At 42.4% G+C, this 72,089-nt stretch overlaps 4 protein-coding genes across 5 annotated transcripts; 2 read left to right on the forward strand and 2 right to left on the reverse strand.

The window, feature by feature from the left end:
• Positions 1 to 10,638: 10,638 nt before the first annotated feature.
• On the reverse strand, positions 10,639 to 13,899 carry LOC311022698 (transcriptional regulator protein Pur-beta). 2 transcript variants are annotated; one of them, XM_084024196.1, is made up of 2 exons: positions 13,773 to 13,899; positions 10,639 to 13,736 (listed from the first exon to the last, which is right to left on the reverse strand). In XM_084024196.1, the coding sequence occupies exons 1-2, from the start codon at positions 13,831 to 13,833 to the stop codon at positions 12,874 to 12,876; spliced, it is 924 nt and encodes a 307-aa protein (XP_083880322.1). In that variant the 5' UTR covers positions 13,834 to 13,899; the 3' UTR covers positions 10,639 to 12,873. The 2 variants fall into 2 exon arrangements, with proteins under 2 accessions (XP_083880322.1, XP_083880321.1); XM_084024195.1 differs by having other exon boundaries at positions 10,639 to 13,848.
• A 544-nt stretch (positions 13,900 to 14,443) lies between these two features.
• On the forward strand, positions 14,444 to 16,839 carry LOC311022699 (histone H2A.V). The gene is made up of 5 exons (XM_084024197.1): positions 14,444 to 14,570; positions 15,624 to 15,701; positions 15,827 to 15,940; positions 16,104 to 16,233; positions 16,447 to 16,839. The coding sequence occupies exons 1-5, from the start codon at positions 14,469 to 14,471 to the stop codon at positions 16,506 to 16,508; spliced, it is 486 nt and encodes a 161-aa protein (XP_083880323.1). The 5' UTR covers positions 14,444 to 14,468; the 3' UTR covers positions 16,509 to 16,839.
• Positions 16,840 to 23,217: 6,378 nt separating this feature from the next.
• hs3st1l2 (heparan sulfate (glucosamine) 3-O-sulfotransferase 1-like 2) lies at positions 23,218 to 46,554 on the reverse strand. The gene is made up of 3 exons (XM_084025479.1): positions 46,410 to 46,554; positions 25,712 to 26,106; positions 23,218 to 24,667 (listed from the first exon to the last, which is right to left on the reverse strand). The coding sequence occupies exons 2-3, from the start codon at positions 25,967 to 25,969 to the stop codon at positions 24,002 to 24,004; spliced, it is 924 nt and encodes a 307-aa protein (XP_083881605.1). The 5' UTR covers positions 25,970 to 26,106; positions 46,410 to 46,554; the 3' UTR covers positions 23,218 to 24,001.
• Positions 46,555 to 68,734: 22,180 nt separating this feature from the next.
• Positions 68,735 to 71,288, forward strand: LOC311023609 (zinc-binding protein A33-like). The gene has a single exon (XM_084025573.1). It carries the CDS (start codon positions 68,848 to 68,850, stop codon positions 70,306 to 70,308), a length of 1,461 nt encoding a protein of 486 aa, XP_083881699.1. The 5' UTR covers positions 68,735 to 68,847; the 3' UTR covers positions 70,309 to 71,288.
• The last annotated feature ends 801 nt before the right edge of the window (positions 71,289 to 72,089 follow it).

Raw genomic sequence — 72,089 nt, forward strand, 5'->3', positions numbered from 1 at the left:
TGAAGGTAGATGGGTGCCGTTCCATTGATGGCGTTGAAGGCCAGTGCCATCGTCTTGAATTGGATGCGTGCTGCAACAGAGAGCCAGTGGAGGTCACGGAGGAGGGGGGTCACATGGGAGAATTTGGGTAGATTGAAGACAAGGCGTGCTGCAGCGTTCCGGATACGCTGCAGCACCATGCATCATCATTATCATACCTATCATAAATCACGAGTTGTTGTTGAGATAGCTGTGGATATGGTCGTTGTTTCTCGTGTTGCATCATACTCCTCTGATTTATGGGTTGTGGCTTATGTGGCGTATGTCTGAGTCAGCTTTTGGACACCACCTTGGCAGTTCCAGTCCTACATGTCCCAGATATTCAGTATAGTCTTCAATCCATCACCATCCCCAGAAATGTCATAATTTGCCAAAGGGTCCGAGGCCGTAGAGCCTTACTTACAACGCCTAACTGACAAAGTCACATGCAATGGCTCTTTGAGATATCATTCTTCCCAAATACTGCACCTGTGATTGGCAATACAATTGGATCATAATACATTGTATAATTGGAAATTGGTTTGGATGCTTTTGGAACTTGAGCTTGTAAGAATTTTTCCCACCGTTGGAACACATTTGTTATGACCCAGCAGTTTCTCCGAGTCAATAGACCGTTGCACATTCTGATTGTCTGTACATTTGAAGATCCAATCCATAATTGTCAACATACACCCCTAGTGGCCAACACCAAATTTGGATTTTTAATTTACACAGTGCATCTGTTGAATGAATTCAGCACCCGTTTCATTAAAAAATACTTTGACTATGGCTTGGATCAAAATAAACTTTTTCCTTGTTATTCGCTCCACAACGTTGATAGAAACCCACACATGATGAACCATGTTTTCATCTTTTTGTCATTTGGTGCCACTGGTCAGCAGATGCCACTAATTGTTACCATAGAAACACGGGTCTGGGTTAGCCTGGGAGTAGGGCGGCTAACTTTAAAGGCCTAAAATACATCAGAGCATAATGAAAAGTGGTCTATTGCTATGCAGATCAGTCTGAAATGTCTTACCGGCCACACAGAGGTGCCGTCTTGCACTCTTGTGACATTTTATATTGCATCACTGCAGCAAGATTAAAACTTGGAATGATTCTTATTACATTTTTTCTTTTTTACAATACACTGGAGATCGATTGGGATCATGGTTCCATGCTGATGGACAGAATCGTACATAATGTTTGTTTTCAGAGTCAGGGCGTTCCCTGGAAGTGCTGATGGGAAGTCATGGCCTTTGCGAGCTCTTTGTGTTATGTCCTGTTTGAATGCCATCTTTTGTGCTAAAAGTCAGGAAAAAACAGTGATGGAAGTCCAAATTCAATCTGGTGCACATGCATTCTCCTTTCACATATTTCACACAATTCATTTTCATTCTTACAGCCACACATTTTTATTGCTACATTGGAATTCATTCATATATTTTAACACACATTCATACATTTTGCTCTCACACGCATCCTGTCATTTAATATTATAAATATTATGTTAGAAGTAAATATTTACATACCGAAAAAACTATAAAAGATCAACACACATGGCGACTTAACTAGAAGTTGTCAATCTACGAATATTAACTCAATCCTAAATGTAAATGAGTTCATTTAGCAACACACATTGGAAACGGTCAAGTTTTATAACCAAGAGCAGCACTCCAGCAAGTTGTTGTTCTGCATTAACCTCAACGGATCATCTATCAGTAAACCATACCAATCACCTTTCAGTAACCTTCCGATGCTGAGGTGTTGAAGCCTGCAGAGTGAAAGCTGAGTACAAGAAGCTGCAAAGATGCAGTTTTGCTCCTTTTTCTAATTAGGTTTTAGAGTTGGAGCCTTTCTCATTTTTATTGGTCTGGCCTGTATTGAAGGAGCGTTATACCTGTGTATGTATTTCTGTCCATATATTTGTGTATAATGCAAAAAGGCTTATTTATATGTATTTTTATTGTCAATAAATGTTGTGCAGAGCCATATATCCTGTTCCCCCTGTGCTGCATAAAGCTCAGTTGTCCAAAATCTATTACAAACACTTTTGTAATAGATTTTGTAATAGAAGTCACTGCTGCACCAAGCATCATATTTGTGTACTCCGTTTCCTCCTGTTTCAGAAGGATTTCGCAAGGTTTTGCAGCTTAAATAAACCACCCAAAGAAATGCCAGTTGAAGATTAACCGGTACCCAGTCCTGTATGGGTTTATGCATGTCACACTGTCTGTCAGGTTTTTCCTGATGATGATGAGGAGGAGTATCTGAAGAAGCTGCGGACAAAGAATATCATTTTTTAACACTTCTAATGGAAGCTTTGGCCCAATATCCAATGTTCAAGGGAAAAGAAGGCCAAAGGAACGTGGCCCTTGACAGTACCGGTATGTATTCATTGTAATTTCATATCATTGAGGTGCATTGTATGTATTGTAAATGTTGCTAGAAGTATTTTTCCAAGTGTTTGTACACAAGCACTGTCAAATATATAATCATTTTATTTTCTCGTGCCATTTAAGGAGGCACTTCATTGCAGACAGGGCCTGCTTGGGTTTGACTCCTACCATACATTACTGTTGTAACTAAGCTAAAGTACAATACATATTCATATTTTTATAGGCTTTAAACACATTTATTTACTATTGTATTTTTATTGTTGGATTGAGTCACCTGCTGTGGAAAAACAAACTTCCTTTTCTTAAAACTTAAGTCAAAACTATTTGTTTAAAAAGGAATGTGTGATGACAACATGAAATTCAAAGACACCCTTGAGAAACTGGGATGGGCCTATGTAATAAATAACCCTCTAGAGTGATCCCTGTGAGGGGAGGAGAAAAGGCAATGCAGTGCCATATTAAATCATTAGTTGGCCTCTCTTGTGTACAAGTAAGACATTGTTCATCTTCAGGGGTCAGTTGTTCAAAAAATGTAATCCGGATGAAAATGATCCAGATTTGGAAATCCCTTTTTTTGCTATCCAGGATCAGGTAATCCGTTTTACCTTTAAGACGGTTTTTCAAAGCAACATTGGATTGGATCACCCTGATCCAGATACACTTTTCAGGATTACCAAATCTGGATTACCAGCTATGTAAAGAACAGGTAGAAGAGCCAACATGGGGTCACTTTAATCCTATGAGCCCTAGGCTGTTTTCAGGGCATTTTCACTTCCTTTAGTGAGAAGCATTTATCCTGGTCATTGTAAGTGCCATTCACACATGCTACATATTGTTTTTTTCAGCACAGTCTAGGCTACCCAGATCTGCAACAACATCATGTATTCATACTTGCATTGATTTGATTTTGATTTGTAAATAATAAAAATACTGGACGCGTAGTAAAGGATGCAATTGTTCTAAATAATTTTTGACTTTTGATTTTCTTTGACATTAATATACAGTGATGAATGACAGTTACCGAGATGAAAAATTAAATATATAATTTTTGTTTGTTATTGAAATCTGTTTGGGGGTTTGTTTCATGGGAACAAACATTTTTATTTTTACTTTACTATACTGAAAGGCTTAATTGGTTGCCTATGTCTACTTTATCACTGTAACAGTTAAACAAGTCAAGTGCAAAATATAAATAAAAGTATATACACTAAATGATACAAATGTATTATTTGACCAATTTTAAAGTTTTACTACATTTTCTTCCTGAAATCCACCTTGAAATCCTACCCCTTGTTGGGATCAGGGTAATCCTGTTTTTTTGGATCAAATGTATCCAAATCCTACTAAAAAGATTTGAACAACACAAACTGAAGGTTTGATCCATTTCCAAACTGGGATTGGATGACATGATCTGATCCAATTTCAGAATCCTTTTTTCCCTTTTGAACAACCCATTTTCCGGATTAGATCCAATCCGATAACCAAAATCCGATCAGATTACCTTTGAACAACTGGCCCCAGGGGAAAAACCTGATGGGTCCTGAGTCCCCAAAATCTAAAGGGATTGTGTGATGCACAGTGTCACTTGATCTCTGCTGCTGACATGTGGCATTCAGGTGGTATTGCCACTGTGGCTAACGTTTGATAACGAGTGTAATCTAAAACAAAAAAGAGGTCACCTGCTGGGGTTTGGCAATGAATTGGTTATTTCAGACTATACTGCACGGCCCATGAATACTACAGTGTGTGTGTGTGTGTGTGTGTGTGTGTGTGTGCGTGTGTGTGTGTGTGTGTGTGTGTGTGAGGATATTTAAAAAATAGATGTTATTTCAAAAGTTTATTTTTATTTAAGGTTATAATTATTTTTTATTTTCACATTACATATGGATGAATGGAATGTGAGTGTGAATGGTTGTTTGTCTCTACATGTCGGTCCTGTGATAGACTGGCGTCCTGTCCAGGGTGAACCCTGCCTTCGCCCAATGACAGCTGGGATCGGCCCCCCCACGACCCTGAATACAGGATAAGCGGTAGAAAATGGATGGATGGATGGATGTGGATGAATGATCGTCTCCTTAAATCCTTAAATAAAATTTTATGTGCAATCATAGTATCAGTATCTTGCCTAGAGGGTAAAGGGGCAGGCCCATGGTCACCTATGCAAAGAAAATAAGAAAAAAAAAGGAAAATAGAATGGAATGACCTCGGTTTGTCAAAATGACTTGTCTTCAGCTGTCACGCTGGAAAAGCTCTGAGGGCTGAATTGACATTGAGAGCGAAGAAAGAGGGAAGACGAAGCGTTGAGCCGCAGGGAGACGAGCTGCAGAAAGGGGCCACAGAGATACGATTGTGTGCATCTCAGTTCTGTGAAATCCAGCTAGTCCTTTTCTGCATTCATGCACGGGATGATGCTGTGTCATGTGCGTAGAAAATGGTGTTTGCCTGAGCGTGCAGAGAGCATTCCTCACACATGGCAACACGGACTAAAAATAGCTCAGAAGCCCCTCGCTCACCACTACGGGATATTTGCCTGCCATGCGCGGGATCCTCGGCTACTCTGGTCTAGGTTCAATGTATAGCCATCATCTACCTCAACCCTCCTCATCAGCCGTTCTGTCCTCTTTGACCCATTTCCTTCTGTCTTTACCCCACCTGTTTCTGCCTCCAGGGGGGTTTGCAAACCAGCTGATGTATTCGATCAGCGTAATGATCTCGTTTCTCCTTATGCTTCCCCGTTCTATATAAACGTGTTTGTGGAAAATGTTTCGGATTGTTTCGCATGATATTTCGGAATCCCTTTCTACCGAGTTTTCCCTGAGTATACAGTGTACCCCTGCACATAATCATTCTGTGGATTTTCCTAAATCTGCTTTTTGTTAACGTATGACATTCTGACGAATAAGATACATTTCAACTTAAACGTGTGAGAGTTTTAAGATATTTTGAATGGAGAGTTGGTCGACGGTTAAAATACAACATTATAGCACCTCTCCTACTGACACAAGCCAACGTGTCTGCTGAGACTAACTGTGTATAAGAAGTGGACGTGGCCACTGTCACTCTTTAGTTTGAGGACTTCCATTCTGAACCAAGTTGGCTGTTGCCATCTTGGTTTGTGCAACCAGAAGTGATGCGAGAGAGCGGAGCTAAGAACGTGGAAGAAGACATTTTTAAGCAACCGAAAAAATTGTATGAACTGAAAACACACTGTGAAAGTTGAAACAACTCCAAGGTCAGAAAATGCTGTGCAGAGCTCTGTCAATCACAAGGTAGCCCCGCCCTCAAGCATAGCCTGCTTTCTAAATAGGAATTGTAATTTACTAAATGGACATCATGCTAGCAATCTCTGAATAGAGGCAGAGCAGGAAGAGTCTGAGAGGTGACTCACCACGAGGATGAGGAAGGCCAAGGCCAAGAACAGTCATTTCAAATGAAATTCCAGCAACTATGATGGACAACGTTCTTGTTCACGGAATAACAATGACGGAAGCAATGAGTCCAAATTCTCTGTAGCCTCGTAATCAGGAGATTCAGAGAATAGAACAGCTCATTGTTTGTTTGTTTTTTGGTCATTACACATTTTCTGTGAACATATTCACATATTCATATTAATTTGGTTTATTCCTGTTTTTACGGGTATATTTTTGGAACTGCATGTTTCCCTTTTCCCCTCCTATATTCCGAGAAAGTTGTAAAGCAATACAATAAATCTTGGAATTGGAATGAACTTTATGTGCAAACTTCCCTGCTCTGCCGTGTTTGTGACGTCACCGTCATATTACCGAGCGCCGCCGAAAGGACACGAACAGTTCCGAGTGTCAACTGAACAGCGCAGCGGCAGCTACGTTAGCCGTCAAGTGTTGCGCACATCCTCGGTATCCTTGTGACGTTGTCGTTCGGAGCCAGGTCGGGACTATCAGTGTCGTCGCTTTGTGCGTGGATGCAGAGGAACCACAACTCGACACTTCTTGTATGTACATGTGTGGAATAAAGAAGGATATCAACACACTGGAGTAGCTGCAGTTCTTCTAACCGAGAACTAAGACCAGACCTGTGTACGCCAGCATACATAAACAATTCACACTTTACTTACCTGCTATTACCTCAAAAAATGTTTCTGGACTGATCCCTGACCACTGTTTGCTATTTTTTGATGTAGTGTGTAATGCTGCAAAAGATTGTTTGATTTTGCTAAAAGAATCAGAGGTTTTGTGAATGTAATTTGTAAACTAGGATCTGTGTTTGGAGAAAAGGCTGGCAGGTTTCATGTGTCTTAGAAATTGTGAAAATATGTAATAGGGTCATCTCTGTTAATCTCCATATTAAAACATGGGAGAAAAATCTAATTCAGTAAAAGATCCAACAGTACAAAAATGTAAATTTACCCATATTTCTTATTTCTTTTTGTTTCACAGATACTTGGCATGTGATCAGCAGCTCGTGGCTTTAGTCATTTTTCTGCAAAATTGGAAACATTGGGGGAAAACAAGACTAACGTGTGAAAAATGTGTTCAGGCTAAAACCAGGGGTCTTTATGCGTTTCTTTCCCCATGTACCGTACCCACTCACATCTTGCATCGTAAGATCGCATTGCTGATGGGCAGCGTGGATGCATTTGACCCGTGTGTGTGGAGCCACACCATGTCATATAGATCCAATCGTAAGCCATCACCATCTCACTCGTCGCCTGCTCGTGCTGATGGATGGGCGGCTTAGCGTGGCCATCGGGACACCAGGGCCATGTGAAATAATCCCCTCTCACTGGGCTCAGCGTGCTGCCCTTGAGCTCTCCTCTCTCCACATACTCTTTATCACTCAGCACTCCGAGGGGTCACAGAAGCTGCGTGTTACGCCGGGTAGGGTGGGGGAGTCCTGCTGGTTTATGTGACTGAAAATGTGTGTGCCTGCATGAGCACATAGGGGGTCCAGCTTGCTTTTGAAGCGGAGTAGACAACCGGCTGCGTTGTGAACCTAAATGTTCACTTGCATGTGCACAACGCAAGTATTACATTAAAAGCAAGTAAGCATCAAGGCTTAAATATCCCTACGATGGAGCACCTTTAGCCTTTTCCTGATTTCTGCTGCGTCCTCAAGAGAAACCAGTAACATGTGTTGCAAGTATGTGACCATTTCCTTTCTACTCATACGCGTGGGTGTACAGCATTTGCACAGATTCATCATCCATGTGTGGGCCACAGGATGAACTGATGGTGAAACATCACCCAGACAATAAGCCTTTTGAAAAGGGACCAACACTTTGCCAGAGAGGCAGTCATGTTATCGGCAAGCCTGGTGCTTTATGGTAATACGCATGCAGATAAGGCTGTTTCCTGTTTATGTTGGAGCATCTGTTCTTGTTGCAGAAAGCCATAACCATCCGATTGTGAAATTCTGCACATGATATTAATGGACTTAATGACGTCTGGAAGTCGCCAGTTTCCCCTCAGCTCTGTCGTCATGTTGCCGATCCTTGAGTCATGAGGCAATGTGGCAAATACAGATGTTTTCAAACCACTTCAGACGAATTCCTCGGAGGTCACAGACAATACAAGTGCGTTGTGAAACAAAGCTCTTAATTGCATTTCATTGTTTGCACATTAACGCAAGATCAGCATTTCTCTGAGAACCATATGCCAAAGCTCTGCTGCACAAAATATCACCCAGAGGTGGAAGGTCACACATTTATTGAAGTATTACAGTTTTTGCTTTGGCCCAATTCTCAAATGAAAACCTCCAAACCACTGTATACTGCTTCACAACAGATTTTAATGTATCATTATTTTAAACAAACTGCAAATGTTTTAGCACATATATGCAAACAATTATCTACAATTTGCACAATTAGGGGGGGAGACAGTTGCTTTACGTAAATAAAAATACCGTAACAATTTCCATGTAAATGTGAGTGCAATGAGCAATACTGTAAAATAAAATGTGTACTGTTGAAATTGGCATCTACTGTTCAGTTTGATACACAATAGTGTTCAGTTCACTTGACAAAAATAATATAACAGCATCAATTAAGAACATAGGGCAAACCTGAAATGGGTCAAATGCCATCCTGAAAAAAACATCTAAACATCTTGACCACCATTGTTTACACAATGCAAAAGGATCTTTTCATTTTGAGCACTTGCCTTTTTCTATGAGACAATAACTTTGAGTTTAGTTATAGTTATGAGAATGTTAATGCTGTTTCAAGATTCTCCACAGATTCTCAGTCATATCAGATTTTCTTTATTTTCAGGCTGTTTTTTGTGGATTTGGAGAAAGTCAACAGTTTTTAATAATGAGACTTGTTACAAAGAGGAAGGAGATTTAAGGTTACCTTTTTACTTTAAACTTGTGGAGCTAACATTAGCAGAGCACGTTGGGACATCATGACCTAACACTGTTTTTGGTGGGCTCCATGGACGGCACACAAAGATGGCACTGGGTTTATTCTGGTCAGAAACACATCTCCAATGGGATGCAGAGGTGTGCTCTGCCCCCTGGTTGCCAAATAATTTAAATCCTCAGAGGATTCTAAAAAATTATGATAATACTACATGTAAATGATAATTTTGCTGGTTAATTAAAATGAGATTAGATCCAACGTTATTGTAAGTGCCGTCATGATCTTCTGTTTGGTGTTGATTTCCTGTTTTATTTTGTAACTTCCTGTCCCCTGTACTAACCTCTCCTGCGTTCCCTCCTTGATTACCAATCTGCCCTCATGTGTCTCACCTGTGTCTTGTGTCCTAATCAGTCCCTTGTGTATTTTAGTCTGTGTTTCTCTTTATCTTTTCCTATCGTTTCCTTTTTTTATTCTTATTTTTGGACCGTTTTTAAAGTAAGTTTATTCTTGTCATTTAAACATTTGTTGCAGTTACCTCTTTGCCTGCGACTGCATTTGTGTCCTAACCTGTATTCCACATTTCTGATAATTGCACTGTACAAGAACTGAGTCAATAAAATGCAGTTTAGCAGTCACCCAGAGCTGCAGGAACCAGTACAATGCAGGGTAACGTAAATCAAGCTATACAATAAATAGTAGAAGAAACGGTAAGGGGGGCTACACAAGATGTAGTTTATAAGCTTTTTTCGCAGATACTGGCATAATATGCAAATAGTAAGCCTTAATATACAAAATAAATAGGTGGTGGTATGATATGATGCACTCTAGGTCAGATATGCACACTATAGAGTATGAATACGCTATAGGTTAGGTTAATTAATTAGATTTTTTAATCCTTGTCTGTGCTTTAGTTAGTCGTCAGCAGATTTTTCTGTGAATCCCTCCTCGTCTGTCGGGGCTTGGGAGGCGGAGGGGATTGACAGAGTGCAGACAGCTGGGTCACTTTCAGTACCCCTTAAAATAAAATGGTGGAACACGCCCCATCGGGCGCTTCACATGTTGCCCTGTTGACCTGCACTATATGTGGGCCTGTGTACGCCGGGGTATTTTTAGGTTTCTCTATTCAGTCGGCCCTGCTTCCTGGCTGCTTGGTTTAACCTAAGAGCTGTACCATTTTATGGTATTTGTACTTCTACCCCACAGATGGCGATAGTGTACTTTTTACCCAACTCTGCGTTGATACTTTGCTGATAAGTCTTATTCACGTTTACTTAAGTTACTTTTAATGGCGTATTTTTACTTTGGTAAAGTACTTCACTGTATCCCTCAGTATCAGAGTACTAATTGCATCGGCTCTACATTCGACCTCATCAGTCAAAGTGATTCCACTGACACACCTTCAAGCACAGAGGAGGATATCACCAGCTGTTATCTGTGGCGTCAGACGGCTGTTAGTTTTACAGTCTCTTATGAAAACTTCTTCGCTCTCAGTGCCACACTCTGATGAAGACACACTTTCATGTCGATCTACACCCTTTTAAACTAGGTGGTGTGAAAAAAGCTGAAAAACTCCTAAAATGATGTCAGAGCCTGTAAAGACTCTTCATTAACAGTGGAGCGTGACGGTTAGCTCTTGCCTGTGGATACAGTTGCACAAAGAAAACTCGTGCGTTTGAAAGTTCTTTATAAAGCTACAATGGAAGTGGACCATTTAAAAAAATAATAATCAAACTACTTTGACACTATTGTCTGAGATTAGAGTCAATTAAAAATGACTTGCTTTTTATTTAATCAATGATAAAAAAAAAAATCTTGAAACTGCCCTGATCCAGTAAACGGGGGCGAACTCCATCGTGATGTGGGAGGATAAAAAGACCACACCTCTCCTGAGCAAAAACCTTTTTTTTATTTCTCGTTGAAGGGAACTCGGTAGAATATTACAGCAGAACACACACGACTGAAACAGCTGCCATTTCACGTAACACAGTACAGGAAGAAGGATGTAGTTCAATCTCATGTGTAATATTATATATATATAGTATATTTATATGAAAAGAAAAAGAAAAAAAACTATTGCTCCCATGTTATTTTTTTCATATGGCATTTCTCTGCTGTGTTGAAGTGGGTAAAGTAAAATTCAACGAGAGGTTTACACACCAAAGGAAGTGGGACAATGAAAGTGACATTTCCCTAAGCACGGGAACTTTGTGGCTTCTTTTTTATTATTATTAGGCTGAGAAGTAAACGTTAAAACTGTTTCCATTGCAAGAAATAAAACTTGAAACCGCTCTCAAAAATGGATAAATATCGTCATACAGCAATCAGAATATGCAAAAAGAAAAGAACACAAGGCAGCTCCGCGTAAGAGCACACATGCAAAAATTATCATATTTTTTAAAAAAGGAACACTAAAGACAAAATGTTGATGATTGCAGGTGTTTATGTTTGCGTCGTATGGCAACTGATGGAAAGCCAATTTGTGACAAAACATGGTAAAACGGGTGGACTACTCGATGCTATGTAAAGTGACTTCAAGTTGTTTCTAAAAATTGCTATAACATACTTTTGTTATCAATTTGCAATCTTCTTAATTTCCTCTAAGGAATAAAAGAAATGTTAGGAAAAAAAAACAGGTATGAAATATCACCCTGGACAGTTGCATCCAAGTTTAGTGTTTCAAATAAGCCACTTTAGGCAGCATTATCTAATAAATGTCTCATATTTCTAAGACATATTTCAATATATCTCTTTTGAAAAATAAGTATCTATACTTGATCTTTTTAGTAAGTAAATCTCTTCCAGTATATATATTTTTTTCTTCTTTTCTTAAAAGGTATAGCACCCCACTGTTTGTTTTTCCAAGAGGACCTAATTTTTCTTACAATCAGACTGAACATTGCTTCAGTCATTAATGGTCAGAGTTCAAGATTAAAGGATCCAAATGATGCACCCTAAATAAGTCAACAAGGTCAATTCTCTTGAGACTCAAGCCCGGCAATATTAAGCCTTGGCTCTAAAAATCGTGACCAGTGCTAGAGGTCTGAGCTCACTGTGTCCCTTAGACAAAAAGGTCACAGGGGTCAAACGTGGGCCTGCACCATATGAGACGTCATCAGTTGCCACAGACGTCTTGACTGCAGCAACTGGCTGGCCAGATCTGCAACCAGAGATTCTTGAGGATTATGCACAGGCACAGGTAATGCTGATATACCCCATAATACAGATTGGACTAGCCAGCCCTGAGACAAAACAAGCCACGCGTGAGGACGCCTCGCCACGGTTCAGCTATCGGAGCAAGAGGTTAGCACCTGAGGTGTGCCCAGAAGAGGGGGGGGGGGGGTCATTTGGACCCGTTTGGGATGTCCAGGAAATCCAAATGAGTCATGTGCTTGTAACAGATCACCTTACGGGACCTCGCTGGGCTGAGTGGATGTCCTGAGATGCCAAGGATGCCCCCCATAGCTGAGAGCGTGACTCTGGGTGTTGTGGGTCTGTCTGGGCGAGCCGTTCGTTACAGGTCATTTTAAGACAAAAACACACACACACAGCCATGGTGAGTGATGGCAGGCGCTCCGTTTCAATCTCACTCTGCACCTGCTGGTATGAGTGTGTCACACTTCCTTATTATCATCACACAGACTACAGGTCAGCACCAGGTGAGCTCTTACCATTAGATATCAAGCAGAAAGTGGGTCTGGTAACCTATTGGTGTATCATAAGCATTGTCAAACTTAATTTGCTGGGCTAACGTTTCATGTGTTATCAAAGAACAAAAAAATCTCCCTCTCTCTCTCTCTCTCTCTCTATATATATATATATATATATCTATTTTCTATATCAATGGGGAAACTCATACAGGGGCTGACCACTGCAGTCCTCATATAGCTATAATATCCACCTAAACTTTAGGACATGATTCTCTTATATAGACAGTAATTTCTCAAATATATATATATATATATATATATATATATATATATATATATATATATATATACTCGTTTGTTTTAGCTTTTAGAAGTTCGATTCGTCATGCACAGAATAGTCGTTCCTATCTCTCAGTTTATCGCCAGGCTTTGCATCGTGTTGTCGGCTCCATCACAAGTAGCCACCTCTCCATCAATCGTCGTCCACGTCGTCTCCCTCCGACTCCTCTCCGGCTCGTCTCTCGTACATCTTATCCCGGTGCCGCTCCTGGATCTCTTTCATTTCCTCGGCGTAGCGGCTGAACGCTCCCCCGAATTTGCTCCATGCCTTGAAGGGGATAGTTATAGAGTTCCTGTAGCTGGGCTTCACTTCGCTCACCCGTAAGAAAACTCCGTACTTGTTGGACCCCACGTCAAAGAAGAAACGCTTGGAGTCCACCATGATCGAGGTGCCCTCCGGGAGCTCGCTGTAGCCCCCGGCCCCTCCGCCGCCGGCCAGCTCATCCTCATCTCCCCCGTAGTCGTCTATCAACTTGGCCAAGGCGTCGCGGAACTCTATTAAGCCCTGGGCCGGGAGTGCGATGGTTTGTCCGGCCTGCAGGCCAGCCCCGGGGATGCCACCTACTCCAACTCCGAAACCGGGGCCTCGGTTGACGGTCTGCCTGATCCGGAGGAACCGACCCCGCTGGTTCTCCTTCAGGTCGAGGTAGTATTTTCGGTTCTCGCGCACCAGGAACTCGCTCTTCAAGGCCCGCCTAGGCCCGGTGTCATCCCCGCCGGAGGATTGAGCGATCTGCTCCGGGGTGCTAGGCCCAAGCTGGGCGTAGTGCTCTATGAAATCCCCCAGGTAGTCGCGGAACTCTGCCGCAACTGACATGGAGAGGGTGAGCCGACTTTTTGAGCCCCCGGCGCCGACCTCGGCGATTTTGATGAACCGGCCTTTAGCATTCTGCTTTACATCAAGGTAGAAGCGTTTGTTCTGAATGTCCAGCCGCTTCGATGCCAGCTCCTGGGTCTCCGCTTCCCGTTGGTAATGCTGAAATCCTCCACCACCGCCTCCCCCTCCGCCACCGCCGCCGCCGCCGCCGCCACCGCCACCACCGCCGCTGCTGCTGCCGCCACCGCGCTCACTGCCACTGTCCCCATCCGCCATCTTCGCCACCAGCAGCCCGTTTCTCTGCGTATCTTTGACCCCCACCCCCCTTGCTTGCGGAGCTCGCTGAGGATACCGGACGGATGGTTGCTGGGCTCTGATTGGTCACTGCTACTGCCAATTACAACATCAGATAGAGGGCTTGCGTATTCATTCGCCAACCATCCTGCCCGTCATCAACGTAAAAGCCTCCTGGATGACATTCAAGTGTATATTGTATTTACAGTCCATAACAGCTCTCCACGTCAGTCGAAAACTCAGGGTTAACGAATATCTAAGACAGAAAATATGTCCGTTGATGAATTTACTGCTGGCATAACCCGTTTTCTAATACAGTCGGGGCAAAACAATTTGTATTTGAGGAGTGGATTTCCTTGCATGTGTCCTTGCACCGAAACCCAAGAGTTAATTCCAACTACAATCTCCTGATTTATGTATTTTGTACATTTTTGGGATGGCTGTCCCTGGAAGGACACTGCACACACACACACTGTCCCGCCTACTTGTTGGTTCCGTGCGCAAAAGCAGCCTCGAAGATGGGGGATGGGTGGAGGCCTACAAGTAATTCGCCTATTGGTCAGAACAGGGATTCGAAGTAACAAAACGCAATGTGATTGGCTCTCTGGAAGGGTCGCATGCAAACGATTTGCGAAAGGGTTTATTGTTTCTTTGCTTTCGGGAGCCGAAATTGTTTGCTGTCTACTCGGTTCTACTATCAAATAACGAGACGGAAAATGGTATGTGCTCTTCGGTTACTGTTACGTTCGTTGCTGGGGATGTTTGTACACTTGGACTGTAATTAATGTGCAACAGTAGAAAGTGCTGTATTGCATTTGAACTGAGGAAATTCGACCAAAATGTGTGTGGTTAAAAAAAGCTCGATAAAGAGCTAACTGTCAGCTAACACGTTAGCATTAACGTTAGCCGAAGAAGTCCCGAGTTTTAGATTTTTTGTCCGTTTAATGTGACATTATATTCGATGTTCGTCGGGTAGTTGGTATTATTGGAGGAGTGGAACGGTTCTGGTTAATTATAAGTGCAAACTTGGATTCGTAACTAATTATTTTTTCCATTGGTGAAGCCTTTCGGAAAGGCGGATTAGCATCCGTTAGCAAGCTAAGTTTAGCTATTTCATTAGCTTAACGGTCGATTAATGATAGCCGTTAGTAGTTGTTCACTAGTCAGTACTTCTGTGAACCATAAGAACAAGGCCTAAGCCACCGTGGGATTTCTATGTGCACAGAGTCACTCCGTAGGGGGGACTTTTATCCGTTTAAATTCGTGAATGAAAAACTTAAATGGAAACCGTCTTAAAGCGGCGCGTCTGTTTTGTGTTTGTCGCGGGGTCCCTGGCATCACCCCGCTGACAGCTTCTCGTGTTTTTGTAGTCAGAATTGATAAGTGTATTAATTTTCTCACATCGAGTCTCTTTATGTATAGGTTGTATACATGTAATATCCGTTAATTGGTATCGTCACCGTCTTTGATATGTTACATTTGTGATTGGCGGGAAAGCGATAAGAGCGATATCGACATATGTAATGTTGCCTATTGATATGTTGAGCTTCTTATTTGTCGAATTTGCGTTTTGTAATTTAAACACTCCACGCGCCCTTATTTGTATTCGGGAACTCCCCAGCTCCTTTATGTGACAGTATGAGGTGCCATGTTGTGTTTGTCTTTTGTTATGCATGATTTTTTTGAACAAAACCCAAACGCCATAATCCTACACATTTCGGACGTCTCTGATTTGCCACTCTGACTTATATTTCCTAAATTCACACATACAGGCTGGTGGCAAGGCAGGAAAAGACAGTGGCAAAGCCAAGGCAAAAGCAGTGTCTCGCTCCCAGAGGGCTGGGCTGCAGGTAAAACTCTTTGAATCGTTGTGTGCCTGTTTGTGGCTTAACTGCACATGTTGTGTGCCACCCAACTGAGAGCTTTCCAATTTTTGTTTTACTCAAACCACTATTTGATATCCGTTTTCTGCCAGTTCCCAGTGGGTCGTATCCACAGGCACTTGAAGACTCGCACAACCAGCCACGGTCGTGTTGGAGCCACAGCAGCTGTGTACAGTGCAGCCATCCTTGAATACCTCACCGCTGAAGTAAGCCTTTCCCATTTTGTGCATGTTTGTGATCAACAGCGTCATGCAGTGTGTGTGTGTGATGGTGGTTCATTGTGAGAGATGCAAAAAAAAAAAACTGAGTAAAATTCCTTGTATGTGGCCAAATAATTCTGAAATATGTGTGGACTTGTTTTGTTCTTAGGTACTAGAGTTGGCAGGCAATGCCTCCAAAGACTTGAAGGTGAAGCGTATCACTCCCCGTCACTTGCAGCTGGCCATCCGTGGTGATGAGGAGTTGGACTCTCTTATCAAGGCAACAATTGCTGGAGGAGGTGAGCTAATGGATTTGCCAAGACAATCATTCTGTATTTTTTCCATGTTCTATCAAGTTTTTGTGTTTTGACTCTGAGCATCATAATAGCTTTGTCGTATCTTGGTATAAATATACTCTGCTAGTTATTTCCTACTCATTCTGTATACATATTTACAGCTACATTTACGTGAAACATTTAATATCACTGTTTTTTCTTGTTTGTTTTTCCTAGGTGTCATTCCCCACATCCACAAATCCCTCATTGGGAAGAAAGGGCAGCAGAAGACTGCATAGATGTCATGTTGACCAGAAATTTCGGGGCTTGGGCTTTGATATGACCAGGAGTTCACATTTGTTCTTTTTTATTATTAATATTATAGCAAACAAAGAGTGATTGTTAGAATTTGTGTTGTAATATTTTCCCATAACTAGAAAAAATACAGAAAACCCCTTAACAACAGAAAACCCTTTGTATGTTATTGTAGAACGTTTGACTGGGGATTTCATTATTTCAAATGACTGTTCAAGTGAATTTGTTTGATTGGCCTGGGACTCTATAATGTTTTATACTGAAAAAAAGAAATTGTTAAAAAACGTTTTTATATAAAAAAAAGAAAGAAACAAAGACTTGTTTTGTGGTTATTGTCTTGAAGTTACAATATTTACTGTTTTTAAGAAGTTATTTTGGATAGCAAATAAGTTAACAGATGGTGCTTTTTACCCCTCTTTAACCTACTGCAATATTTGGAACTGCACACGGAAAGTGATGTATTAAAAGATTTTTTTTCACATCAAGGTGAAATGTCAAAGAAAAGAACTTGTAACAACCTTCTGCTACAGTGTTTTGTGTCTCTTGCACTTTGACAAATGTGTTAACGTGGCAGTGAAGTGTGATCAGGTGACACAATCCTGTGGTTTCTGCCTCACTGAGGAGCCATCTACATTTCACTCCTATACTGTTGGTAACCTGATAATTGGTAGTGGGTTGAGCCATATATGTACTTTAATAATATATTTACAGTACTTAAATGTATGCACAAAATTAAATGTCCTGAATTAAGTTCTTTATCTTTTTCAAGTAAAGTTTAAAAAAAAAAAAAAAAAACTGTTCAGGGGAAAATGCATATATTATCTTTGAATAAATACCGATCGCATGTTATCCTTTGCTTGAAATGACAACTGGACTCGTGTTTGTAGTTTTTAATGGTAAGTTGTATGTGTAAGATGATACCACTGTCCAACAATACATGAACAAAACTGCAATGTTTGGTTTTGACATATTTACATTTCAGATACTTAAGAAAACAATCCAGCAGGAACATTGCATTTTGAAAACTTGGAACAATTGCGGTTCCTGCGTTTTGCAATGTATATTTAAAGTTTTTAATTTGTAAATGTATGAACATTTTAATTCAAGTTTTAGAGCAACCTCTGAGAATTCAATTTTGGTCACCTGACAAAACAGGAATTCGTCATTTTCCAACAGTCTCTTCTCAGGATTCGTCCTGCGGTTTTATAGGCTGCCAGCAGGTGGAGCCACTGACATTCACAACATGCTTGCCTTTTTCCTGAAGTAGATGTACAGTAGTAGTCTGCCTTTATCCATCCATGCATCAAATACTCAGTGAATGTATAGACTGAAGACCTGCTTAATGAGGCAAATCAGCAGTTTTCTGGAGTATCATAGTAACATGTTTCCTTTGGCATTAGCTTATTTTTAACTGCAAAAATGACACATTTCAGAAATAAGATGCACATAAAATCAAATGTACTTATGGAAGAAAAAAGCAACATGGCAGGAGGGCAGCTTTAAGATTTAATTTGATCTATTTTCTTTTAATTGCATGTTAAGAATATTCCTCAGATATTGCTTAAGTGACATTAAAATATCTCATACAGTTTGTAAGCTATTTCGTGTCGTCTACTTGCAGCACTTCAGACAAAAGAACACCAAAATATGCTGCAGCTGACTTAACGTGCATTAAGGATGTCTGCATGATTAAAAAACTCAAGGTAAAAGAATTTGGATTTGAAATTAAATTCTGCAGGTTTGATCTGCACCTGTGTTAGTGATGGGAAGTTGGTGTGTGAAAAATAATGATACATAAATAAATGTACTGATTGAAAACTGGTTGCGACATTTCTTCATTAGTTTGTATACAAAAGCAAACGCCCTGACAGTCATCCATAAAGATGCAGATTCATTTCTCAGTTAAGCCTCCTACAATGCATCACTGTGTATGAGTTTCACACACACTCACTCAGGTTGTCACCGACTGAGCAGTGGAGACTAATGTGGCTGCTGTTCAGTGGTCAGCTGTTGATTTTCAGGTGCAAAAAGTGCCTCATCTTTCCCTCCAGGAGATGATGAAGACTTAACATGGAGTGAAACGGCCATAACCCTGATTGCAGACATCAGTCAATTCTCATCATATATATGTCCCATAGCAGCCAACGTGTGGACAGGACAGAATCATCTGAATCATATACTAAATATATATATATATATATATATATATATATATATATATATATATATATATATATATATATATTGTCTTGAAAACAATGTCTCAGTTCTCCATTGAGTGTAATTAAAAGTGAATTATTGGGGAAATCCATCAACAGTGTTATTATTCTTTTTCTGTAAAGTTGACTTTTTTTGTTGCTCAGAATAACACACTGCTTAGAGGGATTGATGGATTTAATTACATTTATTGTTCAACCTTTTGAGAAAATTGATACCATTATTGATTGGGAAAGTGGTATCCATCCATCGTCTACCGCTTACCCTGTATTCAGGGTCACGGGGGGCTGTAGCCGATCCCAGCTATCATTGGGCGAAGGCAGGGTACACCCTATCACAGGGCCAACATGTAGAGACAGACAGGTAACCAGTCTATCACAGGGCCAACATGTAGAGACAGACAGGTAACCGGTCTATCACAGGGCCGACATGTAGAGACAGACAGGTAACCGGTCTATCACAGGGCCGACATGTAGAGACAGACAGGTAACCAGTCTATCACAGGGCCGACATGTAGAGACAGACAGGTAACCAGTCTATCACAGGGCCAACATGTAGAGACAGACAGGTAACCGGTCTATCACAGGGCCGACATGTAGAGACAGACAGGTAACCGGTCTATCACAGGGCCGACATGTAGAGACAGACAGGTAACCAGTCTATCACAGGGCCGACATGTAGAGACAGACAGGTAACCAGTCTATCACAGGGCCGACATGTAGAGACAGACAGGTAAGCAGTCTATCACAGGGCCGACATGTAGAGACAGACAGGTAACCAGTCTATCACAGGGCCGACATGTAGAGACAGACAGGTAACCAGTCTATCACAGGGCCGACATGTAGAGACAGACAGGTAACCAGTCTATCACAGGGCCGACATGTAGAGACAGACAGGTAACCAGTCTATCACAGGGAGACATGTAGAGACAGACAGGTAACCAGTCTATCACAGGGCCGACATGTAGAGACAGACAGGTAACCAGTCTATCACAGGGCTGACATGTAGAGACAGACAGGTAACCAGTCTATCACAGGGAGACATGTAGAGACAGACAGGTAACCAGTGTATCACAGGGCCGACATGTAGAGACAGACAGGTAACCAGTCTATCACAGGGCCGACATGTAGAGACAGACAGGTAACCAGTCTATCACAGGGAGACATGTAGAGACAGACAGGTAACCAGTGTATCACAGGGCCGACATGTAGAGACAGACAGGTAACCAGTCTATCACAGGGCTGACATGTAGAGACAGACAGGTAACCAGTCTATCACAGGGCCGACATGTAGAGACAGACAGGTAACCAGTCTATCACAGGGCCGACATGTAGAGACAGACAGGTAACCAGTCTATCACAGGGCCGACATGTAGAGACAGACAGGTAACCAGTCTATCACAGGGAGACATGAGACAGACAGGTAACCAGTCTATCACAGGGCCGACATGTAGAGACAGACAGGTAAGCAGTCTATCACAGGGCCGACATGTAGAGACAGACAGGTAACCAGTCTATCACAGGGCCGACATGTAGAGACAGACAGGTAACCAGTCTATCACAGGGCCGACATGTAGAGACAGACAGGTAACCAGTCTATCACAGGGCCGACATGTAGAGACAGACAGGTAACCAGTCTATCACAGGGCCGACATGTAGAGACAGACAGGTAACCAGTCTATCACAGGGTCGACATGTAGAGACAGACAGGTAACCAGTCTATCACAGGGCCGACATGTAGAGACAGACAGGTAACCAGTCTATCACAGGGCCGACATGTAGAGACAGACAGGTAACCAGTCTATCACAGGGAGACATGTAGAGACAGACAGGTAACCAGTCTATCACAGGGCCGACATGTAGAGACAGACAGGTAACCAGTCTATCACAGGGCTGACATGTAGAGACAGACAGGTAACCAGTCTATCACAGGGCCGACATGTAGAGACAGACAGGTAACCAGTCTATCACAGGGCCGACATGTAGAGACAGACAGGTAACCAGTCTATCACAGGGAGACATGAGACAGACAGGTAACCAGTCTATCACAGGGCCGACATGTAGAGACAGACAGGTAAGCAGTCTATCACAGGGCCGACATGTAGAGACAGACAGGTAACCAGTCTATCACAGGGCCGACATGTAGAGACAGACAGGTAACCAGTCTATCACAGGGCCGACATGTAGAGACAGACAGGTAACCAGTCTATCACAGGGCCGACATGTAGAGACAGACAGGTAACCAGTCTATCACAGGGCCGACATGTAGAGACAGACAGGTAACCAGTCTATCACAGGGCCGACATGTAGAGACAGACAGGTAACCAGTCTATCACAGGGCCGACATGTAGAGACAGACAGGTAACCAGTCTATCACAGGGCTGACATGTAAAGACAGACAGGTCCCCATCCTGCATGTCTTTGGACTGAGGGAGGAAGCTGGAGAACCCATGCTCACACAGGGAGAACATGCAAACTCCACACAGAAGGAACCAGAACCCGAACCGGGAATCAAACCCAGGACCCTTTCGCTGTGAGGCGTCAGTGCGACCCACTACACCACCGTGCAGCAAGAAAGTGTTATCGACCTTCCTATTTAACCGTTGGCGAGAAAGCATTGGTAATATTATTATTATATTATATATTTTGGGAAAGCATAGTTCCCAAAATATCCAATAATTAAGCATATTTAAGCGTTTTATGTTTAACAACATAATTTTTGCAGAAATTCTCAATCTTTTTATAATTAGAAACGAAAAACTTTTGTTCCCAGACAGAAACTTACAGGAGTGTAACTTTGGGTTCACACCTTTGTATCCCATCAACACCTCTGTTTCATGCTCATCTCATTACGTCCGTTGCGGTTCCAACTAGCTGAAGTGTGAAAGAAAATGTCTTCGTTAGATGAGCTGCAAACGAGACTGCAAGAGAACAAGCAGCTCCGAGGGCGACGGGAACAGACGGCGGTGCTTTATTAAAACAGAGTTCTGTTTACTCATGTCTGACTCAGAGGTGTGGCGACTCCGAAATGATAAAATGTGCTCTTTCGGCTGCGCCGTGACTCACAGCATCACTGACGGCGAGGATCTTATTACGACACTAACAGGACTGACCTTATCAAAACCTCCGATGTGAGTCACACAGCTCTAATATCAACAGTTTGTCCCTTTAACAACCACACAGGGACATATCTTTAAAGATTTACCCAAACTTCTTCTAAACTCCACCACGTGCTGCTGCTATGCTGAGGCCTTTGAGCCCAACGCCAACATCAGCGTTTCTACTTTAGCTGTATGTTCGCTGCTACCAGGTGTGTCAACATACCACAGTCACATTGGCAGCACTAAACATAAAGGTTCATTCGTTTTGCAGATATTTGTCAGCCCACTCTCATGTCTGACGCGATGCACAAGGCATCCGACACGCTGACCTTCGATGTAACTACAGTGTAAAGCCATCGGTGTTATTATAAGACGCTCAGAGAAAATGCCGTAGCACTGTGACGACATCATGTAAAGACCAAAATAGCGTAGTGGAGCTGGATGGGTCCAAGGACTTGTACCCCGGAGACCGGGGTTCATGTCCTAAAGTGTTGTTGAGCTATTTTGAGTGATGTTTTGACGGGTGTTCTGTACGTTTGACTTAGTTTACTTAATTAATGCCCAGCCATGATGTTTCGTTCATGTTTTTTAAACAGTTTCAAACTGTTTTGGGAGTGCAGTCTAGTTGTAAAGAAACTTTTATAGGAGAGTGTAAAGTCGCACTGTCACAACGCAAGCCACCTCGGCCGATCAGAGGAGGAAAACAACACCAAAACTCCTCTGACTGACAGGGTGACACGTGCAACAGAGACACCAGGATGCATAAAACATGGCCTCCAAATAGACTCCAGCAGAGATGGCGCCGGTGCTGAGAAACACTGGGAGATAAAGTTGGTTGTGAAGCTGCTGTAAACTCAGGGACCCCAAACACATGAAGTAAAGCTTCCTCTGATCAGATGTGACGTGATGTATATTGTCCACATGAGCGCGAGCCTCAGCAGGGAACACATGAAAGAGGCAACTGCCTCACATCTTCAAAGAGCAAGAATCATTTGTTTATTCTTACATCTCTCTCTCTCCCTCTGTCTTTACAGTTTCCCTCTGGAGGGCGTTGGGAGGGTGACAGCCAGAGGTCAGCCTTCAGCTCCCATACGCTTCTGCAGCGAGACGCCTGCAACGCACCACAGCCAAACAGTGACAAGGTTTCAGGTAATCACTCGGAAATGCTTGTTTAACTCATTTGTGTTGCTGGCTGTGAATTCCTGGACACGTGATGTTTTAGTCCTAATTTTCTAAGGGAAGACAAACTTTGCTGCTGATAAAGAACGTGTTCATACGCCGAGAGAGAGAGAGGAGCTTTCTGTCTGTGACTCTTCATGTTTGACGTTTCTAAAACCCAGAAATCTTTGTAACAGGCTGCAAGTCAGGCAAGAGACTGTGGTACTGAACACATTTATTAGAAGGACATCTTTAAAAAAAATACATAAACCATCGATACATCGGCCTTGGTCAAAAAAAAAAAAAAAAGTAAAAAGAATCCAAAAACAGGTTTTCAAGGTGGCTAATTTCAGAAAAGCTAAAAAGGAAGGTAATTTCACTAAAAGCTTCTCTAAAAGTCAGTCTTATAAAGTAACAATGAATGAACAGGATGACTCAACTAACACATTTCCTTTTACTAGCGCACAAAAATGTTACAACCGTTGAACTGAAAACCGAAAATGAAAGAGAGGAGTTGGTTTCTGTTTGAAATTGTCCACATGGAACCTTGATTCACTGTTTTTTTTTTTAAATGCAATTTCAGTCCATAGTGCAACAATTCATTATCATCTTTTCACCACTATTTCTACATCACGTCAAGGTCTGCACAGTTTCTTTTAACACCCGACGAATGGGTGCTACAGCAAGCGTGTCGTGGCTTCGTCACACGAGTGCATCCGATCCGAGGAGGCACCAGGAGGGTCATGGTAAACGTCTGTGTTGGCCGACAGCTTCAACGGGGCAGTTTGATCCTCCACACACCTTCACACACATACTGTATGTGCTGCTTTAGTTGGCCACAGTTATGCCTGAGTAGGTATCAACAGCAAGAGCTGATTAAACTCTTTCCACTCGTCTACCTACAAAAACACACAAACACAGTTTTCTGTCTACCACTGTGTCCATGAAGGTGTTATTTGTGCAGAAGGTGTTGCCTCTCCACAGTTGCTCTTCACTGCCGACTCAGCACCAGGAAAACGACCTCCCCACCATCTCGAAGAACAGCTTGTTGGGCTTCCTGAAGTAGCGGCAAAGCTTCTTAAAGGCCTTGGTGCTCAGCGGCGCATGCGGCCTGCCTTTAGACTCGTCTAGACACTTGTCGTGCCCCGCAGACAGGAGGCAGTAGAAGCCCTTGGTGGTGTTGTAGTAGAAGTTGTTGGGGCTTATCCTGGGCGGCAGGTCCAGAAACCGCTCAGCCTTCCTCAGCTCGGGGAAGGGATCCCGAATGAGCGCGTCGCCATCCACCACGTGGATCTGCTCCCTGGGGAAGACCTCCAGCCAGCGGGCCAGATGCTGGTGGTACAGACTCCTCTGCAGCGCCTTGTACGCGGGGTCAATGTGGCCCTTGTGGATCAGCAGCTCCTCTAGCGGCTGGTAGGGCTTGTGGCGGGTCAGGCGGTTGTGGAGGACCTGTGTGTAGTCAGAGACCAGCCTCTCGGCCGGGTCCCGGACGATCAGCAACAAGCGGACGGCGGGGTTCATGTCCCAGACACGTGCAGGGACCTGAGGGGACGCAAAGTAGCCAGGGGTCTTCTCCACGGTCAGCTGACCCGGGAGGGTGAAGGGCATCTGGGCCCGGTACCAGTCCAGGCCTCGGCGGTAGTGCTCCTCCACGTTGAAGTAGTGCACCTGACAGAGGGAAGGAAGGTGTCACTGGAGACAAGGACAGCAGCACAAAATGTCCCCTTTATATGCAGTGGCGTTGGAAAACCTTTCTATGATGGGAGACTCCTCAGGTTATTGAGGTAAACAGTGTAACTATATGGTCCTTAGTTGATGACTTACACAAAGACAATTTTATATTTGAATATGCAAATTATGCATTTTTGTAATTGTATAGGCACTAATTTGCATACATTTCAAGACCAGAAATCTGTTACTGTTTCATTTTGTTGACATTTTAGATTCAAAGGATTTAAGAGAGGGATTTTTTACGTCTTCATATCATTCAATAAATCTGTCAACAGCCAGGAAGAAAATGTGGCCATGTTTAAAATCAGGCTATGAATGATGTATTAACAAACCCCTCAGTAAAAAAAACCCTTCAGATTATTGATGGGAATGAAACTAGAAAGCTTGGTGGATGTAAGTGTTACTGAGTCTGAGAAAAAAACTAAAAAGCCAGTCAGCATGCTTTTCTGCAATCCTCTGCACTGCAAATATATGAGCAAGAGGGTCAAGGTTTGTTTTAAGGTGCAGAAGTGTTAGATCCCAATCAAATGTATACTGCAGTTGACACTTTGGAAGGGCAGCTGCAGTACTAAAAGTGAAAGTATGTGTGATTTGGAACGCAGCTGCTGGTGGAGGACCTTAAGATAAAATGTTTTAATATTTGGGATTTTCTCTAAATGTTTTTTTGTGTGAAATATTAGCTAATTTGAACAGCAAATACAAAGTTCTTTACATTTAAGGGATGGGAGGCAGAGAGGTGTTCAGTTGGTTGCAATCTGCCACATCACCACTAGATGTCACTAAAACCTACACTGCTGCTTTCATTTGAAAACTACAGCTGAATAATGGAGTGGAATAAAATGTAAAATATTTCCACTGTAAGATGTAATTGTTTAGAGGTAATATAAAAGGAAAAATACTGAAGTATTTCAGAATTGTAGTACAGCAATGGAGCACATCTACCTTCCACCACTGGGGGTAGTACAGTGATTAGCCTTTTACCTCCGCCTTTGCCACTTCCACGTCGGGGTGCAGGTTGAGCATCTCCAGCAGGGCTCTGGTGCCGCCTTTCCTCACGCCAATAATAATCGCTCCAGGCAGCCGCAGCTGGGTGGCATTGTAAGAGGAGGAGGAAGAGGATGATGAAGAAGAGTAGGCAGGGGAGCTGGAACCCCCGCTGCGTAATTCCCTTAAGCACACAGACAGCTGAGTCTGCAGCAGCAGAAGCACCAGCAGCGCTAGTATCACTGTCCACAGCATGGTGCCACACGCTCACACACACACAGAGGTGGGGAGGAGGTTATGTGCACACACACATAAGCTCCCGTACTTGTACAGAGTTGTGCTTGTTATCAGTCAGCAGGGTGCCTCAGGAGGAAGCTCTTCTATTGGACAGCCTAGGAGCCAAGACAAAAAAAACCCAGTTATTGTCCACTTTGGTGTCTCACTCGACCGCTCTCTTTATTGCAGGCCCTGTGGTAGAAATAGAGGGCCAGATACAAAGCTATGCCAAATATGAGGTCCTCTTTAATGTAGAAAACACATATTCAAGATCAAAGAGAATCTAAGGGCTGAACTGAGATTATAACAGTGTACGACATGCAGACCGCAGCTTTTAAAACAACTAAACAGCAGTCAAATCATAGAAAACAGCAACAACAATGAGGGAAAGTAATATCTAATGCTCTGCCTGGAAGCATCATAGTCAGTTATTTGTGAATGTGTTTATTTGATTGGATCGTCATTAGCTTTCCTGCCATGTCACTTACTAATCCTTCTGGGGTCCACACATTAAAACACATGTCCAGTTAAAACACTGATTCAGTAATGACACTTCAGGCTTCATAGGAACAAATCAAAGCATACAACCATCCATAAAATGAAAGAAAACTAAGACGACATCAGATAGAAAAATCATATGTATATCTGCTTTCTGCATCTGGAGAGTGAGCGATTCTTTTGATTTCCATATACTGTTTGGTCACCTTCCCTTCCACAGACACACTGTATGTTTGAAGAGGTTACTCTAGGCTTTCAGGAAACCTTATTTATCCACATATAGTGGAATATAAAGATGTTTTGCCAGAGATCTCCAATAGAGTTGGAAAAGATTCAGATGGAACCCCAAAAATGCAGCTTTCCCCATGAAATCAAGCAAACTGGAGTGTCATCTGACTTCAGCTGAGAGGCGTGAAGAACTATTTTGCATATCAACAAAAGTAGTTTGGCATGAACAATGGATTCTAATAATGACTTATAGATCAACGACTCCTATAGAAGAATTCAAAATGAATAAACGGCGATGCACTGTACAATACACTGTCAGAAACTTCAAATGCACTCTTCAGCACCTCTAGTCAAAGAGACAAACGGATCTCCTGAAGATGCACGGCTTTGAAAAACAGGTGTGTCCCCGACTCAAATGAAATCACAAAACTATCCGCGCAGGAAGAATAAAATGTGAAATGTTTCCTTTGAGCCGTGGGAGGATGGAGCGTCGGCATCACTCCCAGATTTTAAGGGTGTCGTCGCAGAGCAGTTTCTTTTCATCTCGCACAGCTACAGCTCCGCGCGCGCCCGCTCGACTGTTTCATGATCCCATATGTCTCAGACGGCTCTGTGCTCTAATGTGCCGTTTTACAAAGTCCCAGTCGAAGCAGTTTGGAGGTTTCAGCCCCGGAGTGTATGGCTGTGACGTGATTATGGCCGGAAGATATTGAAATATTAATCTACATCTGAAGCACGGAGAGAAGAAGTGGAGATGCATTGAAGATGAATGCTGTTAAGGGGTTTGGGGATGTCCCCAAGGAGCACCAGCACCTCTCTGAGTTCAGTCGAACCATCTTTACAGTAAAGTTGCAGTGAATCCTGAAAGCAGCAATATGTGTGTGTGGAGGTTTGGAAATGACTGTTTCAGCTTATTAGCGTATTAGATGTTATAAAACAAACCTTTGGTCAACCATTTTTTATTGAAATGTTCAGGGACAGTGAAAAGTGAAACCTCTTAACGCCTTGCCCTTGAGAAAAGCATGTAGACCCCCATGTGTTCAAACAGACGTGATCAGCTGCTTCACCACAGAGGGTGGACTTGTTCTCACAGCACCCTGGGGTGAATGTGTTTTAAAGAATATTAGTGTGAAACTAAGAAAGGAGCCGTTGTTTTGGGGTGAAACTAATTTCCGCTTTCATGGCGTGTAATGTCAACAGAACACAATAAACAGCACAGTTCACAACAATCTCCCAGAAGCACATGCAGCTAGTGATCAAAGTAATGGCTAAAGATTTTAAGGGCTTGCTGGGAGTTAAGCCCAAGTTATGCTTCCGCAGCCCCCTTGAGGACCCCTTACGTCCTTGCGGACCCCCCTTACGTCCAACGCAAGGGCCTGACGTGCACCTCCCAAAAATCCTAGACGCGCGTCGAGGCGACGCAACACCAACGCAGTGGCATTGGCTGCGATTGGTCCGCTAACTACATCCGCTGGAGACCGCTATCCGGTTTCCACTCATAAACACCGCCATTTAAACTTTAAATACTTTTATTGTTTGCACCTTGTCGCTTTTGCACAAAGACATAAAACACTGAAAAATAGTGGATGTTTAAAGCGGGAAGGTAAACAAATAGGCTATAACGAGGCTAACGACGATATACATCAAGAGTCTCGGTCGGTCGGTCAGTCTTTACAAAAAACATAGCGCCCTCTACCGGTGTGGCATTGAATTGCATTTCGACACGTAAACCCAACGCAGAACCATCAGGGTCTCCCAGCAACTGCGTGGCCATTGCGTGATCACTACGCGGAAGCATAACCGAGCCTTTAGATAGGAGGTTGGCTACCCCCCCGAACCTGGGCCAGGAGACGGTTAGCTTAGCTTAGCACCAACACTGGAAAGAGGGGGAACCAGCTAGCCTGACTGTCCACGAGCAGCACAGAAACCAATGTTTTGCTGCTTTTTTAAAAAACGTTTTATTTGACATGTTTGACTCATCAATCACAGGTTGTAACATAACAGGTGTAACTAATCACACTAACGACGGCTACTGGTACTGCGGTGCACAGCCAACGTCTACACCTGAGCTTTCTCTGACGTCACACAGGCATCCGCGTGGTGAAACCACAGTAAGAGCTGGAGAGAGAGAGTTATTCAAGTCAAGATATGCATGCCATCGTTCAGACCATAATAACCCAGAAACCAACATGGAAATACTGGCAGCTACAAATGGCTCATTGGCTGAAAAGATCTGCAGAATCCACCATTGTTGGTGAGTACATGCATCTAAAGCTCATTGCTTCCCGGTTTCACTTGTAAACAAACATGGCTGCATGGTTGCATTCTGGTCTATAACGCTGCTTTGCTTTCTTATGTTGGCTTCTTCAGATTTTAAAGGATGTTTTCCTGTGATGTTTAAATGCTATTTAACGGCATTGTAACTGGAATGTTGTCATTAAGAGGGCAGTTAAATTAGAATATAAATGACCAATATAAAAAAAAGTTGAATTAAATTGCAGCTATAACGTTTTACAGGATTTCTTTCACACAGTTAAGCCGTCCTGTTATTCGTATTGGTTTTCCTGTTGTTATTGTTGAGGAGTTATTCATTAGTGTTACAATGTTCTGGTTCAGAGGAGGAACCCTGTCTAGTGTTGTTCCTGTCTTGAGGGCTAATTGCACCTTGAGGGAGCGTCGAGCACCTCCAGCCTTCTGTGACATCCCCTGGCTTGGCGACGTCGTCGTCATCAATGGTGCAACCTTTGCCATTCTTCGTTGACTGTGGATGGGAGTTGCAATGCAACTTTGTTGATGGCGGTGTCGTGGGTGTGTTCTCTACAGTGTTGCAGTGATCAGTGAGAATAGGCTTCAGGATTTATTCTACATATTTTCTGGCCTTCTTGTGAAAAACGTGTGAAATCAATTTGAGTACAAATTAGAGGTAAGATCTTAAGCCCGAGCCCGAGCCCGAGCTTGACCCGACCCGAATTTCGGGTCGGGTCGGGTATAAAATGTCAATCATTACGTTCGGGTCGGGTCGGGCCGGGCTTCTCTCTCGCTGACTTTTTTTTATTTTTTTTTATTTATTTATTTATTTTTAATATATGTTTATAGAAATGTATAAACGATGTGTGGAGAATAAGATACTAAACTGAGGAATACTTGTTATAAAATAAATAATTAGGGAAAAAAAACAGAGAGGGCGCTGTAATTGCTCTCCCTCTCCCCGTCTCTCTCTCTGCGCTCTCTCTCTCTCTCTCTCTCTCTCTCTCTCTCTCTCTCTCTCTCTCTCTCTCTCTCTCTCTCTCTCTATCTCTTAAAGTGCCGCGCTAGATTCTTAAGGACGTACTCTGAGTCCTCACAAATAAAATATGAAATTTTGGGTTTGGTTCGGGCTCGGGCCTGCAAATCAAGTTAATTGCTCGGGTTCGGGCCGGGTCGGGCTTTAATCCCGCGGGCCTGGGTCGGGTCGGGCTGGATTTTTTAGGCCCGATCTTACCTCTAGTACAAATCCATGACCCGCTTCGGGAAAGGATTATTCCAGAGACAGATTAAGCAGTTCCTTCTTTTTGTCTGTTTCTGAAGGCCGTAATAATTTCAATATAATCTATAAAACAGGCCATCTTCCTGTATTTTATTATGGAAATTGCTGATGTTGTTGTATCCCTTTTGACCTTTGAATACAAAGTCATTGTTGAGAATTTAGAGGCTCCACTTGATGACATGTACATGTGTTTTTCCTCACAGGTGAAACTAAAACTAAACAAAATCCTGGCGTTTGTTTTGATAAATGACACTGGCTCGAGAAACGGTCCCAGTTTGTCAAACAAAAGTTGAAAACATATAGTTGTTTAACTTTGTACAAGCAACATCTAACAGACCTTTTGAGCCACAAAATTGACTTCCAAAATATTTCAAGACATCCCCACAGTGATGCTCTCCTCACACGGTTCAGTGGGTCTGGACAGGCTCCGAGTGAAGAGCTAAATTACCGGATTACCCTTTAATCAATCCTCGTGGCGAACCATATATACAGTGCTCAATTTAAATTTCGGTGGAATTTTGGTGGCTGGTTGTCATCATCTAAACTGCTCTACATTGTTCACTGGATTGGTCTGGCTTAGTGCTGCCGACTCAACGGATTCTCAGTGGATGTTTTCTTCAGACATTCTGATATATTTGGAGTTGTTGTATAAAGAGTGACAACATTTTTTTATGATGGATGGATGGAAGGGTAAAACTCAGGACTTTCACTCAGGAGACCATAGTTTGAAGTCTGTGAGAAGCCTATTTTTCCAATTTGTTGACTTATTATATTTTAATAATTATAATTTTTTCTTTTCCTTTCTTATTATTTTTCTGACTCTCTCAACATACTTTCCAGCAAATAATCCAAATATGATGTTCCAAGGTGTTTTATTTCTGCTTTTATTTAGACAGTAACAGTGTTGTTGAAGAGTTCCATCTTTTAATCGCTCTATAGACAACTGAGTGGAAATAAGTGCAAGCCTTCATTTGAACTCTGCCTCATGTACATTAGAGCAGAAAGATTCAGAGCAGCTACAGTCATCATTTGATGTGACGAGGCTGAGAGCGACACTGACGAAGACATTGTGTCAAAGCCAGGGGTGGAGGTTTGTGTGTGTGTGTGTGTGTGTGTGTGTGTGTGTGTGTGTGGCACAGTAAGACACATGCATTGTGTTAAGTGGTTGCTTGAGTCCCTTGTGACTCCTGTAAACTGGAATATTCCCCTGCTGTCAAGTCGCTTCGCTTCTAATTCACCTCGTGACCTTCCCCCCTGCTCTCTCTCTCTCTCTCTCTCTCTCTCTCTCTCTCTCTCTCTCTCTCTCTCTCTCTCTCTCTCTCTCTCCTCCCACCCTCCCTCTCACCTTCCCTTGTCCTCTTCAACCCTCACCTTTTGTTCTCCGTTTCCCCAGCCTGTTCTTAGATAGATGTTTGAATCAAACCCTGTTTATCTGGATCTGCTAACCAACCTGGCACCATGCTAATGGGGATGCCCTGCAGCAGCCTCATCGCTGCTCATAAATAAAACAAAAGCACACCTTTCTGACCTGAAATATTTTTGAGTGAGTGAACTTTTAATCTTGGCGAAGTGGAAAGGAGAGAGTGTTGGATTTCGAAATGAGGAACGGCTCCGTACACAGGTCAAAAGTGTCCTCTGCCTAATTCACTTACAATTTTGCTGCACTTGAAACTTTTTGTGGGAGATAAATGTGCATATCTGTTCGAGTTCTGTCGCTTCACTGTGAAATACGAAAGGGGGAAAACCAATTTGCACTTAGTACTCTTTGTTGAAATTCCTCAAAAACAAGACTTATTTTTATACAGATTGATCCCTTTTACTGAATGATCTTTGAACTATATCCTTTTCTTTTTCTAAAAACATGAATTATGGAAAAAATGCATTTTCTTAAGCACACATTAATACCTTTCCATTTAGTTTATCTTGGATTTGTGTACATAATTGTCTGTATCATGTTTTTAAATTATTTTCTACTGTTTGATCACTGAACAGAGCAGGTTGTGCCTCAGGATTGTAACGTATTTTTGGACACTTTGTGCTGGGCTTTTTTTTTGTATTTAGGGCGAGAGTAAATGACACAAATTCAAAACAAAATGGCCATATTCACTTGCACTGCTTGACGGCTGGATGGCTCTTTTTATCATCACCATGAGCTCTGAGTTAGCCTCTTAGCCCTGCTCAATGAGGCTCACATGAGTCACTGCGAGGCCGCTCATCACTCCTTGTGATTCACATTAGCCAGCATGGACGGGGAGAACAAACAACAGCAACAATGCCAGGATTTTCAATGATGCGTGAATTCTCCATATTGACAAACACAAGTATCTATCCAGGCTGGATGAGATGGAGGGTGGGGAAAAGGAGAAGGGAGGGAGGAGTGTAATTATCTGTGAAAGGCAGATGCTGTCATCTGCGTATTGGGAGAGTCTGCATGTCTTCTAAGTTTTGGTGTGTGTGAGAGAGTGTGTGAGAGAGTGTATCTCGTCTCATCTCCATGTGTGCAGAGCCTTTGCCTTTTGTGCAAGCACGCAGCATGCGGCTGCCTCCGATCCAGGCCCTTGGAAATATCTTTTTACTGAGTGATGGTATCCGGGGGTGGGGGAAGGATTATCCTATATGGAGAGACAGAGGGGTGGCAGGGAGGGAGGAGACGGGCGGAGGTGTGTGTGTGTGTGTGTGTGTGTGTGAGTGAGGCAGCGAGGAAGATTGTCCCTGGTAGGGGGTGGCATGGTGAAACGCTTTGGATTGCCAAGCCTGTCATATCACCAAGGCTGTGAGAGTCAGATAAAACTCTCTCTGTGTCCTTCTTCCTTTCTTTCTTCTTCCATTCATTCCGCCCTCATCCATCTCTCTTTCACACCCTGGACTCCTTCCCTTCTCCTTTAACGTGCTGGGTCTCACCTTCATTTCCTTTTCGTCTGTAGCCGTTTGTCTTTCTTGACCTGCAAACCGTCACCTGAGCCACACTTTCTCTGTCTTCCGTTTGTCTCCTTGCCGTGTCCCGCTCGACCAATCACACTCGCCGGTTACAGCACACATGCATCACATCCACAGACGGAAATGTATAAAAAGCCTATTTCCTATTAGGTTCCCATTACCCGCCTGGAGAGAAAATGGCCAACACTCAGAGGGGGGTCTGTAATCAAAATAGATGAAGCCATCTGAGAAAGATGGGAATCAGTCATGCTTCCAAATCTTTTCGATCACAGGCATCCTTCCCGTGTCCATTATAGCACAGAAAAGATGGGGGACAATGAACAGTGAGGGTTTGGATGGTGGTTTAAGACGTTTGTTGATATATGGGGGCAGAAAAGATACTCTACAAGTCCAGTTCCTATCACAGTGTGTTACAGAAGTCCTTTATAATCGCAAGAAAGCTTCCTATCCACTGCCAGCTCTCTCAAAAGTTGGTAGATAAGACGAAAGAAACATGAGAGATGGATGAGAGAGTGAAAACAACTCTCCTGTCTCTATTGAAGTCGAGGAGTCTTCCAAGGACTCCCTCTATCTGGGTGAGGAGTTCGAGGCACCCTGCACCTGGTACTGGGCCTACAGAAATATGCTCGATTATCTGAATGAGTGGAAGATTTTCCTGAGAGAGATCCAGAGTCGAGAAGAATACATAAAGAGGGCAGAAAACAGTAGTAGGTCCCGACAAGAGTCTCTTTATCTTTCTCAGATTTATCTGTGCTGCCAAAGCACATATGGGCATTCATAACAATACCATGTGCTCTGGTAAAATACTCTGCACGATAGAGATATGTAATCCGTCTGCACACGTTGTCCTGACATGCAGCTTGTGCACGGGCATGCGTTTTCTAAAACTATCAGTATGACAGTATTTATTTGCACCGTCTCCAAAACATATTTTGATTTGACAACGCAAGGGTTTGGTTAAGTTTAGACATGAAAAACTTGGTTAGGTTTAAACTGTAATCACGGGTAGATAGGGTAAGGTAACTTAGTTTAGGGAACAATCGGGGGCCTTGGTTAATGGAAACCAACCAATCAAACGATTTGTCAGCATTTGATGTGCATGTGTGAAGACTCAAACTGTGGCTCCATGGCACATTTGGTGCCCTCAGCAAGCATTCATTTTGAGATACAATCAACACGTCCTGACTCACTTCAACAACAGTTCTACAGTAAAGGAACTACAGGTTAATTTATTATCACCAATAATACGAGACTAGCGGGAACAAGCTAATGAGAACTGACTTGCTTTATAAACACACAATAATAAATAATCTGACCCCTAAATCCTTCACACTGAACTGTTATAAAACACTGATTATAGCCACATAGCTGCTAAGTGTTAGCGACTGGATTAGCATGACTAAAAGCAGCACACATCATCACTTTATAAATCCAGTAGCTTCATACCAAGGACCTCCGTGTCCTACTAGAAACCTCTCCCAACATCCATGGAATTTGAACATTTTTCATGTGTTGGCTTCTCTCTTTGTGTGTCGATCTCGCTTGCTCTGACCTTTGCTGAGGTCTGTCCGTCTTTTACCCATCAACCCCCTGCTAGTTTTCAAATTGGACTCTTTAGAAAGAAAAAAAAACAGCGGCCCACCCTCACAGCCCTTTCACTCGCTCATCTTCTTCACTCACATGCATACCACCCAGATAAACCCTCCCCCCATCTCCCCCTCATCTCCCCTCATCTCCCCCTCATCTCCCCCTCCTCCGCCTTGCGTCGTCAGCCGTGCACGCTCCAAGATCTGGGTCAACCGTATCAAACACCAAAATGCGCCTGCTCCTTCCCCTCTCTGCTGTGTGTGTGTGTGTGTGTGTGTGTGTGTGTGTGTGTTTGTGTGTGTGTGTGTGTGTGTGTGTGTGTGTGTGTGTGTGTGTGTGTGTGTGTGTGTGTGTGTGTGTGTTTGTGTGTGTGTGTGTGTGTGTGTGTGTGTGTGTGTGTGTGTGTGTGTGTGTGTGTGTGTGCGTGCTAGCAGAAGAAAAACTGGGGGTACTGTTGTTTTATCAGAAAGTGCTCAGGGGCATCTGATTAGGAAATCCAGTTTTATCAAGGGAATCTTTGTGTGTGAATACATGCATAAAAAAACAAAGCTGTAATTCTGTATGGAACGCGTGTGTGTGTGTGAGAGAGAGAGAGAGAGAGAGAGAGAGAGAGGCAAAAAAAAAGCAAAGCATGCTGAGAGTGTGTGTGTAAATTTTACTCTAATTAAAACTGGGCTTGGCTTGAATGTCTGGGCATGCAATCTACTCTTATGTCTGCATTTCTGAGGTGTGTGTGTGTGTGTGTGTGTGTGTGTGTGTGTGTGTGCCACCTGGCACAAGGCCTAGCCTATGCCACTTAGGTTTAGAGAATGAGAGAGAGAGGCAGTCTGCCTGGCGGGTCATCCCAGTGTCAGGTTCATGATTTCACTGTTTGACATCCCTATCTGCCTTGATCTTCTCTCTTCCTCTCTTCTTCTTGCAAATAATGTAGTTTACCCACCGTTCAAGGTTGAAATACAGTTTCAGGACATATTATGTCAGTTAACAACGTGGTTTCAGTTTTCCACTTTTCTGAAACTAAAAAGAAGTAAGAGAACACATTTCTCCACCAAGGTCACACCAGTTAGGGTTATCAACACCAAAAACTAGTTTGTTCTTTGATCCATGGCCTGATCCTCCACCAAAGTTCACTGGAAGATGTGAAGTAGTGATGGTAGGCTTGAGATAATTTTTGGAATATCAAGCATATCACACAAAAACAAAGGACCAAAACACAAGTTTATATTTAATGTGATGTAAATGTGGTTGTTAGTGGATGATCGCCCTCTAATGGTTTCTCTGTTGGGGGGTCATTTTAATCACTGGAGCCTCATAGACTAAACACTCCTGTCCCCATCCCACCGCCAACATCCTTGTTTACACACACACACACGCACACACACACACACTTACAGACATAACATATGTGGTCTCTCTCACAGTGACAGTGGCCCCGACAGCTTGGCCTGACAGCGAGAGGAGACTGACCTGTCAGAGTGGATTTAACCCGACTGTCATTGAGTGACGGGACACTCGAGGGGGCCACACACACACACACACACACACACACACACACACACACACTGATACTTGGGGGGGGGGATTTGGGTGCGTCGCTCTTGCCACATCGACGAGGTCAGCAGACACCAATCGACTTGTTTTTCTTCCGGGGGAATTCAGGGTCGTTTGCTGCGTTTGGAGTGTCATACTTGTGTACATATGGGCGTCTGGAACGAGGGCGAGCTGACAGATGGAGGCGGGCAAGTTGTGTCTGGTCAATTTCATCACGGGCCAGTGAGCCCCGAATATTATCTGGGTCCCGAACCGTGTTTTTGTCTGGGTTAAATGCTGCACACGCAGAAGGAAAACAAAACAAAACCAAGTGAGAGAGAGGGGGAGTAAAAAAGCAGATGGTGTTTATGTCAAAATGAGGATTTGAGGGTTGGAGGAAGAAGAGTGGAAAGTGAGTGATGGATGAAGAGAATGAGTCTGCGATGTACCAGCATCATCAGGTGTGTTTGGACTCCTGCTGGTGGCTTACCATGGCAACGGTTGTTTGGATCACCTGGGCAGTAGACCCCAGGGAAGGAGGATTATTAAAGTGGGGAGGTTGAGAGGAGGGATGGAAAAGAAGAAAGAGTGCGAGAAGGAGGGTGGTGGTTCCACATGATGCCACATTTGGGGTGGTGTTACTGCCAAACGGTGCCCTACGGCGGCAGTAATAAAGCAAACCGGCTGCTGGTGGCTTTGTTGGCCAAAATGGGTGATTAGTCTGATTGCTGTCTCAACTGTTCAGCCCTAAGAGAGACAGATACCCCGGTCGCTGCTGTTAGAGCTCATTCAAATATAAACACCTTCATTTTGATCTGTGTAAAAGGGGCTCATGACACTCCACTACGGTCCATGTAAACACACAGTTAATAGCAAATTCAAATAAATAGGTTTGCGTCTGATGCTAAAGGGTGCTTTGTGTGTCGGTATCAGGCAGCGAGGTGCAGAACAAAGCGTTGGTATTTGACGCCCTGGGAATGACAACAGACTGGAAATACAGAGCTTTCCCCTGCTTTGATCGGCTTAATCGTTGTGTGAACTCATTGGTCGAGGACTTGAATGTGACGGATGTCATGTATATGTCAAAGTCAAACAGATATTTCGATAAACATGCTCGATACTATTGGACACAGAATACAATACACACTTCGTTGGTCATCCATTGATCTGCTTGGTTGCGGTTTGATGAACAGTTCTGACTTTTTGTAATGACACCGGTAAAATGTGAAAAGGACGACGGATGAAGGAAGAAAGTTCCCTTCTGTGTCTGTGGATCATTAGGACATGGGGGACTTTTAACTCGCAGGCCGCTTTAGATTCTTTAAATGTGCAGTTTAAACTGTTGCAGAAGCTGCATCTGCCAGCCGAACCAGAAGAGCCCTGCGGTGGCTACAAATTAGTCCAAAAGTCTGACTCCCAGGCAGAGACGTAGGTGCACATGTACTTACACCACATTGTGATTTAGTCTGACAAATTACACTCTAATCACTGCATCCGCTCGCTGGCTATTTCCACAGAGCGCCACTGGTGGTGCATCGTTCCTTTCCTCCTTCCTTTCTTTCTCTCTTTGAGCTCAGTACCCCACTGACTCTCCAGACTGGCTCGCTCGCCCCCTCAGCACGCACACACGCACACACACACACACACACACACACACACACACACACACACACACACACACACACACACACACACACACACACACACAAATGACACACTGTTGCAAACGTGGATGCACAAACTCCTTCCCCTACTCAGTCGCACTTTTTCTGGCTTCCACACACACACACACACACACACACATGCACACAGCGGAGCACATGAGGTGCCTAGCAGGGGGCGGTTTTGATTGGCCAAGCACTTTATGACTCTTAAATGGCTTTATTGCCTTCGTACTTAACCCCCACACACCATCGCCTTCCTCCCTGTCACACCACAGCACACACACAGTCCTCAGGCCGTCTCTGCAACTGGGAATTAATGAGAGACTTCACTAACATCACACACACACACATACATACATATTGCCACCCAGCTTGCGATGTGAGCTCCCATACTGTCTGGAATCCATCAAGGTCACCCTGCAAATCTCCCTCTGGAGTCTCTTTGTGTGATCTCCGTGACCTCGCTTTGATTAGGCTTTTTTCCTAAACTTTTGGGAGCGGGCCAGGATTCGTATCTAATGACTTTGTTTCTGTACAGAGGAGGTCGATATGGGAGATTGGGTTGATTGATTTTAATCGACATTACAACCAGGAGGTGGGAGGGAGGAGCAGACGATCATGGGACAAGGGGTCTGATAGATATGAGCCTTTGAAGGATACTTGTCGCTGTTTTTCAAAAAAAAGAGAGAGATTTTGTGTTTTTCGGCCATAATTCTGATTTTTCTCAGTTTGGAAAAACATCTGACACGTTAAAACCCTCCAAAATAAGGGAAGGGAATTTGATTCAAATGCTGCTGCTTCAACATGTGCAGGTGTGGACTCGTCTTATGGCCTGCAGTCGAGTCACAAATTTGATGACTTAAGACTTGATGACAAAAAAAAAGTCTTTCAAATTGACAGGTCTTTTTAACAACAATGCACTTTGACTTGAGCCTTAGACTGAAAAATACTTGATACCATCCCCAAACCCCAAAGAAGGAAGTATGTTATATAAAAAAAATCTGCCACTTCATTTCCTGAATCAACTTATTTACTTAAAGCAAGCTGACACATAATTTATTCATCTTTAAAACATAAGTTCAGTCGTTGTTTCAAATCAGTCATGATTTTTTATTAATGTAATATATTAATATTACGTTGTTTTAAATGGCATTACATCTGGTGAAGCACTGTGACTTGTTTAGGACCTGGGACTTATCAGTCTTGGACTTGAATGCAAAACTATAAAGAATGAAGTTATTTAGTGAGAAGATCATCCCTCTGTCTGAAAACTTTGTGTGTTGACAGAACATGGTATCCTGCTGTTGTGCCCTTGAGCTAGACACTGAAACCCAGCCAGCCGCAGGACAGCTGCTCTGCAACGCTCCAGAGCTGACCTCCGAGTTCTGTATGCAGGAGGGCGAGTGAAAGGGAAATTCCCTCCAGCAATCAATGCAATATCACGTAATTAATGGAGCTGAAATGAGTCAATTCATCTCTTCAATCTGCAATAACCTCCTCTGACAAAAGTGTCGTCATTGTAGTCGGTTTTTCGTGCTTCGCCGTGCGTTGGTTCAGCTTGTAACCACTTTCACTTTCAATGTTGCTAAAATATGCCTTTTGAGTATAAAACACTTAAAGTGATGGTTCGGAGTGAAATGCACCCTAGGTCATTTCCACCATGACATCCAGCCAAATACCCCCTCGGAAGCATTTTTAGCGATGGTCATCATTGGTCAAGATAGCCGCTATCAGCCGAATGGCTTAGTACTGGCGCGATGGTACATCTTGTACATCTCGTAAATTACCCCACTAATAATGCATGGAATGTTACCAAACTTCTGCAGTAGTACACAATAGGGTCTGTACTCACAAAACGAGGCATTTGAAAGTTTGTAAGTACACCAGGAGTTTATTTAAAAGAACACTTGCCTGATAGCTTCTATCCTCGGCTACTAACGCTAACTAACGCTACCGCAGCGTAGACGCCACTTCCGTGTTTACCCAGCTCTTACCGTGACGCGAGTTTCACGCGAGAGTATTATTAGGTCAACACTTGTCAACACTTGTTAACCTGATAATACAAGCATTTATAAAAATGTGTACACGAGATACACACTATGTACTATAGCGCTAGTACTAAGCCATTCGGCTGATCGCCCTATCTTGACCAATGATGACCATCGCTAAAAATGCTTCTGAGGGGGTGTTTGGCTGGATGTCATGGTGGAAATTACCTAGGGTGCATTTTACTCCGAACCATCACTTTAACCGCTGGCTTGAAAGGTGGCTCTCAATAGTTGGTGGCTTCCTTATTTACGTAAAACAGCAGCAGCTCGGATTAAGAACACTTAAAATGGATTGTAACGCAGATTTCGATGTGGAAGAAACGATGAAATCATCTGTATTATTCATAGTTGTTGTTCTGCACTACTGTAGAAACATATACATGACTATACTCTAAAGAAAACATATTTTACTCTTGCTTCTAGCCCCTATATGCTACACCCTAAGCCCTGTAAATAAAATAAAGAAAACTTAAAGATTGAATGTTAGAAACACTTTTCTGTTAAAAGGCAGCCTAAATAACCGGACACAACCTAAAGCCACATCCTGAAAATGAGAAGAACTGCTTAAGATATGAAATGGTGGTTAACTCTCCTCCCATTGGGGTTTAGGTTAGTGAATGTTGAAATTCTGTCATCTCTCTGGGGTTCGGCTGTCGGGTCCACGCCTGCAGGTCTTGGTCAGGAAAACGGGGTGGGACCATAATAACCCAAATTACTATTGTGTGGCCGTGCTGTCTCCCTCCATCTGCCATTCAGCAGAGCTGCTGAGGTGTGATGGCCTCCACAGTGTACATGCCTGTGTGTGTGTTCGCCTGCCAAGTCACTGTGAACCTTCCCCCTGACAGAGCATGGTGGCTGCCAGGCTGATGAACTCCCACCCCAAGGTTTTACAAACACAGTTAACATTGAACTCCTGAGTGGCTGGCCTCCCTCCAGCCTGCTCTCCAAACCCCACTACATCCTGAAATGAGACCATCGTTAAAGCCCATAAAGAAACAAAGCATAATGGGGGCATTTTACAGATTTCAAGTCTGCAAGTTGATTGTACGTGGAAAATCACACTGCTGTGAATTGAATCGGCGGCTGCAGAAGAGAGACTTCTCAAAACAGCAGTGATGTTAATTATTCACAGTTAATCAACTAAAACCTGCAACAACTAATTTGGACATTAAACCTTTACAAAGGCAGTAAAGTAAGTCATTGAAATATGTCAGTTTTGATTAGCAGAAAGTCGATGGCATTTCACTTCATATGAATCTGTCAGTAATATAACAGTAAAAATATCTCATCCACTTTAAATCACCTTTACATAGTTTGAAAACACCCCCCTGCTGATGACATGGCTCTCCCTTTCATGCCTACAGTAATGTTCGTGAGAGTCAAATGATATGTTACTGAACAGTTTTGTTCCAAAGTGAGACGAGGCTGGAACATTCAGAACATACAACTCAGAAGAGCCAGTCGTTACGGTGTCACTTAGAAGTCTTTGATTGTCGGAAGTCATCTGAATATGACTCTTTTAAAGTGCATTGCGTGTGTGTGTGTGTGTGTGTGTGTGTGTGTGTGTGTGTGTGTGTGGGACGTTAATGGGCTCATTGGCTGCTCTGGACTTGAGGACTCGTCTGCTGCTTCTTATGTCGGCATGCAGGAATTTGGAAGTATCTTAAAGATTGTCAGGCACACACTCAGCTGCTCACACACACATATAAACACAAACACATACACATGCTTTCTCATACACACATTGAGCAGACATATATGCATGCTTATATTTGTGTTTGGACATATATGTCACCATTTTGTGATTTTTGTTTTAAAGCATCTATAAGTGACTGAAAAATGAGGACTGAGGTGTGTGTGTGTGTGTGTGTGTGTGTGTGTGTGTGTGTGTGTGTGTGTGTGTGTGTGTGTGTGTGTGTGTGTGTGTACCCTGGTTCAGTGCGCTTCAGAGGACATATGCACTCTGCTCATAAATAAAGGCCATGCATTATTCAGGGGGCTCCTCCAGCTAATGCCCCTTAATGTGCCCAAACAGCCATAATGTACTCTGCTATCAAGGTGGCAGAGACCCCTTCACACACACACACACACACACACACACACACACACACACACACACACACACACACACACACACACACACACACACACACACACACACACACACACACGTCAAACCTCCACCCCTAGATTTGACACAATGTCTTTGTCAGTGTCGCTCTCAGCCTCTTATCTCCCACTCAAATTGTCCCATGTTCCTAATCCCCCCCCCCCCCCCCCCCCCACCCACACACACACACACACAAAAATCCATTTGGCTTTTGATCCAGATTGCTCTTGCTCACTCTGTCTCACCATGTTTCCATCGAACTTTGCTCATTTTGTCCCTAATTCTGCACGATTTGTCCCTGATTCCCATCGTCACGGTCTCCGTCTCCCAGTCTTCCCCTCCTTAATTCTTCCCACTGTTTTTTTAACAGGATGTACATCCAAGTGCCATTCTGAAAAACCTATAATTCCTCCCCTCTGCATGGCTTTCTGCATAATTAGGACTGTATCTAAACACGGATCTGAAGCTCCGACTGCGAAGCTTTGTAATCGTTTTTTTGTGGGAAATCAAACTGATTGAATTCAGAGATGAACGGGCAAAACGTAAAGGCATGAAAAACCATGAAATAGTTTTAAGGTGAAATGTTTATCGCTGCTGCTTTGCTTGTCTGCATTTTATCCACAGTGTTTTATGTTCTAATCACTTTGTCATTGATTCGCTTGTTTACCATCAGTCGGGGTTTTAATTGCTTCTGTGGTTTGTGATCCTCTTTTGTTTTGGTCTTTGTGGAGCACTTTAACTCTTCTGAAGTGTGATTTAACACATTTATATTTGTTATGAGAAATAATGCATGTATGAGGCTTTATTAGATTCCCCCCAGGAGACACGTAAAGATTTCTTACACTGTTGGTTGAAAATGACTGTTGTGTTGCCACACCCAGTGATGTCATATTTTATTTTTTTATGGAAAGAAAAGAACATTTCAGTCTAAAGAAACAAAAACAAGGGCAACCAAGGCTTTTAAAGCCGTAGCTTATCGTTGGAATTGGTATCTTTATATTGAAAATGGATTAGGTGACTACTGGTTTGTAAAGGGAGTTGCTTGTAGTGATTAGGGAGAATTATGATCATCAGCTCAGCTCTACAGAGCTCTATAGCAACTTTAGCTCATTGCAGCTTTACTGTTCTGGGGCTTGTTCCAATAAGCAAGCTAAGAAACGTGAGGATTAAAGTCCAAAATCTGACTTGAGTGAACAGAACAAATCTGTCGGGCTAAAGCAATTTAATAAAATTAAATTCAAGTTCACACGATCACACTTATTGGAGTCAGGTTGAAGCCTTCAAGATAATTGACTGCATGTTATTGCCATGTATCCTAAGTCCTTTCAGTAACCTAAAATAAAAGAGGTGTGACAATCTCAAACCGTGGCAACACTTGAAATAAAATACTCCTAGTTTGTGAGTCGTGTTTCATGTTTAATTAAATTAAATTGAAGGGAACATGAAAAAAATGTTAACTACCAAATACTTTTGAAATATGAAAATGAAAAAATAAGCAAATCTATAGGTAAATAAAGAATTTTTACACTACACTTCTGCTCAGTAGTGTATGCAATTGTACCATTTACTTATTATTCATCAAGCTATTATCTGTTATATTATCACTCTCTTGGGGTAACTGAAACATATTTTATGTACCACAATCTTGAACCTTTGATATCACATACTATATAGTTAACATGTAGGTCTATATCTTATTAATCTATTTAACTTTTTGACTTTATGAAACTAAATTAACTGAACATGAGTCTTACTAACTGAAATAAGCCTGGTTTATTTAGTAAACTCTTATTTATGGAATTGGCCCCAGGTCACCCTCGCTGCTCTCAAAGTGTGAATGAGTTATCAATTAATTAATTCATAATTATTATAATAAACACCAAGTGATATAATTTTGCATTTGGTGAATGAAGGCATTACCCAATCACGTTGTGCAGAACGGACCTATTACAAACAGACACTACTGTAGCCACAACAACACACAGGTTGACTAGTCCAAACCAAGATGGCAAACTTTATTGCCATGGCAACCATACTTGCTCCTTCCACTCTTTCAAAATAAAAGCCAGAGACATATACACCATGTAACTGTTAGGGGAAACGAGGGAAATCACTCAGAGGAGAAATGAATGAATTGGCTCACAGTAGCTCAGCAAAACAACAATTTAGCTCAGACATACGCCGCTCTGCGTCGATAGGATCCTCTGCCTGAGCATCCAAACCTTTTCTTGAAAAGGTGCTGCAACTGTTCGACCTGTTTCGATTCATTCATCACGGCCCTGCTGTGTGAAGACCTCCCAGGTCATCAGAAACTGTTAAATTATGTAACTGTTGGAGGAGTAAATAAGCTACTGTACTCAAACAAGAGAACCATATTAACGTAAGAGCTGATATGTCAATGTTCCGCTTACAATTTGTGGCCGAAAATATCAGTTGCAGGATTAAGGATTCTTCCTTTTTACTGGGAAAGATTTTGAGAAGCAGTTTAGATGTTTGGCAAAATATTACAAGACCTGGAAATCTGACGGTCCAGTCAAATCTGAAAGATCAACCATCTGTTTTTGATACTAAATATTGTTTATTACATTTTTGTCTTTTCGTTTCATGAGCATTATAATGGATTTTCTATTGGAACGTGGGATAAAGATGACCTATCACTGCTCGTGCTAACTATCCACTTCTTCTTCTACTTATTATAAAAAACAAACAAAGAAACCACATGACTGCCCATGAACCAGGTGGTTTTTCTGAGGAAGTCACTTACTTCTGTGTCCCAGTTTCAGAAAGTGAACATTTATAAAACAGAACCGGTTCACACGAACAGTTTCGCTGATGTTAACAGTCATTTAACGTGATCTCTTTGTTTCCAGGACGTGCCGCATCTCAGTGTCACGTTAACCTCTGATTGCTCACACTTTGATTTGAGACACACAAAAACAACCTCCCTGATTCAGCACACACACACACACACACACACACACACACACACACACACACACACACACACACACACACACCAGACAATGACTCCATTCATCCCTTTGCTCTTCCGTCTCTTCTGTCTCTCTCTCCTCCTCCTCTTATCGCTCTTTATAAACACAGTAAAGGTCAAAAACACAAAACACACTCACGTCTGTCCCCTCGCAGCCTCTCTGACCTGAATCTGCTCCAGTTGTCTTTTTACAGTCCGTTAAAATCCCTCAGATGCTCCGCAGTAAGTATTGTCTTCTTGGTGGCACAGACTCGCCTCACCAATTAGTCATGTGGGAGTGTCATGATAAGTGGTGCTGGTGGTGAATTACTGCATTGTTTTCAGTTGTCACGTGTGCAAAGTTTGGTTAAATCACGCTGTAGATATCTAGGTTTGATTTTATTAAAAGGAAGACTTTAAATGAAACGCCCCAATACGCCGTTCGTCCATGCCCTCCGGGGCGACCCACTATCAGCTGGACATTATCATTTATCTGTGCCTTCATAAAACTCACAAATCACTGTTGAGTCAGTTTTATGAAGTGACGCCGCTGGTAGAGGTTTGATTAGATTTGGTCATGAACACAACTTGGTTAAGATTGAAGATAACATCCTACTTCACCAAGGTTAGATTGTCAGCGTCACGGTCACAATAATAAGCACATGATCAGGAGCGATAACGGTCATGTTTAACAAAACCAATGTTGACCCATCGACCAGTTCCATCTCCCTCTTTGTGGCTGAACCCAACTTCAGACTTGGTCAATGACAAGACTCACCAGACTTAATTATCATCAAATGCACTTTGAGTCAACCAGCAAAAAACAAATCATAAGAATTATATAAAAACTATAAGTAGAAATAAATAGTTTTTAAGTAATGATTTCGAAACCTTGAGTCACAGAAAGTCAAGTAATCCATGCAATTAAACCTTAGCAAGCACATTTCTTGTGTGATGAGCTGGAAACCCTGAAGTGCCCTCAGAGACACTGTCTCGTTAGAGTTTAAAACATCCTCCCAAAGCATTTTCCTTCCGCTTTCACTTCCCTCATATCTCACTCCGTCTCTGATCTCGTGTACATGCAGCGCATGTTTGGACACAAACACACAAAAAGACCTCCCCAACTTCCTCTTCACGGAACCTGAGAACAGAAACAGACCAGCCTCCAGGAGCGTATGAACTTCCAGAGAGAAGGGTAGGGTAAGGTAGGACTTTCACCTGATGCACATGTTGCACTCTGTGTAAATATTGACTCGGGGTGTAGTGGTTAAAATAACACAGTGAGTGAACAAAAGAGAGTAATAAAAAAATAGGTCTTACCTGATTAATGATTTCCCAAAATGTGTCTTTAATTTCTCTTCTTCTTTTACTACTTCCTCTCTCTCCCTCTCTCCTCCTTGCTTCCTCTAGTCAGTTGTGCTTCAAGCTCCCCGGGCGTCACTGAGGAGGAGTGTGTTTGTGTGTGTTTGTGTGTGTGTGTGTGTGTGTGTGTGTGTGTTTGTGTGTGTGTGTGTGTGTGTGTGTGTGTGTGTGTGTGTGTGTGTAAGCTGGTAGGAGAGCGACTCTGCTTTGTGCTGCCGACCTCGGTGAGCGTGTTGTTGCAACTGACTGAGTGACTGGGAGCGAGGGAGGGAATGTGTGTGTGTGTGTGTGTGTGAGAGAGAGAGAGAGAGAGAGAGAGAGAGAGAGATTAGTTCACACACAAACACATCTCCGCCTCAGGGAAACACCCCACTCCCTCTCCTCCTTCCTCCCCCCTTTTTCCCTCCTTCTTGTCGTTTTTTTTTTATTTCTCTCACATCAGCTCTTTTCTTTCATCTGATCACCTTGAAGGACTCGTGAAGCAAAAACATTTCCACTCCTCCTCATATTCCCTGCTCCCATTCCTCTTCCAGCTGATCCTCCTGCTTGACTCTGTTTTTAACCCCTTCTTTTTGTTGCTTACCTCCCCGTATTCATTCAGTTCTGCTGTTGCGAGTCCCCTGCATCATAAATAAGTTAACAAGAGCCGACACAAGACAGCACCAAGGCAACAAAACAACCCCAATATCCCTGATGGGCTTCTATCTCTCTATGTGAGCTATTGTTTCGTTTGACTCCATATCAGTGGAAAATATATAATCTTTTTGCACTGTCCGTGTATTTTTCTGCCTTTGACTCTACACAGGCATTTAATGAGACAGTAGGTGGAGAGAGAAAGAAATCTTTTCACTTCATCATCTCAAGGACAAACTGCTGATTGATGTTTGCTGAGTGGGACTTAACAGCACTTGGATAAAGTTGTTGGTAAATGTTGCGACGTTGATTGTCGGAGAACCGGGGCATGAATATGTTGAATGAACTAATCAAATGAGAGGTTAGATTTTAAGGTCTGCTTTTTCTTTTTGCAATCACAAAATCTGCCTGTGGAGTGAAATATGTTTTCTAAAAAGGTTACCATAGTCTAACTTTCCCTTCCTCCCCTTTGAAAAGTTTAGGGATTCCTAACATCCTCACATTACAGACAAAAAACACCCAATTAAAGGCAAATTTCCCATCCAAATCAATAACTGAGCATCGTCCAGAGAAAGAAATCCGGACTGCATGAATGAACACTGACAGGTAATAGAAGGAGACAGCGAGCGGTTTAACCTTGAGCAGACCCCTCCTCACTTCCCTTTAAGCCCATCACAGCGATTACAGAATTTAGCTTTAGCCTGCTAATCTGCTCTGGATCCACATTAAACTGCACCTCAGGAGGCTGAGCAGAGGGCCTGTTTTTGTGGGTTTGCATTAATTGACAAGTGCGGCCTTTTGAAGTATTCAAACCCTTTGGTTTTGGTCTCTGAACTTGCAGCGCATTGGGTTTGAAATTAAAACGATGACTACGCCTCGAAAATAATTACTTTTGGTTTTAGTTCGATGGTGTTTACATCCACATCTGGGGGTTGTAAGCCATTTTTACAGAACACCCCCAAGGGTAAGAAGGAGTATGAGTCCTTATGTAAACAACCTCAAACAACATTAAAGTATATACTTTAACCTCACATTATCTCTAACAGTTATTTCATACAATTTAAAATATGAGCCAGCTTATTTTCTCCCCCTACAATATCCACTGTTTGCAACTAAAGCATGCTTAACAATTTTACGGTTGTGTCAAGGCAACTCAAAGCCTTTGAGAATTAATATAGTGGAAAATAACTGTTTGCTTTGTAAAGATATGTGGAGTAATGTCTACCTGAGCCGAGAATGAAGTCTCTCTCCCTCTGTGTGTGTTGTTATAACATCTCTTTTACAGAGACTTGAACCACAATGTTTCCCTAACAAGACTTTTGGTTGTTTAAAACTAACAAGACATTGGATTCATGATATGAGCTTTTATTGTCACAGTTTAAAGGTACATGATCATCTGTATATCAGTGACTCACCCAGTGTTGAGTTGAATTCTTGAAGAAAACCTTGTTTTTCTCTCATGTGTCTACAGAAAAAAAAAATTCTTGTTGAAGTAAACGGGGGCCACATTTACCAACTGCAAAACAATCTCAAAACATATCGTGTCACGGACTAGCCACCAGGGTTTTTGCAGCTCAGTGAAATCGGAGACAGATGCTTCCTGTTCTTAAGCTCTTTTAGTTTTCACACACAAACAAACGAAACATTTCCAGTCTCAAATGTCCATGTGCAACAATGCACACGGACCCAAAACCACAGTTCTTTGTTCCAGTCTTTTTCCACTGAGTGTCTGTGACCCCCCCCCCCCTCGTCATTTACCCAGATCACCTGAAGCAGCTGCTCCCGTGAGCCGCCCAACACACCTCTCTCTCCCTCCTGCAGCCAGATGCTGCACCACGCCCACTTCCACACACCGTTTCACAAACTCTCGCACAGCTCGTCTCTCATCAGTTTGTCAAATAGTCCCGAAATGTATCTACAGTGACCCGAATTGTCCACTTTTTTTCCTGTTGCTCACCACGACTTTAAAACAAATGTATTTCAATTGGAAGGCTTGTTCGTGTCACGTTAGGTTTAGGCAAGAAAACCCACATATTTTGTTGCACCAGCAGATAATGTTGGCATAGTCATCAGTCTAGTTTCCGTACATGCTTCATACATCCTGATTTATTCACCAAGTCTGATGTGCAAACTGAAATTTGTATGTGCATGAATGCAGGTGGATTAATGCACTTATTGTTTCATTTCAATGTGATGGGGTGGAGTGCAGTCGAATAAAAGAGGAAAACATGTCACTGTGCTAAAACCGACAGACTGCATGTGTATAAATATGTGTGAGTGAATGTGGGTTAAACCTCATGTAGGTGGGTGGGCAGGGTGTGTGAGAATGTGGGGATGGATGGTGGATGAGAAATTAGAAGAAGCCCCCCCAACCCCCCGTCTCTCTGAACAAAGCTGCTCCACCAGCTGAAATATGGAGTGTAAGAGCCTCTGTTATCACCGTGCTACTGTCGAGAGTGGTGAGGAGGTTTTCTTTTTTTCTCTCCAAAACAAAAAGCTGACCCCCTGTTGAGATTCTCTGCGGGGGGCGCACTCGCAGAGCCATCTTCCTCTCCCTCTGGGAGACACTCAACCAGCCCCTCCACCCCTCCTTGCCTCATCCCCTGCTAGTCTCCATCGCCCCACCCTCCCCCAGTCTCTCTCCTCTCATTTCCCTCCCTCCTAGGCTTTCAGTTAACTCACGATCTGATGGCTTTCTCCACGAAAATCTCTCGTCCTTTGTGTTGTGGTTGTCATCTCCATCGTGTCTCTCTATCTCCTTTCTTGCCGTCTCTTGACCTCCCCCGTCTGACCCTGGCCTGAAATCTCCCTCCCCTTATCTGTCTTTTTAGCACTGGGAAAGCACAACCTTTTCTTTGCCTTCACTCCTCTCCCCATTTCTTTTTTCCGGGACCGCTTTCCTCACACTTCCAAGCAGCAAAGCGATTTGGTGCTCGCTCGGGCCTGTGAGAAGACCCAGGGGGTTGGTTGCTCTATGAGGCGACATCTCTGAATAAATAAGCATGGCTAATTTGCGCCAAACCTGCAGCCCCTAATTTTTTTTTTCTTCTTTTCACCCTCCCAGTTCCGAGAGAGGAGATAAAGACACAATAAAATGGTGGGAGATCCTAACAGAGGCTCATTATATGGTTGTCAGTGAAGTTTTCTCACAGGGCTTTGTGACGGATCGCTCAGCCCCACTGCACTCCACTCTGTCTCTTTCTTTTCAGGCCAAATTATCTATATTACATTCCTGTTTTTCCAATAGCTGAGTATTTGGATGAAACGGGTCTCATTTAGGGGGGTAATAACCCGTCAATTCTAGCTGAACTAAGGCAGATCATTGAGAACAAATTGCAAAGCTTGTCGCATGGAACTAACGGTAATAAGCAGCGTAGCACCTCACCCGCTCAGCCAATGAAACCCTGATAAGGATTAAGTGATTTCTGAGCAATTTGCCTCCAAAAAGGAGACATTTCATGCCATGAGCTGGATGTGTATCCATCCTTGATGTAGTTTGATTCTCCGTCTCTCTCTGCTACACACACACACACACACACACACACACACACGAGCACACACTCCTCCACTCAGGCCCGGTGAGGGAAGTGTGCGAGCGCCAGGTCAACTGTGAACATCAGGTATTAATAATGCAGGACAGGAAGCAGCCCCTCCGACTACAAAGCCATGCACTCGGACGCTGGCTCTGCTCTCCATCCCACTGCCGTGAGCCAAAACAGCTTCCAAAAATGTGGTGGAAAAAGGCTCAAAATGTATTTATCACTGTATGTGGCAGTGTTTGTATTGTTTTGAACTCTGATAATAAATGACATGTAATGAGTTAGAGTGAGTGTAAAAATCAGTTTTCTAAACTCTCAGGAATACGTTATCCGTATTTTAATATAAAGAAATTGGTAACCGGATGTGAAAGCTGTCTCTGGCGCATGCATCAAACGGCAGACAAAGATGGAGACTAGCGGGTGGACATAATGAAGCATTTAGCTGAAATAACCAGATATTTCCCTCAGTAGTTGGTGGGGACCAAAACAGAGCTAAAAAAGAGTCAATATTGCACTAGAACAGACCGGTTCGACCCCAAATGGATGTGTAAATAGGCAAGTGTTTGCTAATGTTTACATCCACAAAAATAAGTTTGTATTTGAATAGTTTAGCCCACAAAAGACACCAATGACTTAAACATCTCTCGCAAACTGCAGTAAAAGAAACAATTCTGAATGTGCTGTGCCCAACCCAAAGAAAGCTCCTAAACCCGAATAATAGCAGTCTCGATTGGAAAAATGCTCCACTCGGGAGGAAAAAGGCCTAATTCAAATGTATCACATTGTATCAAATTTGTAATAATGTTATATTCATAATAATATTGGAATTTTAGTGTGCATTTGAACCTAGTTAATGTTGGGTTCACAGCTTGTTTCCATGCAGGTTTGAATGGCGGTGCTTACCAACCTGCAGCACTGCTACCGACTCCATAAACAACACGGAAAGTTTCAGCTTATTGGCTTAGAAACAGTAGAATGTTTGGAACTTGGAGACACTTGGTTTGCACAATACATAGCCTTGAGGCAGACATGGTGTGATTTGAGAAAACAAAGCCTTTCCAATACAATTGGTTAGACTGAGGCTTGATTTTTTACTGTGACTCAAAGAAGTGACTCTGGCTTTGATAAAAACAGGCATACAGCCAAGGTATTTCGAAGGTATGAACATGGTTATATAACTTGGTGAGCAGAAAAGGGTAACATACCTTTCTTTCAAAGTCTTCTCTGTTAACCCTCTCTTGCTGAAATCAATAAGCCTTTTACCAACCAACTATGCTGTTTTCATATCAGACCTAGTGTTTATTTTTTGTTTAAAATATATATAAATCAGAGGAAAAGCAAGGTCTTACCTTTGAAAGAGACATCTTCATCAGCTGCCCTTGTGGGTTCAGTTTAATGATGAACTTTGGACCAAGTGGACTCTGTCTGCTTGTAGCGTCATTTGTATGTAAATGCATTTTGTAATGATATGCAATGATCAGATGTCTCTTTTCTGCTGAGTCGGGCTTTACGTGCCAGCACAAATTCTTCCTTTTATTGCATTTGTTAATGGTTAATTATCATTTTACTTCACAGCATTTTGTACCAAAGATAAGAAAAGTAGAATTTTATTATAATCATTATTATTGCTTGCCTGGCTGCTTTGTTAAATAAATTGATTCACAGTAGCGGAAACAGAATTTTTAATAAAGGTTGTGCAAGCACAACAGAAATGATTGTAAACAAAAACTGGTAAGTGGAGAGGTTCATCCGTGGAGTGATGATATGTTTTTAATACTTTTTTCAGCTTAAAAAAAATGTTTTGCAATCAAGTGTAAGCGACTGAATTCAAACTGACTACAGGTCTCGTTTGAGGGAATTGTTTTTTTTGGAAATCCCATACTAACGTATACTACTTAATAATACTTGATCAGTATGGACTGCATTATGTGTATTGAATTAAAGATTAAGTTTGCCAACTCAAGCCAAAAGTCTTCTCTGCAAAGAATGAACCGTTGAATGAAAATGTTTGAAATCAACATTTTCTCTTCCACTCGATTACATTTTTTCTCAGATGATTTTCATATTTTTATTAAACATTTTAGTGATGAAGCTAATAAAAGGAACTTTCCCATTGTGTTGATTTTGGCGACCCCTGTGGACAAAATTGGTAGTCGTTACAGGGTCTGACAGACTGGTTCTGGTTCTCCCTTGCCATCATTCCCTCCGGAGGGCCCAGCTAGGGGTCCAGCAGCATGGTGATGATTTGGGCTCCCAGGGGATGGTACCATCGGCATACGATACACTATTTATTACACTTGGAGGAAAATAATATGATTACAGTAAAAAGGTGTTTTCCTGAGCACCATTAAGTCACATAATATTCTTGTAATTTCAGCATCAGGTCATCTACATCTTATGTGCTCATTTAACTGCTCGTCTTTTAAACAGACAGATAAACAGCTGTTCACTCTCTGGACAGAAAACCCGCTCTGTGAACATTTGGTCACTGCTGGAGCGGCTACTCTCTCCGTGTTGCAGAAGGACAAATGGTGTTCATTAGCCCCTGAGTTTTGTAGCTGCAACAGACCGAACTAGAACAGAGGCTAATTAGCCAACAGTTGCCAGCTGGGACGGCGAACCTTTGCGCTCTTGATGTGCTCTTGTCTTTGTGTCTCGGCCGAGAAAGTAAGAGAGCAGCGACTGTAGAGAGGAGATCCCAGGAGAGTGTGATCTCATTGAGACCTCAGCTCTCACTCGTTCAGGCCTCTGCTTTGAGAAGACTCCAGTAATGTGAACAGAATAAAACATGATCAAAGCTTAAGAGAGTCTTTGGTGGGAGAGTCTTTCATTAAGTGTCCTTATTGATATCTGTGGTGAGGTTTGCGTTTGTCCCTTTTTTAATATCTTGCACATAGCACCATAATAATACGGAGTATGGCTTTTTGTGAATTTTGATTATAGATTTTTTTGGGTGAAATGGCCCTTTTTCACAGCAGACATTTTGCAGCAGGATAAGCAGGTGACACTAATTTTGTGGCTCTGTTCCATCATGTTTCCCAGTAAGCCATGATAGTGAACCAGCATGCACAGTACTGGGATGCTGAAGGACGATGGGTCAGAGGGGGAAATCCTCATCACCCCCACACTGGGTTTCAAGCCCCAAGACCAGCAGGCTGCCTTAACACAAGGGCAGCTGACCAGAGATTGAAGATCATATACATGCTGGATATCTATAACCCCTGTGGTCGATTACCTAAGAGACAAAGTACCCTCTGAAAGTCTGCTGGAAGATGTGAATGCAGTACTACATACCCTCCCTTGTGCTACCATAATTGACGTCAGAGCTACTAGCTGCTAGAAAAGAACTACCTTGGAAGTACACCAAGCTCTCCATACCAGAGACAGACTGTCAAACAAAGACTCACAGCGCTGGCTGTCCACCTGAAGAGGTACATTAGAGAAGTAGAAGCAAGGAGAATAAACAGGATGTTCTCCACACAACCTTCCAAAGTGTACTCCCAGTGGCGGGGTCATAGGATAAGAGCCGAACAATAGAGCTGAACAAAAGAGCTGAACAATACTGGAGAAACATATGGGAGAAGAAGCAACATAATTAGACCAGTGCTAGTGGATCTGAGAGCAGTAACCTCCCTCCCAGTAACCATCACAATGGCAGACATCCAAGAAAGAGCGTATGAAGTGCTGGACAGCACCAGGCCCTGATATGATCCACACCTACTGGCTAAAGAATGAACCGCTGGCAGCACAAATGAACCAGCTGATGATGGATTGGACCCAGAGTGGTTAACCCAAGGCTGGACAGTCCTGATTATGAAGGATCCCCAGAAGGGAGCAATTCCTTCCAACATACCGGCCAATAACCTTCCTCTGCACAACATGGAAGCTCCTGTCAGGCATCATTGGGGCTAAGATGAGTAGGCGCATAGATCAATGCATGAGTGGGGCCCAGAAAGGAGAGAGGGGGTTCAGAAACTCGAACAAGAGTAACAAACAAGAGTAACAAACAAGAGTAAGGTATATTTAAAAAAATAATCGTCCAGTTTGAAATTGAATGAATGATTTTCAACTTCTCCCAGAACGTCTTCCTCATATTCATACTGGGACATGTTGTGAAGTTCTCTGACCAGTATTTTATTCTCTACATTAAATTAAATACATTAAATTGTAAACCAACGAGCATATATCAGACAAGCTTGTTTATCCCACTGCTTGCTGATCCAATCAGAGCCAGGGTACTTTTGACCAATGGGATGCAGCCAAGGGAACATATATTCCTTGTGCCAAAAAGTGCATTTTAATACCCTTTTTCAGAGTAATACAGTAATTTTAGATCAAATACACAATGCTGTGATTTTCACAAGGTTGAATATTTTAAACCCAGCGACTTTAGTCTCCTACAGGGGCGTTGCTAGACATAAAGCTCTACTGGGGCACAGGCCCCCTATTACTAAAATCACAAAAAAACATCCTTATATTCCCGCTGCATGTATGAAATGTGCTATACAATGTGCTATATAAACTTACCTTGCTTAGCCCACTATTACTGCCACAGCCATACTGCTGCTGCTAAAACTGAAAGGTAAAAAACTTAGCAATATTCATCTCTAATTCATATTTATTTCCACACACATTATGAACATGCTCAACATGTTTTTGTTGATTTTGGAGTATCATTCCCACATTTGTGAATGAAGAACATCAGACTTTTGGGGTTGGGGAAAATCACTGTGACTGTAAATCTTACTTTAATGCTGAGCCATCACTTGGTTTACAAAGTACTATAAATTAAATTGTATTAAAATTAAAAGATAATGGGGTAAACCGTCAGCTATCTAACTCCTATGAAACAACTCAAAGAGTGATCTGTGATTCAGAGCAGCAGGAATGAGGACTGGTGGTGATTATTGAGTGGTAATAGAAATGTGTAACACGTCGTTGTTTGAGTTACTTACTGGAACGACCGCAACACTGTCAGAAACTAGGCGCGCTGTGCCGCTTCACGCCGGCTACTGCGGGCATCGGGGAGGGCATCGGCATCGGGGCGAGCGGGGCAGGTGGGAGAGAGAAGTGGATCATACCGTGACGTGATGGGGGGGTCTGTTGTATTTTTAAAGTAAACCATATCCTGTCTATGGTTTTTTGACCATGTTTAAGCTTGTCAAACACGGACTTGCGTTTAAAAAACAACATGACTGATATTTTTTTTTTTGCATTTATCTATGCGTGTGCGCCGCGGTGCCCCGGCTAACACTGCCGTGCACGGATGTAATGTATGCGCCGGACCCGGACCACAAGGTGCGCGCCTCAGCTTGTATTTTGGGTTAAACTGCGTTGGTTTGAGATTGTGGATGAGAAAGAAAATCCATTATTTTACCGTTATTATCAATATAAATGAATCCACTGCCAAATATAGCAGCTCGTTAAAACTCGAACGTGAGATTTTACTGGGGCACGGCAGATCAATACCGGGGCACGTGCCCCAGTAAAAGAGGTCTAGCGACGCCGATGGTCTCCTAGAGCATTTTTACACACCGTTTCAATATGAATGGAAGTGGACGGCGGTTAGAACAGGTAGGCTGAGCTCTACTAAAGTACACACTGCAGACACTGATGCACACAAGATGTGTTGAAGACGATCCCTGCTAATGGAGAGAAGTCAAAATTAGATGGTATGGTTCTTTAAGGTCACCATGACTCCCTGTTATCACAAAATAAATATTTCTGTAGAACCGCCACTGAGTCCATGTTTACTCCTGATTGTTTGGATTCTCATAATTTTTGTTTAACTGCTGTTTTCTTTTTTTGTGATTGTGTTTTTGAAGCATTTCAATGGTGGTTTAACAAGCCTGCATCCATATTAAGTCACGTTCAACGATAAAAACTTAAGTGGACTCCTGTGATATTGTTCAGTGTACATTGTGTGATAGCAAGAACCACCACTATCCCTACTTGCTAAACTGAAAAAATATGCGCTAACTTTGTTCAGAAAAAAAAGCACTTATGAACGTACCTGATGATTGCATTTTAGAATAATGTGCTGGGAACCCTGTTGTCATTGACATTCCTTAAGCAAACAGCTGTTCAACAATATCAGCAGACAGTACTGCTCCTTTTTCATGATTTTGAAAACCAATTATATATATATATATATATATATATATATATATATATAATATGTGGTTGCCGACGCGCTGCACTTGATTTGTTGCACCTGTTCAACCTTTTTTACGAGGAGCCTTAATCAGCCGCACTAAGTGGCAACACCTGTGTGTCAGTGGAGGGCTCGCACATAAAGGACGTGGTGTTGCTAGCTCAGTGACGTGGTGCTTGTTGGTTGTGTGTGAGAGATTGGGTGATGAGACATTGTGGACTATCTGGTTCTGTTCTTTGAAAATCAGTCATGTGTGCAATGAGTTTAACCCCTATCATCCCATTAGAATGCATTGATTTGAGCTGTCATTGATGACAGTGTCAGCTCAGGATATTCCACCTTTATAAATGCATCATTTTTCTTCCCATAGTCTCTGTGACTTTAATCAAATCTGCAACTGTGATTTTTAACCGCTGACTTGATACATTTTAAATAAAACCCCAGCAGCAGGGTTAACGCAAGCGTGTCCCTGCACACGGACAGAAGTCTCAGATTAATTACCTGCCATGTAAACGGATTCTCGGGAGAAAGAATTTTCGCATATCCGAGTGTGTTGAAGAGGTCTGGGACACCAGCAAGGCCACGTTAAAGTAACGTTGGCTCCGACATTTTCAAAAATCTGCATGTGGATTTATATTTGTGCAGATTCATATTTCCTCCTCAGCTCAGTCAAAACGGCGAGGTATGTTTTGTGTTTTGTTCGCTGTCTAAAAATACATATAAAAACAAGCAGAAGAAGTGTAGGTACAAAATCAGCTGTGACACCTTTCTGTTACATCGGCGCTGCACCAACACACACACACACTCTATTCTTGACGTTGCTGTCATTGCGTGTTGGTGGGAGATATTTGCTATATCCTGGAATAGATATGAACTGTCATCCAAATAAATAAATATGATTCAAGCAGTGATTCAGAAGTATGAAGGCCTGAGGTGGGACCGTAGGTATATAAATGCACCTCAGCCAGCCTTCAACCCTTTGCCAGATTGTCTTTTTGGAACAATTTTCAACAGTGGTAACACCAAAACTTTTACACAAAGTTGGGTTATTTTTCGTTGCGTTCTCTGAGGTTGGACCAGTTGGCATCCAGAAAAAGAGACGTGATGAAAACAGATGTCTCGAAATCACTTGTTGTTTTGGCGTCGCTGCTTCTGCTGCTGTAGTCAAAGCATTCACGCATGCTGCCACTCACTCCTCTCATGACTCACTCACCACAAAGCCTCGAAAAATAAAGTGTTTTTCAGCAACATCGCTGTTTGTGACCTCGGTTGCAATTAATGCTGCTTAAGGCTGACAAAAATAAAATGGGTCCAGGTGGATCGGTGGAGATGAATAAATAATTTTTTTTATTATTATTATTTCTACATGGACAAGGCTACAAAGCCATATTGTAGATAAAAGTTATAATTTTTTAACAAGATTATTTCTGTGTTCTAGCCCGAATGCACCTCTGGTGGCTCTGAAATCTCAACGCATATTCGAGTTGTGTTAACAGTCAATGGCTTTAACATTATTCCACTTTATGTGGCAATAATGTGCCAAGAGAGGCAGGAAACCTTCATTCAACACATGTTAGACCTCAAGGATATATGAAATGTGTTTTGGTTGGAATACTGAATGTCACTTTTGCTAAAAACAAAACTCCACAGGTCAACTTCTAGATGATGGATACGCACACTTATCCGCACATTTCAAAGTTTTACTTAAAACTTGTGCAATATCAATGTAAACGTACAACTCATGTTGCCTTGTTGATAGTAGTACCAACTATTTTTGAGCAAAGACCCGTGGGTTTGTCCATGAGACCTCAGTCGTGTGCCAGTTTGTTAAATGTTTACGCAACCCCGCGGTTTATTAACACCACAGAAAAGGAACATCGATTTTGATGATTTGCATTTTTCAGGGACATACTTCCATACATCCTGTTTTTACTTATGAATAGGAAGTTCAGTGTTTCATGAAACTAATTAATCAAAAAGTGTTACATCATCTGACATTGACAGTATATTTGTGGGGATTTATTCCCATGAATTGAAACATATCAATATGTTTTGACCATCTTACTTTTCTCTCTCCTTTAACCCTTCACGTTTTTCATATTCACAAATTGTCCTGTATATAAAAATGTCAGGGATATTGACCTGGTACAGTATGCATATATTTTGGATCACTTTGGGAAGTCTTATGAAATGGATGTTATACTATATTGGATAAATCCAGGCACTGCACCCCCTACGCTAATTGATTGATAGCAGAAACGTCAGCTTAGCCACGTTCTCCAACAAAAATACCACAATGTTCGCCATCATTTTGACATTTCATGATATATTTTCTTTGAACCAAGCACACAGAAGAATCAAAGACCCCTTTAAAAAATATATATTCATATATTTAATTCTCTCAATTTGACTGAATGACAAGCTTCAGATTTGTGTCCAAAGGGGATATTCAACAGTTTGGGCTAAAAAGTGTTTGGTTCAATCAATATTTGTGAACAAGGATCACTCGCTCCCAAAGCTGGAAAGGAAACAGACGAGAATGCTCGAGGGATGGCGATGCTGGCAGCCGACCAGTGACTGACGGAGTTTAAAGGCTGAACAGCTGCTGGCAGCTTCATTTTTACAGAGAGGCTTCCCTTCATCCTCCGTTTAATGAAACACCGTAGACCTTCTCCACTGCACCGCTGAGGCTAATGAGCTTTAAGTGTGTGCTTTCCCCGTTTAATGTTTAGGACATTTCAAAATATTACTTTTTGGGGAATGATATTCCATTATTACATAGTGATGTGGAAACCTTTTCAGTCCTCACTTAGATCACCTATTTGCTCAGCTTTATGCAGTATGTGCCAGCTCACATAGAATCATGCCATTGGGGAGGAGGCAATACAATGCTGTGTAACCCTGGTCCTCCAGACTGTTTACCATGGGAGTCGGGGACATCTACAAGGTCTTCATGCTATTTGAACCAGAGCCTCCACACATAAAGCCAAAGCCAAGCAGGCACAAGGACAGGCGAAATTTGCCAGAGCAACAGCCCGTTTGCCTTATTTTGACTGAGCTGCCCCACTGAAGGAAAATGAATGAATAATTGTTTTATTTTAGTAGCATAAATACGGCACATAATTGCTAAATTGAGACTAAATTAAATCAAGTCCAAACTTGTATTACTTTTTTAGGCGTGCCTTTGCGGGACACAGCTGTACAATAAAAACGTGACACCAATCAATGTCCTATACGTCATTAAGTTGTCCACATACACTTCCAAATAATGCTCATCATGTCATGCAATATTGTGTTATTTGATGCTATCACATGAACCAGTGAGCTATACTATATAACTAGCTATACATGCACGATCATTCTATAGTTAGAGACATTAAGTTTGCATTCTGTAGAGATAAGGGGATCTGATTATTTTTTTGTTCCTGAATCATGCTTCATTAGATATTGATACAAATATTCAATATTCATACAAATGAAAAACCACATTTGTGTTCTTGTTCAAACCAGTAACATAAGAAGCTCATTCATCAGGAATCATTGCTTTTTCCTTAATCTTGGTTTTTCTTTGCACTTTGCTTGTTACGCTCTTTTATTATGTTCACTGTAGTTGTGTGGGTTGAGATTATTTCCATTCCTTTTTATCTTGTATGCCCAGCAACCAATTGTCCACTGGAGACGATTAAAATAGTTTTTTGTTTTTTAATTAACAGGATTTTATTCTACACACAGCATCCCTGTGTTATGTGTTTGCTGTAAAGTATAGTTTTTGTATAATTGTGCCCCTTTTTCATGTTAGAGCAACAGGCCCTCAAAATGTCATGTGTGCATGTTCCTGAATGTGAAGGACTCCGAGGCTTTTCAAAGTACCAAACCTTGAAAAAGCACATACCATACATGTATTTGTGTCTCATACATGTTTCAACAGTTAGTAATCTTATAGAGATGGCAGGAGAGGAGGGAGGGAGATGCAGCAAAGGTCAGACTCAAACAGAGGACTTTGCCATCAATGATCGGTGTCCTGAACCACGAGCAACCACGCCCTATTTCAAAGTTATCTTTACTCACTTATACTTGCATTTAGTCATATGTAAGCCGTGCAGGCTGATACTCTTAAAGATGCTTGCACAATAAAGTAGTCAACCAGCTGCAAAACAAACGCATGATCATCATTTTGACATTTTAATATTTGTGTCTTCTGATTAAAAGTAGTTTTCACTTCTACATTTTGCTGGTGATGATTCTCTCATTCCCTGAAGAAATGTGAAATGTTTTACTGCACGTAAAGCGACCGAAATAGAAAACGTCTGACTTAACATGTTTGCAACCTGTTACAAAAACAGTTGTGTCTGTGTAATATCCCCGTTTATAACGACTGTACAGGGGCTGAATTTATTTACAACTCGCCTGTTTAAATGACATTTTAAGACTTAAATGTATGCATGATAAAGGGTGTGGCCGTTTTTTACTCTACGGTTCAGCCACATTATTCACGCCACATTATTCACGTAGGAGTCGTTTAAAAATTGAAACAGCAGCTCATAAAGGGAAAACCTTAATGAGTTTGCCTGCTGCAACAAGAACACTCATATTATTGTTGTTGTTAGTGTTGTTCATTGTTAATTCTCTCCGTCGGACTCTCTCCCTCTGGCCCACCACAGTGCATTGGGATTGTTGTGGCTGCAGCCCCGAGCTTGGAGATGCTCCACGATGACGCTCCTCTGAGCCTTTGTGGCTGCATGACAGGAGAGAGGGAGGACATGAGGAGAGAGGGAGGGGGTTTAGGGGAGGAGAAAATGAGAGGAAGCTAGAAGAGAGAAAGAGAGATGGTTGAGATGTGAGAGGAAACAAGGAAAGGAGTAGAAAGGGAATGCAAAACAGGAAGACCAGGGGAGGAGGAGAGGGGAAGTGATCGAACGTGAGGAGACGGGACAAAAAGGAGGTGAGGAGGAAAAAGGAAACAAGAAAAGTTAGAAAAGGGAAGCAGAGGAGAAGAGGCAGGGTGATGAAACCAAAGCAGGAAGCGGGGAGGAGACAAGAAAATGAGATAAGGAAATGTGGAGAGGAGACAAAGGAGGAAACGAGGAGAGGAAGCAAAGAGCAGAGAGGAGAAGAAGGACAGGGCGACCTGACATTATCTATGAATATTACATGAGTCGTACTAACAGCGATACGGCTGCAGTGAGCCTTGGCCTGTGACCCACAAAGTGACCGTTCAACTTGTTGCTCCTTGTAGCACAAATCACCCATCATATTATTTATTGAGCTACGTCCGGGTGAAGGCTGAGCCACCGTTAGCAGCGCAGCCATATCAATGTGTGTGCATGTATGACACAAGTCTTTGGACAAACTTGACCAACCAAAAACATATTGGCTGGCCCCCAACAAGGAGTCAGTGACATGTCCTGGCTTTCTAGGCCTCAGTCACACCAGAACTACACTTGTCCTTCAACTTTGGGTGAACTTACTTGATCTTGGTTGATCTCTCTGCGGTTCAAAGAGTAAAACTTTAAACTACTCTAACACCAAAATGAACCAGAAAATAGAAGCTTTGCCTTTTTTCTAAACAGTCATAAAGACTCGGCATCCATTCCTGGACAATGAAATCCACCTTTCCCCAGAGCCAAGTCCTCTAATCCTCACTTGTGTGTAAGTGTCCATGAGTATGTGCTTGTAGACAGTCATTCACCGTGTAAGTGTTCTATTCAGTCTGAGCCCAAAGAGGATTTGGTAAACAGCATATGTATATGCCCCCCTTGTCAATTAGCTAACTTGTTGATGTCAGCATGGTCAGCGGGCTATAATCCCTCCCTTAATGTACTGTAATGACCCTCCTCCCTTCCTCAGCTCCTCTTCACTGAGACACTCAGCACACACACAAACCCTTCCTGAGGGAAGCAGCCACACAACAACATGACAGGATGCTGCATTAGCTCAGCCGTCATAACAACATTACCAGGGGCTGAATGAAGCTCTCAGGGGCTTCGGAGAGACAACTTTCTGACCCAGCGTACCAACCTGCTATAACACAAGCTCTCATAGTCACACCAAGCCTCCTCTCGTTGTTGCGTAACGCTATGGAGCGCAATGCAAAGTCATTGGGATGCACCCTCTGGGGATCATGACTGACCAAATTTCAAGGAAATTCATCCAAAAGTTGAGGTATTTCAGTCTGGACCAAAGCGGCGAACCAAGTGGTGACTATTCCTGCTGATGTTCATTATCCAGTTCAGTTTGGTCATTCTAAAAAAAACATTTTATTTTTGCAAATGGAAAAAAATTAAATCATGAACTGAATCCACTCAATTACGTTGTGTTTATTCACAAAAGTTTGCAGTCTTGTGTAATTTGATTCTGCGTTTCACAGCCGGAACAAAAATAATGACTCCGAAAACTTCATCCCCAGTCTTCGTTCATTGACATGGATCGCAGCAGCACGCTTCCACGCAGTCTGTCCGCTGCCTCCCTCTGGTTCTGAGGGAAACAGCAAGCGACAGGGCCAAGATGGCAGTTAATGATGTGTAGCTCGCCAGGGGAGTGAGGGGAGGCTGCCATTTCAGCCGGGGAGATGGTCCGGTCTGGGTGGCTAACACATCCAAGACAGCTGGTGGCACGCTGTGTGTGTGTGTGTGTGTGTGTGTGTGTGTGTGTGTGTGTGTGTGTGTGTGTGTGTGTGTGGACAGGTTGCCTTGTTTCATACACATGAGCGTCCTCTAAGGGCCAGGTGTCTTTTTCCACCGTCTCTATGGTGAAGCAAATGAGGTTCCTTCCTTGGGGGATCACTGAGAATATGTGTGTGTCTGTGTGTGTGTGTGTGTGTGTGTGTGTGTGTGTGCGGTGGATACAGCTTGGCAGACAGATGTGTAAAACAAACAACAGTGTGCTTAAGGTACGAGACAGGTGGCGCTATACCTGACAACACTGTGATCTGCAAAAGACACCTGGAGCTGCCTGTCACACACACACACACACACACACTTATAATTGGGGAACAAACTCGGCTCGTTTGTTCAGATGAAGAAACAAATGTGTTTTTGTTAAATATTCCTCAGGATTGTTTTTACAGAAGTCTAATGTGAGCAGCTTGCTTGTGTGTGGGTGTGTGTGTGTGTGTGTGTGTGTGTGCATTTTCCATGAGTGTGTGTGCTTTTCTTCACATCTACTAGGCTAAACCTTAGTGAGTGTTACGCCGGTGGCCTTGGTTTACATCTCCCAGCACTTTTCTGAAAAAAAAAAAAACGTAAAAATGAAACATTTCTGAAGCAAAAGCTGTTGAATAATTCAGCCACGTTTAAAAAGAATAAACTATGATCCTCCATGAATATGACCTATAATCCCCAAAGATGCTCCCCCTTTCTCTTTCCCTTTCCCTTTCTGCCTACTCCACTGTAAATGATGGAGGGCTCCTTTTATGCTCAATTTTTCTATCTTATAACTTTACCAGGGATTTTGCATGTTTTTTTATGGATTTCATGTCTTCGGGGAGCCACAGATATCACATTATGAAACTAATGGTAATTTATTTGTATTACAATAATTTGATTCAATTCAAAGTTTTATTAATTTATTTTTATTTCTCAGACAGGAATTTACATAGAAATAATCGATTTAAATAAATGCCCACCGTGCCTGCAGGTTTTTAAAAAACAAACTTGTGTTGAGTCAGAATTAACACCTGAACACAACATGTTGGGGTTGAGATTGTGGGAAAACCAGTTGGTTGGTTGGTTAACTAAAAGTAATAGATAAATAGCCAAAGTTGACTAAACTGACCTCAACATCTTTCAGTGGTATTAAAACAACGCTGTAACAATTCACACTCTCACATACTTAATGATGTTATTGGAACATGATGCATGATGGGGTACTTGAGCTGATCCAACAGGGCTGTGGGGACGGATGTAGAGAACCAGTGGATTAAATGACTCTCGCTGTCATTACAAAACACAACACGGTTCTATCACCGGAGCACAATAGCATGTAGTCTCTCAGCTGCCACGTCCAAGATGAAGAAAAGGATGATGGAAGTGCGAAAAGACACAAAACGGTTACAGATCTGTGAGTTCCAGTGTGTCTCCTGCTGAGCAAACGCTGCTTTTTCTTCTCGCCTGTACTGTTCATGAAGGAGGAGGAGCTTCCTGCGGGGGGGGAGCAGGTGTCGTAACATAAATATGACCTGGCTTACAATCCTTCAGCGTCTCTCCAGATGCATCGACAGTGGAGAACATGAACATGTTTGAACTTCTGAACCCTGTTGATGAGCTCTGTGAGGGAGGAGAGAGGGAGGGAGACTTCACATCAAACTTTCATGCTGATGGTGAGATGATATAAGGTGAGACTGTAATGCAGCACAGGATTAAAATAAGGGAATGAAATTAACTCAGAGTATAGCAACAGCTTATTTTGTGTTAGTGATGTGTTATATTACATTGGTTATGTTTTTAAGCACTTGTATTAAGCCCAACCGTTTCCATGTAACAGCATGGCGTATAACGACACTCAAAAAAACGTAAAATGCATTATCATGACATGAATGTCTCTAATCGGTTTGTCATTTCTCATGATATCAGGTTGACAGAAGAGTCAGCGTTCAAGGTTTTCAGTTTGCTCAAGATAAAATGAGATACAACGGGATCCCTGTGGTATAAATCATGTTCACCACGCTTGAATGACAACCATTTCCTCACCTTCACCTCCCGTCCTGTCAGAGCAGCCGAGGGCAGATTGGACATGTGTGTTTGATTTCATTAAATCTGCTGCTCCCAGCAGGTTTAGAGGAAGAAAATAAGTCACAATTCTTTTTTACATGCAAAGGTTGGGATTTTTTTTATATATGTGCTGAAACCATTATCTGAAATATCTTTCATTATTAAAGTCATTTTTCAAAAACGGTTTTCTCAGATACATGTCAATGGAAGTTTAATGCAGTATTTTCTACTCTTTGTAAGAAAATAAAAGCTTTAATTTCTGATAGATATTTGTCATTCAGTTTATTAATATGTTTCTAAAAAGAATAATAAGCAATAAAATGATTCGTTTCAGCCATAATAGGAATGTTAAATCGACCGCATTTATATAGCACTTTACAATAACTCATCCACTCAATTTGACAGCCAACACTGATATTGGAAAGTGGAAACCCTCCTCTACTTTGCATTATGAATTTTCCTCCACTGATTTCATAATATTTTCTATGTCAGGTTACCTCGGAGTGTGTTATCACACTTTTAGAAATGCACTTCATCCTATTGCCCTTCATGTCATGAAGGGCATGATTAGAATAGGCTCATTATCCATGTTTTAAGTAGATTTAGTTTAACTAACAATTAGTTCTCTTTTTCACAAGTGAGACTTGATCATTAGACAGGAGTACATTTGAAGTACTCTGGTTACCTCCAGTTATATATATATCTTGTGCCCTTTGTGCACCATTGACCAGATGCGTGTTAGATGCGTTCTGACATACAACATTAAACAGGCGACTCCCAGCCAATCAGAAGCATGCTGTTACCATGGAATACGTGGAACAGTTTCAGCACAACATAGTGTTCATTTTTAAATACAGCAAGAAAAGTTCAGGTAAAGGTAATCAGGTGCGTACCCAGTGTACTACTGCATGCACATATACAGACACATATTATCATATTCATCATACCACACTGGCTTTCTCTACTGGGAGGTCAGGGAGAGCTCAGGTATGCTAGCGGTGTGTTAATGTACCTGAGAGAGCCAGCCTGAAGGCCTCTGGACCACATCAATATTACAGCATTCAGGGCCGGAGAGGAGCAAATCAAATATTCATTCATCACCCCTCCTCTCTTTCTTTTTCTTCCAGCTCTCTCCAGCAAGTGAAAACACACACAGTCTCTGTTCACATCAGTTACCTTAACCATCAGTGCAGAGGCTCTGCTTGTGTATTCAGTTATTCAGAGTTCCTGGGGGAGAGCTTGGGTTAAGTGTTACATGGAACGAGAGCTCCATTTGGGGTCAAATGCAGAACAAGGACGCCATAATGCTGAGGATAGGCTGTCTAGCTCTGCTGTTGGAGCACAAATACATATCAGTAGTCTATTATATAAGTATGACCTGCATGTGCACAAATAGCGGTCACTGTTTTCAGATATTTTAAAAGTTACAATTCCACGATGAAATAATACTTTGTCACAAGTAAAAACCCTGCATTCAAAGTGAATATACAAAAGGATTCACAAAACATTTTGCTTAAAGTATCAAAAGTAAAGATTTTGCAAAATAGCTTCAAATATCGTCACGTCCTTTGAGTGGCTGCAAAAAATCCAAGATAGAAATGGACAAAATGCTGAACCTGAGGCTTCAAACCCGAAGTCCACAACCCAATGGGTGACATCACCATGACGACGGCCATTTCTTACCGTTTGTGGTTTCAGACCTTAAGAAATATTTCACTTAAACCAGTTGCGTCAGTAAGCAGGGCTGTATGATGCTAACACGGTGTAGAAAGGTTGGACAGATGGATAAGACAGGACTGTTTCAGGACCCCCTTCACTAATACATGTTATTATTCTGTATCCTATCAAATGCAGTTTTCTGAAACAACACACTCACACGTGTAATTTCATCACCTTTATGTTCAGAAAGTACACACTGTGTGACTGTGTGGATATATTTTATTTCCTGTAAATGCCACAAGATGGAGACAAACTCCATGTTTTGTTGGCAACATTTTATTTCTGTCACTAATTTACACATTGGTGTTTGCTGCACCGGTTCAATATTTGAACTTCTGAACAGTATCTGATAGATTTTTTCCTTTAATATCCTCCACAAGTGTCCCATTGTGTTTGTCAGACGTATGTGTTTGTCCGGGGTAGCAGAAATGAATTACTGTTGTGGCTCTCAATTTTGTCAGGCACCAATTTAGTGGAATCATCAGCACAGACCCTGGTGTTGATCAAAAACTGTGGGAGGCCAGTGAGAGAACGGTGAAACTGGCCTGATGGTGGAAACTGAGGGAAACGATTCTTTGATTCATTAATGGCTGTGTACCTTTTTTTACATTTAGGTTTTTCATTCATGTTTTTGTGGCATACAATGAGATGTAAAGATGACTTTTATGTATAATGTCAGAGGAAATGTTTTGCACAAATGAAATAGTTTCACAATACAATATGTTCACTGTCTTGGAAGAGTACATTTACATTTAATGTAAAACATGAATTGACATGGTGATTATTTTCTAAAATGTGTTAAACACAAACTTCATCATTTAGCTATTTTTTCTAATTCTAAGCCACTTCATGTGCAACGTTGCTGTGAAATAATTGAAAAAGATGGGAAGTGAAACTTACGAGTGACTTGACAGTACCGAAGTGAGTTTTCTCTCCACCAGGGTCACAAGGTGGTTCCTAAAGAGTCATATGACAGAAAGGGAAAGATACCTCTGTCACCAGAATATGGAATCTGGCGTTTAAGATATTATATCAAAATCTGTCAAAGTGAGGTTTCTGTGATGTTCAGGGAGGAAGGTGAGCTCTCAGGGATTCATTAGGGTTTTATAGTGGTGGTCGTCATTTAATCAGATTAAAAAAGTGTGTTCTTTTTATTTAGTTTCACGCATGCGAACAATGTCTTTCTTTGTGTTTCTTTAACTGTAGAAACTTCTGCATATATTGCTTGATAATATTTCTCTTCCAGGTAAAATCCACATGAGAGCAGCCCAAAAGTGCAACAAAAGTCCATCAAATACACTTGAAGATTGTGTGGATTAGGGCTGCAACTAAAGTCTGTTTCTATTGTCATTTAATCTGTTGATGGTTTTAATCAATAAAACATTAATAAAATAATGTTACCACTTCATGTGCAAAGTTGCTGTGAAATCTGACAGTAAATCAAATAGCACCATCTGCTGGTGACACAATCAAATGTCAGTTTATTAACTTAAAAAGATGGAAAGTGAAACTTAAAAGTGACTCGACGTTACTGAAGTGAGACGCCATTCCAGGTTGAAGGATCCCAACAGAAGGATTGTAATCCGTAAAGGGACACAGATTTGGTGAGTCTTGTTGTTAAAGGATAATTCCCACCAGAGGAAATGGCTGAGAGAGATGTTCTTGAAAGTTACCTGAACTGCCACGTGTGTTCAGAGACTTTCACAGATCCTGTGTCTCTGAGCTGCAACCACAGCTTCTGTTCAAGCTGCCTGCAAGGATTCTGGGAACAAGCGGACAACAAAAACTGTCCCGTTTGTAAAGTAATGTCCTCAACCGGTGAACCGGCAGTGAACTTGACCCTGAAGGGACTGGCTGACTCCTTTGCTGGGAGACAGAATAATGTTTCACCTGAGACGGTAAAAGAAAAGGAGAAAGAGGAAGTTGTGTGTGATAAACATCCAGAAGTCCCGTATTGGTTCTGTGAGGACGAAGATCGAGCTGTGTGTCCTGTCTGTGAGTTTTCTCTCCACCAGGGTCACAAGCTGGTTCCTATAGAACAAGCAGTCAGTGACCTGAAGGAGCGGCTGAAATCTGACTTGAAGTCTCTGCAGGACAAGAGGGACAAACACAAACAAGTGAAGGAAACATACAGTGAAATGATTGAACACTCCAAGAAGCAGCTGTTGTCCACAGAGAGACAGATCAGAGCAGAGTTCAACAAGCTCCACCAGTTCCTGAGAGAGGAAGAGGAGTCCAGACTGGCAGCTCTGAGGGAGGAAGAGGAGCAGAAGGGGAAGATGATCAGCAGAGAGATGAAGGTGATTCAGGAGCAGATCTCCTTTCTGTCAGACAGCATCTCTGCTGTTGAAGAAGACCTGCAGAAACACAACGTGCCGTTCCTCAGCAGTTATATATCCACTCAGACCAGAACCAGAGTCCAGAGCTCACGGTCTGATCCACAGCTGGTCTCAGGAGCACTGATAGATGTGGCCAAACATCTGGGCAACATGTCCTTCAGGGTCTGGGAGAAGATGAAGGACGTGGTCCACTTCAGTCCTGTCATTCTGGACCCAAACACTGCATCCCCTGGTCTCTGTCTGTCTGATGATCTGACCAGGGTGAGATATGGAGACACAATCCTGCAGCTTCCTGACAATCCAGAGAGAAACGCTCAGTATGCCACCGTTCTGGGCTCTGAGGGCTTCAGCTCAGGGAAACACAGCTGGGAGGTGGAGGTGGGAGACCATCCTTACTGGTCTCTAGGTTTGGCTAAAGAGTCATATGACAGGAAGGTAAAGATACCTGTGACACCAAAGTATGGAATCTGGCGTTTAATATATTACAATGGAGGATACACTGATGTAGCTGATAAGACTGTCAGAGTGGAGAAGAGTCTCCGGAGGATCAGAGTCCAGCTGGACTATGATGGGGGACAGGTGTCTTTCTACAACCCTGAAGACATGACTCACATCTGCACTCACAGAGACACTTTCACTGAGAAACTCTTCCCCTGGTTTGGTATTGGATCGGCTGGTGATGCTAAAACTGCTGATATCAAAATGTGTCAAAGTGAGGTTTCTGTGATGTTCAGGGAGGAAGGTGAGCTCTCAGGGATTCATTAGGGTTTTATAGTGGTGGTCGTCATTTAATCAGATTTAAAAATGTTTTATTTGAAATAAAACATGATTTCCTATTCAGAATGGACCAAACGGTGAATGTTGATGTAATAATCTCCATGTTTTCTCTCGATCAAGTGTGACTGTTGATTGTCAGACATATTCTATACATTACTGTAGTTTCATGCATACCAACAAACTCCTTATTTGTGTTTCTTTAACTGTAGAAACTTCTGCATATGTTGCTTGATAATATTTCTCTTCCAGGTAAAATCCACATGAGAGCAGCCCAAAAGTGTAAAGATTGCCATCAAGTCACCTTTTTCTGGCTGGGATAAATGAGGGTATGATGCATACATGTATGATAAATATGTGTTGTTATTTTGCTCATGGAATATTATGCCATTCATGTCAATTTAATGGTCGGCCAAGTGTGTGGAACGCGCGTTGGTGGATAGGGCCGGACTTCTATGCCATATGGGGACGGGGAGAGCGCTCGCCCCGGGGGCGGAAATGCTTGACCGAAATCCGGTACGGGGAACCTGCGCACGACTGAGGCCCGACTGCTGGAAAAATACCGTGACCCTGTGGGAATCTAACCTTTTTTGGGGGATCATGAGAGTGATGCAGTACAAGGACATTTTTTCTGACTTGCGTTCATGGAGGGATTGCGCCGCGTAACAGGATACCCGCGGCGGCGGCGTCTCTTCAGACTGTGAGGCAAACATTTCCCTTTTCTTTTTTTTTGTTCTTTTGCCGGGAGTTCAGGCTTGGACTCAGGACTCGGTTTTTTTTGGACGGTTTGATTTTGTGGTTGAGGGTTGGGGTGTATGGACGCTGGGTTTGCAAGGGTTGAGCGTGTGTTAAGAGTGTCTTTCAATTGATTGTTAACGAGTCGGCTTTTGCCGTTAAAAAAAACATTACGTGTCAGCGCGCCTGCCTTCACGCGCAACCGGTGTCAACTGAATATAAAGTGATTCAATGCATATGGTGGTTTCATCGTTTGTAAGTGCAATATTTCTTTCCATTCCTGTCACTGATAGGGAGGCCAGGCCTTCCGTTGGTTTTCATTAGTTGGTACTGCGGTAATAATTTTCGCAACATTGCACAACCGATCCTCAGAATATATTATTTACATATTATTATTTATTGACGTTGGTTACAGAATGCGAGTGTGTTATATTGAAAGCGAGGCTGGGTGTGCCTATGAATACAATATAGGCTACAGTGAGTTTTTTAAGGTGCTGTACAAGCAAATCATACTGTCTACTCTGCACAATGACAAAGAGTGTAGCTACTGTTCACTATAAACAAATGATTTTGCTCATGGCAGTTGTGACAGACATTTTTGTTTACATGTCGGCAGGCAGGCTTCACTCATTCCAGGGATGTATTATGCTTTGTCCTATAGCCTACTTAATTGTATCACCTGGAACATGTTATGAAATTGATCTATAGTATAGAAATTTGCTCATAACAGGCTGACTGGAATACAAAGCAAACTTACCTCTCTCAAATGCACATTCATTGAAGTCTTGTATTGTCATCCCAGGACAAAACACAAACAATGCAGTAATGTAATAATATACCTCTTTAAATGCACAAGAATGTGTCATGCAGAGAGTTATTAAACGTTTTTATTATTTAATTACACAGAAACCACATGGCAGGTGCTATTTTCTCATCCATAGGCTACTCTAAGTACAGCAATGTGAGGGTTTCATACATGTTGGTTGGATCACTCTTCAGTAGAGAATGCTTTCCTGAAATGAGTGAGTGAGTAGAGC

Source organism: Eutrigla gurnardus (assembly GCF_963514095.1).
Source record: "Eutrigla gurnardus genome assembly, chromosome: 13".
NCBI classification, from domain to species: domain Eukaryota; kingdom Metazoa; phylum Chordata; class Actinopteri; order Perciformes; family Triglidae; genus Eutrigla; species Eutrigla gurnardus.

Excerpts from the sequence above, each read along its gene's own strand:
- LOC311022698 (XM_084024195.1), bottom strand. The coding sequence starts at position 13,833 with ATGGCGGATGGGGACAGTGGCAGTGAGCGCGGTGGCGGCAGCAGCAGC.
- LOC311022699 (XM_084024197.1), top strand. The coding sequence starts at position 14,469 with ATGCAAACGATTTGCGAAAGGGTTTATTGTTTCTTTGCTTTCGGGAGC. Across the intron at positions 15,702-15,826 it reads CCCAGAGGGCTGGGCTGCAG|TTCCCAGTGGGTCGTATCCA; the intron begins GTAAAACTCTTT and ends GTTTTCTGCCAG. Across the intron at positions 16,234-16,446 it reads GGCAACAATTGCTGGAGGAG|GTGTCATTCCCCACATCCAC; the intron begins GTGAGCTAATGG and ends TGTTTTTCCTAG.
- hs3st1l2 (XM_084025479.1), bottom strand. The coding sequence starts at position 25,969 with ATGCTGTGGACAGTGATACTAGCGCTGCTGGTGCTTCTGCTGCTGCAG. Across the intron at positions 24,668-25,711 it reads TGGAAGTGGCAAAGGCGGAG|GTGCACTACTTCAACGTGGA; the intron begins GTAAAAGGCTAA and ends TCCCTCTGTCAG.
- LOC311023609 (XM_084025573.1), top strand. The coding sequence starts at position 68,848 with ATGGCTGAGAGAGATGTTCTTGAAAGTTACCTGAACTGCCACGTGTGT.